Genomic DNA, 72089 nt, shown 5'->3' on the forward strand with positions numbered 1-72089 from the left:
AGAGCTCCCGATCTGCATGCCCATGTTCTCTTCATGAGAGATTTTGGCCCTTGTTCTTCATATCTGTGTATTCGAGGGTTTGTGCAGTTGTTTTTTTCCATTTCTGGGGGTAGCTGGTTTTTTGGTACATTTTGGTGCCAAAAGGATCTCACGGTTGGCTGTTTCCATGAATTTGATATAAAATTCGATATATTTTGGTGTCAGTTATTTGGGAGGCAAAAAAACCCAAGTTGTACGACCTTGAGTACGCAGATCAAGGCAAATTTTTTAATGGCCGTTGTTCATTCTTTTAAAAATAAAAAATAAAATTGCTTTTTGATTTATTTTTTTTAAATTGAAAAACGCAGTAGTTTTTTTTTTTTTTAAATGAGCAAATTTTTGGGTACCCGCAGGGTACAACCCTGCGGGCCCCCTGTCCCCTTTCGTGCTATCAACTGCTTGCTCCTTTGCACTCTCTGTGGACCCCTGCAGGGCCCGTGGTCCTCTCCTCGTCAGCTGTCGTTGCCTGGAAACCCCGCTAGGCTCCCGCCACTGCCGGCTGTTGAGCCCCGCTGCTCCCAGGCTCCCACCACTATCGGCTGCCGAGCCTCGCCGCCTAGAAACCCCGCCAGCCGCCTGTCGATCGTCGCCCCTGCTCCACTCTCGTGATGCTGGCCCGTTTCCGACCCCTCCTTTGTTTTTTGGCGATCGAGATTTTTTGTCGAGCACTAGATTTTTTTTCCGGCAAGTTTTTCCAAACAGATTGTTTTCTTGGTGGTGACGACCATACAACTGTCAAATTTATGCTTGCAAACCGATGATGTCAGCATTGTGTATGTAGCCTTCAGGCCTCTTCTGGGCCCATCCGGAGCACCTTCAGTCTTTTGGCCATATCTTGGGCATACAGAGACGTTTTTCGACAAATCTTATATCATCAGAAAGATCTTTCCGAGATCTATCTAGATCCGGAGGTTTGAATTTTTTATTTTTCTTTTTTGATGGTGTTTTTTGCTATCAAAGTTAGAGGTTCATTTTTGCACTCCGGGAGACATAACTTGAGCATCTGAACTCCATTTTTTGAAAACTTTATATCGTTGGAAAGCTTGTTCTGTGTTCTTTCCATTCATATGAGTTTTCTTTCCAGATTTTGCTTCAGGTATATTTTATTCAGTTTTTTGCTTTTCAACACTATTGAGTAGGATGTCTCGTCTTTGGTTGTTCTTTCTATTTCTCGTCTTCTGTCTTTTCTGATCATTGAAGCATTTTATTTATACAAATGCACTAAAATAAAGTGCCATCATGCATTGTATACTTGAGATCTTGCACATCTTGTGCCTTATTGTACATGCACTACTTATAAAGTGTCATGGGGGGTTGATGTTTGCCTTTTGTTTGCCATCTACCTTTGTCAAGTGAGTGTTCCTTTTACGACATTAGCCTCATGATGTGTGTCAAGTGAGTGTTCCTTCCACGACACTATGTACTTTCTTTGCACCTTCGATGTTCCTTGTTCTTCGTCCTGCAGTTCTTGTTGGCCGTTCTTTTTCGTGTACCTGTCCCTCTCCCTTTTCAGAATTATGGGAAGGTTTGTCATGTTGGTTCTAATGCTTCCTTGGTTCGATTGATCAGCTCTTCAGGCTCTGGTGTTTCATGCCATCTGTATCTTAAAGTTTAGTTGTTTGCCTTTGTTTGCCATCTGATTCGACTAGTGTCATTTGAGGGCACTCATGCAGATTACAGTCTTCTCTACCTGGTCATGTTTTATTTCAGTGGAGGTTCTTCAGATCAGCAATTACTCTTTGACAGTGTTTGCAGCTATTTCATGCTTTAGTAGTGTTCTTCATGCTCTTTTTTTTGTTCCTATCTTTTGGAACACTCTTGTTTGTAGGCTTCTTAGTCCTTCACTTGAACTTTCATCTCTTCTTGGAGAGGAGTTTTGTTCCCACAGGGTTTTCTCTTTTTTCTCCACTTTACAAAGATTTTATTGCTCATCAGGCCTAGTTGTCAAGACCCATTGTTGCTTTCCTGCATTTTTTACATGCTTTTTTAGTCCTTAGTTGTTTTTTAGCTACTCCCTAAGTTCATCTTAAAGGGGGGTGTTAGAGTTATCTTTTATTAGCTAATAATTATTTATTTAATTATTAGTCTATTATACTCTATGCTTAAGCTAAACTTAGGAATCTTATAATTCTTTAGGGTTTCAAGTATCCTTTTATAAGGATTCTCTCTTTGTATTTTCATAACAACTGTAATTATTGAATTGCATTCTTGTTGCACAATCAATATGACGCCTCTGTTCTGGATCTTTGAATTCTGGCCTCCATAGCTTTTTTGCTTCTCTCCTTCTGTGACAGGTTTGCATGCAGGTGATCTTTGGGAGCTGTAGAATTGATTTTTCCTCAACTCCAATAATGTTTTTTGCCTCCAACCAACTCCATGGTGAAGTATCCATGACAAACCAAACATTATCAAATTGTAGGATCTTCTTGTTAGGCAATCTCTTAGCCTCTATAATCAGCTCTCTAAGACAATATGCCTCATATGATCTTAACAAGTATTCCTCCAATGTAATCATGTGTACAAAACAAGGAATATCAAACTTACTAAGGGTTGTCATACCTTGCAAGTAGCTTACATCTACGAGCTCCTACTTAAGCACACCATTGTTGATTGATCCAAAAGTTGTAGCACTTATCTCATGACCGAAATTTGCATCTTCATGTGAAAGTTGCCCCATAGGTGTGGCTGCCTTAGAGAATTGTTTTTCTGATTTGCATTCAAAGTCATGCCTCTCAAAATCAGCTACCTCCTTGACCTCTTCCTTACAAAATTCCTCTTTTGAAGCATTATGTCCCACCCAAGAGTCATGATGGTGTGATGTCAAAACATAGGTCGATTCCTTAAGTTCTTCGTGATGGGTTAAGCCTTTCCAATCTGAGATAATGTTCTTTTCCACACACTCTTCCACATATTCTTCCTCAATCATAGATTGATCATTCAAATCATGTTGTGCTAGAAGTCTTTGATCCACAAAACCTTCATATGTATGAACAATGTCTCTTTCAACATTGCTTAAATTTGAATTTGTACCCATGGCTACTATTTTGTCATTCTTCTTAGTCACAACATCCATATTTGTAGATGCATCCTCAAGTAACGGTTCATGCAAAATTAATGTACCGTTGTTATTAAGCATAACCAAATCAAAATTAACTTCCTCCCTTTCAACAACATTACCATAGATGCCACAAGTCTCAAGTGCCTCTTCTTCAAGTGAATTCTCAACATTGGAATGATCTATATGCTCATCTTTAGTGACTTCAATGAGTTCATTATTATTATGTCTCTTATCCATCTTCTTAGCTTCTTCCTCCAAAAGCAATTTCTCTAACAATAATAACATATCCGATTGATATTTTTGAAATGCTTGAAAGAAGTCATTCATAACATTCATAAGCTCGTCCATATGTCGATCATTTCTTTGTGGATTTATAATATCCCTTCTATCCTTCCTTGATGAACTTGTGCCACCTTTATCCATTGTTGTAACCTTTTTTACACTTGTTGTATGTGACGCTGATTTTGGAAGGAAAGTAGGTGGCAATCTTCCATCTATAATTCTACCCATTGCTTTGACCTTTTATAAACTTGTTGTATGTAGCTGAAACAACTAATTTCAAACTGAATTTGTACCCAAAAGCTGACAAGATACGTGTAACAAAACCCACAAACATGCAACACTTAGAATCAACATGCAACTATCTGGGTAGTCACTAAACAAACATGCAAAATCTGGGTAGTCGCCTTAACTGATCATGCAAGTTCACCAAACTGACATGCAAGATCTGGGTAGTTTCCAAATTAAACTAACATGCAACTGATTAGAAGCAACATGCAACCATAAATTCTGAAATGCAACTGATTAGAAGCAACATGCAATCATAAATTCTGGCATGCAACCCAAATCCACTAACCAAGACTCTTTGAAAATAACATGCAATGGTAAACCTTTTCATAAACTGCTCCTAAACTGACATGCAATCATTTGGGTACTCACCAAATTGCCATGCAATAACATCTGACACACCCTTAATTCTGCCCTAATTCTCTGCATTTTGGTTTCTTGCTCCAAACCATAGAATTTTGATTTATATTTCTAGTTACAACGAATGTGGACAACAAACACATATGCCAATTGATCCCTTATGACAATATCTTCAATCAAGAACTCTTCCAACCATACATGATATAAAAAATGCAAACATATATATGGAACGAATCTGATTTCAAGATTATTCAGTTTGTTGCTACAAATCATAAATCCTGAACATGCAATTACATCTAAGTACATAGGCCAAACATGCCCAAATACAACTCAAAACACTGCCATTACACATCAGACCTATCAATAGGTTTGTACATACCAGAATGACATAGAATGATGCTCAAAACCCTTCCAGTAATATTTCAACCTGTAAAGATATAACTCTGAAACTCCACAAATCTCTCCAAATTGAATAATGAAGCACAACTGTGAATTCTGAGATGAATTCACCGAGTGGGCTGATTTGGGTTTTTGTCCAAATAGCCAAATCCTCTAGGGTTTTCATCCTAGGGTTTATTAAACTTGCAAGCTAAAGCTCTCAAGCTCCCGTTTCTTTGAAAATAACAACTCAAGAATGAATCATCATTACACTTTTTCCCCTTTTATAATAGTTTTCCTTTTCAAAAGTAATACTTCTATTTATTTCTCTTTTAATTTACTTTTCTCCTCAAAAGTATTTACTTTATAATATGTCAATGACATTATTATAAAGTCACTTTATAAAATAAAGTATGTCCATGTGCTAATTAATTAAATTCAAATAATCCCATAGGACTTAGTACTATTTAACATTTAATTAATTAATTATCATTCGAAGAAAAGGGGACATTACACATACAATCAACACATGATGACTCAATTTGAAACTCTGGCTTTAAATTATCATGTTGATAACTTTGTCCAGAGCTATGTCTTCCTCAGGTGGGTTGAGGAAAAAATAAGGCTATTGCTAATGTAAATACAATCCCTCGAGCAATTGATAAGAGCATGTAGGAGCTTCAACATAATTGGGTGTTCAACAAACTATTCCAATCTCATCTGAGTGTGCTGCAAAAATTGTTAAAAGATAACCTTGTGACCCTTCTTGAGATAAGACCTCTCCCAAACAACAAACCATACCCTCATTGGTATGACGGTTCTAAATTCTATCAATATAATTATGTGCCTGGGCATGATACTAAGTGTTGCATGCATCTAAGCCACATTGTCCAAGACCATATAGACAATAGTACCATCTAGGTTAGGTTTAATAAATAGAAACCAAACAAGTTTGTTGATAAAAACAAATAGTGACTTACAGATCTACATTGATCCTTTCCCTCCACATTCCACTATTTTTATTTCTGCATCATCTTCTCCTCCACTGATTGTCCTTGTGTGAACAAAGTCCCCATCACTCCAATTTCTCTCCGGAGTCAAAAGGGTAACAGTATTAATATATCATTCACACCTCTTGACTCAACATATTATGGAGAGCCTACTCCTCTTTACATCCCTGCCACGATTAATGGTAACACTATCACAAGTTTTACGATTGCTTCTTCATGCAAAGTCAATGTGATCACAAAAGAGGCCCTCTTCATCATCAAACAACATAGAGAGAAATATTACGAGTTTAAGGCCACCATTTGTACACATGATGGTCTTTCTATCCCTCCTATGGGATGTACTACCTTGACAGTCCTTGTGGGACCCAATGCAGCTTCTAGCACATTTGTTGTCATTCCTAAGTCTAACTTATTTTGGGTGAAGCTAGGTATTTTGTAGCTAGTTTATATGGATGCAATCCCCTTAGTAGTGCACAAGTGTTTAAACATGCATACCATCTAGGATACTGGATATAAGCCACTAGCATCGCATGGGTGCTTTTCTCTTGATCATTTCTGGCCTGCTTCGATTGAACTTGTGCTTCCCCATGAAAATATGTCGTATAAAACGTATTATAAGTATAAGACTGAGGAGTTAGCACCTAAGTCAATCCAACCTAATGTTTCTTTGGGTCCTCCTACATCTGCCTCTTCATCTCTAACAAGACAAGAAAGTAAAAAGATCATGGAGGAACCCACCATATGAGTGGAAGGTAAGAATTTTTATTTAAAATATATATTATTGACTTATGAAATGGAAGACCGACCAACACAATGAAATCGAACAAACATTAATTATTGAAAGCACAACAAAAAAAAATGTCTTTGTTTAAAAAACGACCATCAATCTTCAAAAGTTTGAGTTAGATAAAACTGATTTTTATAAAATTAAGAAGACTATTGGTAAAATCCAATTTCTTGAGCCACTAGAATAGTGATATTAATGCAAGTCTCTCAAAAACATCTAGATTAGGAGAAGATAGGTCCCTTGGCCATTCCTATAATAAAGGTGACAATAATGGTACAAATTTATTGCTTTATGCTATACAACATTTTTGTCATCATGGAAAGCACTCTAAAAATAATTAAAAGGGTGAAGGGTATAACTTGCAATAAAGGGCACATAGATTCTTTTGCTCAAATTCAAATTTGTTTATGTATAATGGTATGGGATCCAAGTAACACATTGAGACAAATGAAGGGTAAAGTTTTCAATAACTTCGATATTATTATTGCTGATAATTCATCATTCTCTAGATAAGAAGAAAACCCAATTTAACCATGAATGAACATTAGGTATATGTTGGAATACTAACAAGGTTATGAAAGTTCAATATCTGCAGTTCAAGGGTCAATCCTTAGAGCTGAAAGTTGCACTTAAAGGGAAAATTATGACGCTTGAAATAATCTATGGTTTAATGGAGGTAGCCACCATTGAGAGACCCTCTCATGAGGAGCAAGTTACCAAGACAAGAAGATGCTTGAAGTTGGGAAGCATCCATACCCTCTCATTTTATGATGGTACCGAAGTTGATAAATGATTGCCATTAATTCTTTAGTGTAAATTCTTTGCTGTAACCATTCTTTGCAAGCAAAATACTAGCTCTTGTATTTATCCAGAAGCCTTACTATAATACATAAACAAAGAGAATACATTATTTTAATGAAAAGGATGATTGCAGCTATTTTTTATCCAGAGTACAACTGCTTGCTTCCTTGCCCTTGACCAAATGAATCACCAAGGATAGAACCCCTTGTGGTGGAGGAATCAAGAAATGTTGTTGATTGTATCTGTGAAGTACTTTATCATCCTCCTATGTTGCAGATCTCATACATTTTGGAGCTGTTCACTGTGTCTTAGTGTGCCCAAAGCCACCTTCAAAGTGCTGAGCAACTTCAGTTGTTTAAACAAGAAACTGCACCCAACTGTAATGAAGAAGAGACTCTCTCAAAGGAAAAACAGTTCGAGAAGCACAAAATTAATTCAGAATAATCAGTCCTAATCAATACAAAGAATCTGGGTCATCTTTACGTGTTCATGTGCATCCAAAGAACTTTCCAACATGCTATGAGGTTGACTGGGCTTCAGGTGTTATTGCAGAAGAGTCTGAATCATAGATTGTTCTAGACAAACGTATTGGCATTAAAATTGGAGGAACAAAAATGAATATTGAAGTGTGTTGTGCAATGTTCACAACTCTGGATATGGAGCTTAGTTCACCTCTAAGGTTTACCCATCAACTTGACAATTGTACAGAAGGCTGTGTTTTACTTTCTAAAACTGTGGAGTTCTGTGCTGAGATTAAAACAAAGCTTCAGAAGAAACAAGTCAAGAAGTTATACCTTGCTGCTGCACCTGTTTGACCTGGTAAAATTTCCCCATTATATGCACCCAGATGATTTGGCTCGTCGAATTCTTTCTAGAGAACATTTTCAAGGATAGCAATTGTATCAACTTGAGGTGGTGGAATGCAAAGTATCCTGGCTGGACACTGCTCTTGAAGCTATCTATGTATGGCATTCGAGACTGTCGATGGTCCCCAAAAGATATTGCATATGAAGGCAATATATAGCTATTGAGAGATTTTGCTGATAAAAATACCAATTTGGTGGCAGAGAATGGGTACAGAAAAGCAGAAAATTATAAATGTCCGTGTTCTGAAACAGCAACCAGAGCAGAAGAAATTCTATGAAGGTTCTGGCAGGAATAAAGGGAAGCATAATACAATGGATAGTTCCCGAGTTGACTTAATTTCAATACAGAAAAGAGTGTGAAGCTCATAGACAAAGGAAGAAACAGTGCACAAAAATATGAGGAACTCTATCAACATTTATCAAGAAGATCTGAGTATCTTAAAATCAGGCAAACTTATATTAGCAAGGAACAAATTAGAAGACACGATTCCATTGTAAAGGACACATCTGCCAAGACAACGTTGTTACAGCTTAGTTCTAGAATAGTTTTGTAGTTGGCAATAGATATTTCATGTGTACAGTCCACAAGGCTTCTACAAAACAGAATGGATGGTCCATGCCAAATCTCTTCAGAATTGCATACAGATCAATGCTTACAACTTACAAGGTAGTGAGCCCGAATTTCTGAAAGAATAGCAGCCTCAGTATTTGAGTTCCAGCCAGCAACGTCTGCCAATCACTTCAATAGTATTTAGGGAACATAGTCAACAATCAACAGAGTTTTCAAGCTTCATTAATAATTTGCATTCAATCCATGTGTCCTACAATGCAATTACATGAACATATCAGAGACACAAAACCAGTGACATCATCATCTATATCATACTTAAGGTGTCTGTCAGGTAGCCATACCTATCACACCATCAGAGCTAATTCAGATTATTGTAATGGAAGTAGGATCAACTATTACAGTCACAACTAAACCTTCTACAACAAGTTTAACATCAAGTATTTCACCCTCTGCTCCATTTCATTATCATTCTATGCAGATTGGGACATCAATATCCTCAAGGTTACTACAACCAAACTTCAGCAATTCTCTTTTACATGAGATGCTCAGGCTGAAGAAAGAAAATGAAGGTATTAAATAGCTGTGTGAGGAAGAGACGGCACAGATCAAAGCCCAGTTTCAGCAGGAGTTAGAAGATCTCAAAAACAAGTATGACACGTTACTTTTGAAATAGCAGTTTTCATTTGAGCAAAAGAAAAACAACTTTAAAGAAATAGTTGTGAAAGTTAGCTTGAATCTCCATGGTGTGAAGATCTGCAACTCAGCATCGGCAATCTCATCAGCATGCAACACATGATTCTGGTGAAAGAATATCTCTACTGTCTAACCCAACTATTCACACAGATGTGTCTGCAAAGGCCTCAGATTCTTCAGTTCATAGTAATAGTAGAGTGATGCAGTGAAACCATAGTGATGAGCTTATATTTCGCATAAGGAAACCACTGGGTAGGCTTGAAATTGCAGAAACAAAGCAAACAACTGAATTAACACAGATCTAAGGGGTTTGCAAGAGATTGTTGATCAACAAGAAAAGCAACTAGATGATGTTGTATCACAAAGTAGGATGAAGACATCCCACAGTCAAATAAATTAGGCAGATGGATATACAAAATCTGAAGGATGATTTGGGATCCTGGCTTAATATTCAAGAGAAGTCAAGGCTAGTGGATTTGCATTGCTTGAGGACAAACAATTTTGGGAAGGGCAACTGCGATGTCCTCTTTTCTAAATAATTTAATTTTAATAATAATATGTTAAGTTGTCCAAGTAACTATATTTTGATTTTATAAAATTTTAAAAAGGATGGCTTATTTATTATTATTTTAAGTTAGCCTGATGTAAGGTTATATTAAAAAGCGTTTCTAGACATTTCTAGAGGGAAATTAGGTAGGAAAAATAATTTCAAATCATAGAAACGGGACTCAGACTTGGCTTGGACTCGGCAAGGCCGAGTCGACTCGGGACTCGGACTCGGACTCGGCAAAAAAAACTTGACTCAGACTCGGCAAAGTGAAAAGCTTGAGAAATTTAGAGATTTTTAAAGATTTAAAACTTGTTTCATGCACCTTTTATTAAATACACCTTAAAGACACAATAACATCATCAAATAGAAGCTAATTTGATTACATACACATGCATACATCAATCACATTATAGCATAAACGCAAATTGTAGCTGAAGGAAATAACAAACATAGATATATAAATATTGTCAAATGTATACAATATTACAAAACTCATGGAATAAAAAATCCATGTCATCATATGATCAAATGAGATGCAAACTCTTGATGCACCAAAATGACAGTATATGTTGTTATATGGAGCCTAATCGGACTCTGAGGTTAAAATAAATTAGGTAGATGGATATACAAAATCTGAAGGATGATTTGGGATCCTGGCTTAATATTCAAGAGAAGTCAAGGCTAGTGGATTTGCATTGCTGGAGGACAAACAATTTTGGGAAGGGCAGACTGCGATGCCCTCTTTTCTAAATAATTTAATTTTAATAATAATATGTTAAGTTGTCCAAGTAACTATATTTTGATTTTATATTTTTTTTAGAAGGATGGCTTATTTATTATTATTTTAAGTTAGCCTGATGTAAGGTTATATTAAAAAGCGTTTCTAGACATTTCTAGAGGGAAATTAGGTAGGAAAAATAATTTCAAATCATAAAAACGGGACTCAGACTTGGCTTGGACTCGGCGAGGCCGACTCAACTCGGGGCTCGGACTCAGCAAAAAAAACTTGACTCAGACTTGGCAAAGTGAAAACCTTGAGAAATTTAGAGATTTTTAAAGATTTAAAACTTGTTTCATGCACCTTTTATTAAATACACCTTAAAGACACAATAACATCATCAAATAGAAGCTAATTTGATTACATTCACAAGCATACATCAATCACATTATAGCATAAACGCAAATTGTAGCTGAAGGAAATAACAAACATAGATATATAAATATTGTCAAATGTATACAATATTACAAAACTCATGGAATAAAAAATCCATGTCATCATATGATCAAATGAGATGCAAACTCTTTCTTTCCAACTCTTGATGCACCAAATGAGAGTATATGTTGTTATATGGAGCCTAATCGGACTCGGAGGTTAAAATAAATTAGGCAGATGTATATACAAAATCTGAAGGATGATTTGGGATCCTGGCTTAATATTCAAGATAAGTCAAGGCTAGTGGATTTGCATTGCTTGAGGACAAACAATTTTGGGAAGGGCAGACTGCGATGTCCTCTTTTCTAAATAATTTAATTTTAATAATGATATGTTAACTTGTCCAAGTAACTATATTTTGATTTTATAAAATTTTAAAAAGGATGGCTTATTTATTATTATTTTAAGTTAGCCTGATGTAAGGTTAAATTAAAAAGCGTTTCTAGACATTTCTAGAGGGAAATTAGGAGGAATAATAATTTCAAATCATAGAAACGGGACTCGGACTTGGCTTGGACTTGACAAGGCCGACTCAACTCGAGACTCAGACTCGGCAAAAAAAAATTGACTCAAACTCGGCAAAGTGAAAAACTTGAGAAATTTAGAGATTTTAAAAGATTTAAAACTTGTTTCATGCACCTTTTATTAAATACACCTTAAAGACACAATAACATCATCAAATAGAAGCTAATTTGATTACATACACAAGCATACATCAATCACATAAGCATAAACGCAAATTGTAGCTGAAGGAAATAACAAACATAGATATATAAATATTGTCAAATGTATACAATATTACACAACTCATGGAATAAAAAATCCATGTCATCATATGATCAAATGAGATGCAAACTCTTTCTTTCCAACTCTTGATGCACCAAATGACAGTATATGTTGTTATATGGAGCCTAATCGGACTCGGAGGTTAAAATAAATTAGGCAGATGTATATACAAAATCTGAAGGATGATTTGGGATCCTGGCTTAATATTCAAGATAAGTCAAGGCTAGTGGATTTGCATTGCTTGAGGACAAACAATTTTGGGAAGGGCAGACTGCGATGTCCTCTTTTCTAAATAATTTAATTTTAATAATGATATGTTAACTTGTCCAAGTAACTATATTTTGATTTTATAAAATTTTAAAAAGGATGGCTTATTTATTATTATTTTAAGTTAGCCTGATGTAAGGTTAAATTAAAAAGCGTTTCTAGACATTTCTAGAGGGAAATTAGGAGGAATAATAATTTCAAATCATAGAAACGGGACTCGGACTTGGCTTGGACTTGACAAGGCCGACTCAACTCGAGACTCAGACTCGGCAAAAAAAAATTGACTCAAACTCGGCAAAGTGAAAAACTTGAGAAATTTAGAGATTTTAAAAGATTTAAAACTTGTTTCATGCACCTTTTATTAAATACACCTTAAAGACACAATAACATCATCAAATAGAAGCTAATTTGATTACATACACAAGCATACATCAATCACATAAGCATAAACGCAAATTGTAGCTGAAGGAAATAACAAACATAGATATATAAATATTGTCAAATGTATACAATATTACACAACTCATGGAATAAAAAATCCATGTCATCATATGATCAAATGAGATGCAAACTCTTTCTTTCCAACTCTTGATGCACCAAATGACAGTATATGTTGTTATATGGAGCCTAATCAGACTCGGAGGTTAAAATTTCCCTACTTTTATTAGCGCAGTTTCCCCCCCAATTTTACAAAGGGGTTTGGGAGCAGCACCCCTTGCGGGTCGAGGGGCAGTGCCCCGCGAGGCCAAAAGACTTTTATTATTTTATAAATGCGTCGGATGTTATTTAACTATTGTTTCTCCTCACAACTCAACTTTCTCCTCCTATTTTGCCAAATGAATGAAATGAAGTTCACTTTTAGGCTCAAAGCGAAATATAAACCAAAAAAAATCAATTTGAAACATATTAGAAGTGTTTTTTTTTAACTTAAGTTACATGCCGCTGGCCGTGTTTGGGAGCCGGAACTTGCCAAACTCAGCTAAAATTGCCGAGTCCGAGTTCGAGCCCCCTGGACTCGCCCAGCTTGACTTGACTCGAAAATCACCCAAACTCGGCGATTTCTGGTGATTCTCGTTTCTCTGTTACAAATTAATTGGTGATTATAAAAGGAGGGCTACACAAAAGAAGCCTTCATTGTTATTGTACCAAACCCTATTTTAGAGCTTGTGCAATTTGTTCATCTCCACACCCTTTGGTGCAGAAATCTGGAATACGAAAACCCTCTTGGTTTCTAGTTGAGGTGATTGCATTCAAGATTCACATTTGTGCCAAAAGATTGCAGTTTTTTTTTTTTGTGTGCCAAAAGATTGCAGCTTTTCCATTCAAATTGATCAAATATTTCAATGAGTGAAAAAAAATCCATTTTTGATATCAGTTTGATGTGCTTTTAGAATATCATTATTTATCGGTGCTCAAAGGTAAATTATTTATTAGCATTAAATTGTCTGTAACCTTGTTCACCATACTATTTCATTTTCGCAGCTATATTATTATTGGCACCAGTTATACCTTATTTGCTAATTATATGCTGGAGCTGCTATATATATGGCAGGAATAAACACTGGGAAAAAGGTGTAGACGCCACACAGATAAAAAGCAAAAAATTCTCCACCATATATTAAAATGAACCAGAAATGTAATGCAATGTTTTAACTTGATATTAGCTCCATTAAACCACTGAAAGACAACCAAGCAAATGCCTCTACAACCCTGTTAGATGTGCATTGTATACTTTACATATTTTAAACCCCTTATAGTGTAAACTTATCCACAATTTGTGGGGCCCTTTTTCAAAGATGGTTTTTCAGCTCGTGTTAAATCTCAATTGTTATCACCGTTTGATATGAGGGATCTTGGTGCTGCAAAATTTATTTTGGGCATGGAAATTAAAAGGGACTGTTTAAACAAGAGCTCTGGTTGAAACCGAAGGCATATGTTGAGACTATATTGAAAAGGTTTATAATGGAGGAATGCAGACTTATTAATGGCCCCATTCCTATTTGTTCAAACTTACCTTTAGAAAAAGGTCCTAAGACACAAGAAGATATTGAGGGGACATGTGTAATGTTCCTTTTGCAAGCATTGTGGGAGTCTAATGTATGCCATATTATGTACAAAACCACACGCTACCCAAGTTTTAAGCAGATATATGTCAAACCTGAGAAAGGAACATTAGACTACAGTAAAGAGAGTCTTTAAATATCTGTGTTGCACTTCAAATTATGCAATTTACTAACATGGAAGAACTTAGATGATAAAATTATTGGATGTACATGGTTTTGTTGACGTTGATTGGAGAGGCAATATTAATTGCCAAAGATCTACAAGCGATTGTGTGTTTACTTAGTTTGGTGGAGCAGTCAGTTGGATGAACAAGAGGCAGGCCAAGTTTACTTTGTTTGATTGTCAACAGTAGCAGCCACTCATGCGTGTAAGGAAGTTGTATGATTACAGAAGTCGTGTTCAGATGTTGGTATTTTATAGAAAGTTGTAAATATACCTATCACAATCAGAGTGCAAGCTGTTTGGCAAATTACCTCTGTTATCATGCTTGAATGAAGCATATTAATGTATAAAATCAATTTGTTAGAGACATGATTGAAGACAAAAGAGGCATTGTTGGACAATGTTATTCATTCATTAACAAAGTATGTTAGTACTAACAGTCTAAAAAGTTTCCTTGGTGCAGGAAATCGATGAGTATAGCTGCCCTTAGCAATTGATTTGTGCATTTACACAATTTGCTACCATGTTAGAACTTGGATGGACAAATTGGACGTACATAGTTTTGTTGATGTTGATTGGGGCAGAGATATTGATTGCCAAAGATCTACAAGTAGTTATGTGTTTCCTTTCTTTGGTGGATTAGACAATTGGATGAAAAAGAGGCAGGCTGAGTTTACTACGTTCGATTGTCAGCAATAGTACATAGTTTTGTTAATGTTGATTGGGCCGGAGATATTGATTGCCAAAGATCTACAAGTAGTTATGTGTTTACTTTGTTTGGTGGATTAGACAATTGGATGAACAAGAGGCAGGTCGAGTTTACTACGTTCAATTGTCAGCAATAGAAGCAAAGTGCACAGCAGCTACTCATGCACGTAAGGAAGTTGTATGGTTACAAAGGTTGTGTTCAGATATTTTTTTATAGAAAATTGTAAAGATATCTATGATGATCAAAGTGCAAGCTGCTTGGCAAAATACCTCAGTTATCATGCTTGTATATGAAGCATTTTAATATGTAAAATCATTTTTTTAGAGACATGATTGGAGACAAAAAAAGGCATTCTTGGATGATGTTATTCACTCATTAACAAAGTATGTTAGCACTAAAAAAATAATCCTTGGTGCAGGAAATCAGTGGGTATAGCAGCCCTTAGCAAGTGATTTGTGTATTTATGCAATTCGTTACCATAAAAGAACTTAGATGAACAAATGATTGGATGTACATAGTTTTGTTAATGTTGATTGAGATGAAGCTATTGATTGCCAAAGATCTACAGATAGTTGTGTTTAATTTGTTTGGTGGACCAGACAATTGGATGAAAAAGAGGCAAGCTAAGTTTACTTCATTTGGTTGTCAACTATAGAGGCTAAGCACACAACAACTACTCATGCATGTAAGGAAGTTGTATGGTTACAAAGGCTGTGTTCAAATGTTGGTTTTTTATAGAAAGTTGTAGAGATATCTATGACTATCAAAGCGAAAGCTACTCGGCCAAAAACCCTAGTTATCATGCCTGTACAAAGCATACTAATGCGTAAAATTATTTTGTTAGAGACATGATTTAAGAAAAAAGGAATTGTTGGAGAATGTTATTCACTCATTACAAAGCATGTTAATACTATTTAGTTTCCTTGGTGCAAGATATCAATGTGTATAGCCATAGTTTGAGGACTTGGACTCAGCGGCAACCCGACAACCCACAATAGTACTTGGAGTCAAGACTCCACACAGACTCGACAAAAATATCAGCTAGGACTCAGCAAAAACCATTGTAGTTTTACAAAAACAAAAAGAAACTAATACAATTAAAGAACATAAAAGCCTAATTTGACTATCAATTTGTCATAATTCAAACATTACACATGTAATATGATCTTTAAACACTTATATTTGAAATTTCATAATTCATACTCAATAACTAGTGGGGGTTTGGGAGTTGAGACACTAATGGGTTTGGGGGACAGCAATGATAAGCTGCACAAGGTGTTAGATATGAGAAAAACCCATCGATGATGATTGAAAATGGACAAGTTTGAGCCAAAATATGAAGAAATAGATGTGTTTAAGTTGTAGCAGACCTGTTTGGACAAGAAAGTGCAAAAGAAGCTATAAAAAAATTAAAAACCACAATTTTTAAAGCTGTTAAAAGTCCCACATAAGGACTCGTGCAAGTCTCATACCAGGACTCGGCTTGCAAGTTTGTGGTGAGTCAACTCAGTAAGCCTTAGGACTCGCAAGTCCCACGAGTTCTCGCTAGGACTCGCTGAGTCCTCAAACTATGGGTATAGCAACTCTTAGTAATTGATTTGTGTATGATTGGCCCCCTATGTATCATTATTTGAACATCATGTGTAATGTCCCCTACTATGCTTAGACATAATCAATCTATTTCAATATACTTATGACTCAATCAAAATATATTAGGAAACATTTCCACCTTAACCGGAATTCAGTCGGTGATACTCCATTGCCCAACCAATTAACTATTATAAATAATTTGTTCATCTATCCTACATTCATAATTCTTAATGCAAGTGTCAGCCCAATTATGATGTCCCAACATGAAAACATTTCCTTTGATAGTAGTAACAAGGATTATACATATAAACATATACTCCTTATCGTCTTTTATCTTATGGACTCTTTCTGATTTACAATCTAATAACATACACACACACATATATATATATATCAAACATTATTGTTATTTCATCATTTACTACATATATATTACTTATTCTGATTTGAGTATATACACATAAATTAATTAAATAAATAATATAACCAATTACTGATATCTTTTCTAATTATTTTTTTATAAATCATTAATATTACTGCTTTCAAACCTAATTTATTAATATAGTAAGTAGCTGCTAAAGGCAGACAGATCTGACAGTGTCAGATCTGGTCTGCCACTGTTATGAATATTGCAGTTTAGTATTACTGTTAAATTTTGCATAAAACATTATCAGTTTTATATATTAAGCATTCGTATTATATACATTCCTATGTATACCACACAGGACAAGGATGTTACTGCGTGTAATTAATAACGGTACTGATCTCCTCTCCCCGTAATCTTCCCCTAAATAGTTAATCCCGTCCCCCATTCCACACCCCCTGCTGTGGACGATTTCAGTGACTTCTTATATCATGCCAGAGAAAAGGTTGCATCGTTCCAAACAGATCGCATCTCCCTATAATATAAACAAATCGCATCCTCTACAAAATGATTTGGGGTTAATGATACAGTTTTTCTTTCCTTTGGGGAGTCTTATTAGGATCACAATATATACGTGATGCTTAAATAGGCTTCTTATTAGTCATTGTCTATTCTATTGTATTTTAATAGTATTGTTATTATTTATTATTGATTGTGTAAATTATATGTGTATTATTTTAAATAAATAAATGGTGTTTACACTTAAGAATATGTAAATTATGTTTATGATTTATAATATATAAATATGTTTATAATATAATATTAATTTATTTTATTTGAATATTTCAAGATTTAATTACTAATAAATATTAATTAAATAATAATATTTAATATATAAATAAATCTCAAATAGTCATTCTTTGGTAATTATTATATTAATTAATAATAATTGTTTTATTTAGGATATATATATATCAAGGAGGGGACATGACAACATGATTGAAGAAAAAAGGTGGTGTTTGTCATGTTCCCTTTCTTTGAATTAAGATAGTTAATAATATTATTATAATTAAAATAATTTTTTTTAAATATTTAAAATAAAATAAAAAATTTAGAAGTTATTTAAATAATTGGAGAGAAATTGAGGACCTGTTGACGTGTATTTTGTACACCATCATACACAGAATAAAATACCTAAAGGCATCTTATCCTCTCTTGAATAAAGTCTCTAACTGCTGAAGATTCGCATGAAGGATCAGTTAGGATGACTCCAATGTTCTGGTTAGTAGGGTCTCTACGTGTGGATAAGCACCAGCGGTATGATGTGATTTGCTGTGTCCTCAAGGGGCCTTGGTTGTTATTTCCTTGATAGTTATTTCTGAACCCTTGATTGTTGTTTCCTTGGAAATTTTGGTTGTTTGTATGTTGACCATGGTTGATCCTTTGCATGCTTTGGAGCTGATTATTCTGGTTCCTCAGGTGGGTCACCTCGGTTGATAGTTTCCTGACTTGTTCAATCAACTCTTTCATTTCGTCCTTTTCTTCTCGTGTCCTTGACGAACTGGTAGCATTTTGCAGGTACACAGGTTGTGCGGGTGGAGCTTGAGAAATTGGAGCCCCCGGGTGAAGGACCAACTGATTTGCCGGCTGTACGCTCGGATATGTTGCTTGCGGAATTGGATTCATGACTGGGGTTTGGTTGGCCAATGCCATACCAACTGCCTGCATCTGGTTCGGTGCTGCGACAGGTCCCATGTGTAGTAGTGGCCCAGTGATATTCTGTCCCATGTGCTTACTAACTTCAATGGCCTTCGCATATGCTGCGTTTAGATCATTCAGGGTTGGATGCGTCCTTACAAACATAGCAGTGAGATGATCTAAAGCTCCATAGTAAATTTCTCTTGGATCTGCAATGAGATAAGGAGGACGTAGCATTGTGTATGCGCGGTGAAACCTGTTGTTGAAAGAAGTAATGGGTTCATGTTCTCTCCTTCGGACCTCAACAAATTGTCTATACAACTCAGCTGGTGTAGTTGGGATACCAAATTTGGCAATGAATGCATCTTTCATCGCGTCCCAAGTCCTGATGGACCCTGTAGGCAAGTGAATAAACCAAAAGTATGCCTCTTCTCCCAATGAGTAGGGAAAAAGCCTGCATGCCACATCTCCATATTCAATTTGTCTGTTACGAAGAAGATCTTCGAACATCTTGATATGATCTTCTGCTGTGCGATGGAAATCACTGACATTAAACTTGGAACAAAAATGCTCTGGATTCTTCGGCATATCATGATAAACTGCAAATTCCAAGGGTGATGGATTGTTGATTAGCCAAGTTGCTCCATTAAGTACATGAGGAGGAGGAGGAGGAGGCGGAGCACGTTGAGCCATCGTACTCTTTGAAGCTTGAGAGTTTGAAACTGAACTTGATGAACTAGCTTGGCCCTTTGTTTGAGAAATTGCTTGGATACTGGATTGGATCGCTGCTTGTACTTGTTCTTGAAGAACTTGTGATGACTCAGGAGATTCTTCCAATCTTAGTTCAAATTCTTTGGGAGTGTCCTCTCTTTTGACTCGCTTCGCCTTTGAAGTGAACTGAAGTTCGCCTAGATTCTTGATGCCTGGTGTCGACCTCAATAACCTTTGATGTTTCTCGGGCGAGAAAGAACCAATGCGATCCAGCGTGAAGTCTTGCGAAGATTTATTGTGGATTCCTTTGATTGCGAAGTTCTCTAGCTATGACCCTTTGATGTTCTTCGGCTCTATCTTCTTCTTGTTCCAAGATGATTCTTACTCTGTTATACTCAACTTGACTTCTCCTTGCGTTCCACGCTACTTGATTCAATCCTGAAACGATATCTTCTTGAGTATTGCCTATCTGCAAATTTGGTTGCACTACTTGATTCAATCCTTCATGTGGCAACACCATCGTACTTCATGATCATGTTTGCAATGTATTCCTCTTCAAAATTTTAGGATTTTCGGAAACTCAGGGCCCTCCCTCTAGCGCCAATTCTGTTGACGTGTATTTTGTACACCATCATACACAGAATAAAATACCTAAAGGCATCTTATCCTCTCTTGAATAAAGTCTCTAACTGCTGAAGATTCGCATGAAGGATCAGTTAGGATGACTCCAATGTTCTGGTTAGTAGGGTCTCTACGTGTGGATAAGCACCAGCGGTATGATGTGATTTGCTGTGTGCTCAAGGGGCCTTACACTCCGAAAGTCTTACTAAACTAAAGAAGGTTTCAAAGAATAACAAAAGGATAGGGTTTGCAAGAGGTCTAATCTAATCTAACCCGAAGAATGACTTCATGTGGACAGGACTTGGCAAGATTCTACCAACTTCAATTTCGCCATAAAATAACAACTCAGTTGAAATTGGTGCGATCTTCTAAGGTAACGAAATGATTTTCAATGCATCAAAGATCAAAGACACTACCACGAAGGTACATATCCAAGATACAATAATGATTGAAGGTTAAGTGATTCAAATATCTCCAGTTGACCACGCAAGGCGTTCCTACAATCAGCAAGAAGCTAGTGGTATGGAAAGCGAATCCTACCAAAGATCAAGTCTCACACTATGTCCTTCAAATTAACACACTACTTTGATTGAGCATGATTCAAGTAAATTGAACAACCATGAAGATGACCAAGAAAGTTGCAACAAAACACCATAACTTCAATATTTCATTGATTTCAAAGTCATCATGTACAACAATTGTTTGAATTCCTTTCCTCAAACTCAATCTTGCTACAAAAGTAAAATTGCTTCTAACTCTAATCTCTCTAATACATCAAACTTTCTCTCTAATCTCTTCACTATCTCTATTCTATTACAAATGAAATGAAAATGAGGGTATAAATAGCATCCTCAATTACAATGAATGGTCCAGATTGAAAGCAGATCAACGGTCAAGATCATGACACCTAAACCCTAATTAGGGTTTGTTACAAATAGCCTCCTTTTATTGCACAACATTAAATGCATAGCCAATTATAAATTTGGCACGAAAATCTAGGAGACATAGACCAATGACAATTAAGGTGCCATGTCATCTATAACAACCTCTCATCTAGAATCTTATTCCCTTTCCAATGCTCCTTTTTAGCATATGCAATGAATCTTGACACGATTCCCTCGATCTCAGCAATTGGAATCTCGGGAAGATTCTTCATTCTTTCTTCCAAGTGGATGACCTGATCAAAAGCATCTAGAAGAGCTGCGTCCCATGTAAGTTCAAGTTCTTTAGTCTTTTCAATCAGGAGCATGGTAGCAAACATCTGGTCCTGTTGCTCATCTGTGATATTGACGTCCTTGCAAAAGATGACCTTGATCCTATCCTCCAATTCTTGCAAATCCACATCTGTCTCAACTTCAATCCTCCTGCCAAGAATGGTACATAGTACCTCAAATACTCTGTCCTGGATTGGGTTGATCACCTCCTCAACATGACTGCACCTAGTACTGATGTCCTCAAAGAGAACTTCCTTCATCTGGAATAAGGTTGACCACTGAAGTAAACTGTGAGGTCCTCCATCCATAATCTTTTCCTGCGCTAGGACCTTCCTCGATGTTTGTCTAATTACCTTCAAGACAGGAATGATAACGGTCTTGGTATGAGCAAAAGTGGCCACTGTTATCATCAAATTGTGGATAATCTCAAGAACCTGAATAGCCCTATGAATAGTCTTCATCATCCTTGTTGCAAATTCTAAGGCAACTGTATGAGATTTATCCATCCAAGTACTCATATGCTGGACCATACTCCTGAATCTCTCTGCCTCACCAATTGATTGAAGGGGAAGTGCCTGTATAGGTGATCTTGCTGGATCCTGACGTCCCAAAGGCTGATTGAGATGGCTGAAATATGTTCTCCATGCACCTCTCTCTCTCTCGAGCTTTCTACTCTTCTCCATTTCTTCTCTAAGCTTGTCCTTCAATGCCTCAAAGGAATCGGTGGCATCATCTAGTGTCTGCTCGGCTGTGGATGGACCTAGCTCAAATGTCTCTATATCATATTCCTCTGCTAGGATCTCACCTTCATACTTGTCTACTGCCGGTGTAGCTATCTGCAATTTTCTGGATCCAGTCTCATCTCTAATTATCTTGGACATCTTGGTAGCCTTTCTCTTCTCTGTCACTTCCTGAGAATGTCCAACAAGGCTCTCTAAATCAATCACATTGTCTTCGTCCTCGATCACAATCACCTTTGTTAATCTTTCCTTCAACCAATCTGGAATGGCTGATCTTGTCTCTCTAACCTGAATCTCCTTATGCAATATTTCTTCTTCTCTGTGAGGAGATGTTACCTCGTCATTGTTCTTGTCTTCATGTAGCTCATAATCTTGGAGAGATCCACTTGGCGACCCTTGAGGTACCTATCCTTCTTTATCATTCTGAACCATCGATTCCATAGACTCTTCTACTTCAAGTGTCCTTTTCTCTTGTCGAGAAGATGTACCGGATGAACGATCTCGGCTGGCCTCTTGTTTCTTCTTGAAAGATTCTCTCTTTCCAGGTCTCTCTTTCCTCTTCGAGCCTCTTGGATGGAGATCGCCTTCACTTGCACTTCGAAAGTTGCCTTCATTTGCATTTTTGGGATTAGGATTACCTTCGCTCACACTAGCTCCACCTTCGGCTGGCTTCTCTTCCAAAGTGAAAGTCATAGCTATGCCTTGCTCTCTCAACTTCTGATGCTGCACATCAACCCATCTGCGAGTACAAGACAAGATTGGAGCCATCAAAGCATCTAAATCCACGACCTCGGGCTCATTCCAATCTAACCTTACTGATTTGCTTTCTCAATCATAGGATGACTGGAGATGCCTGCCACTGTCCTGAGCTTGGTCGGCCACTCTGTAAATCTTGCATTTCCTGATGAAATCCAAAGGCAATCTAGAATGCATCTTTCTTTTCACTTCAAGATCGTCTAAGAGATTCATCATAAAATCTTCAATTTGGTACTCATGCTTAAACTTCCTACTGACTGTCTCCTCTATATATCCATGTGGATCAAAGCTTTCCCTCAAAGCAAAGGATGAAAAAGAATACAAAGCTAACTCCTTCTCTGCGTCATCCATGGCTAAAGCATTAGGACATACCTCAACTGAATTGCCCAATATGATAGGTACCGAAACTCCATTTCCATGTCTGTGTCTGAATGCCTTCGCATAAGCTGCCAACTGTCTTGTTACCTCAAGTAACACAATTCTGTCTGTCGGATATCTTGGCTACATGTATGGAGGTGAAGGACATCCATGAACTCTGATATAAGTAAACTTCGGAAATTGGATAAACCAAGCACCGTACCTCTTTACTAGTTCCTGTGCATCCTGAGATAATCTGTTGTGAATCCCGCCTTGCAACGTCCTTGTGATGTTCATCGTGAAGGTATCATTAACTAACTTGTAGTTGCTTCCTGGCGGATGATGCAAGTGGACATAGGAATCACAAACTCTGACCTGGCCGGGTCCTCTTCCAATCACTCCTCTGTGAGGTAGTCCTGCGTACTCGAAACTCCTGATCAAGGCATAGATGACGTATGAACTCATGTGGAAGGACTTGGTAGCTTTGAGTCTCCTCAACTGTACGTCCAAGCAATGGCTAATCATTCTAGCCCAATGAATTGTTCCTTTACCCTGAACTATCACCTGAATGAAGTAGAACATCCACTTTTCAAAGTAAAAAGCTTGAGGTGCACCTGTGACTCGGTTGAGCATTGTAATCAAATCTCTGTACTCCTCCTGGAAATCAATCCTGTGTGGTGTGTTCGGTACCTTACTCAGGCGAGGACGACTCTTGAGTAACCAGTTCTTGTTAATGATGCTTAGGCAAGCATCTGGATCATCTTCATACATTGACCTGGCTCCTTCTATGCTCTTGTAAATCATATCTCTGTGCTCTGGAAGATGGAAAGCCTCACTTATAGCTTCCTCTGAAAGATACGCCAAAGTGTTTCCTTCCTTGGACACGATCGTTCTGGATTGAGGATCATAATGACGAGCACACTCGATCATCAACTCATGACACTGTACTGCTGGAGGGAAGCCGGCCGCCTTAATGATGCCACTTTCAATTATCCTCCAGGCGACAGGTGATGGCTTGCCAATGTAAGGGACATCTCGAAACTTCTTCGTGCTGAAGTTGCCCAAGTTAGTATCTCCAATGTTGCTCCACTTCGACACGATCTTGGTCTCCACTTCTTCGGTCTTCTGATCTTCTTTCATGAGAGCTGGACGACTGGTGGATGCTCCCGCCTTCGGGGTTGCCATACCTACACAACATTTCACAATAAGTAACTGGATATTGCAATGCATAACATAGATTAGATTAATTTTAGGAAACTTCATGATAAGTCCCTGAGTTATCATTTCCTAAAAAACGATTGAGCAACTGGAATTCAAAATTTCAAAATTCAAAATGTGAAGCTATGACGATCAACAATTCAAAATTAAAACAATAAAACCATATCGCCATACCTCCCTTGAGAGCTAACTCTAGAATGCAAAACAAATGGATAAAATCGCCTAGGTAAAAGATCGAAATTAGATGGCCTCAACGTTATTTCTTCTTCAAGTTAGCAACTTCGCCACCTTTCGAGTCTTTGACGTGATCTTCCAATATCCTTGGCAAGTTCGCACAATATGAAACTTTAGATTCGCACCTCCTTTGATGATACTTCACATCACCTTGCTTGAAATGAAATTCGCTCTCTCTAAACACAATTCGCACCTTCCTTTGTCTTCCTTAAATCGCACTTGAGTGTGGATGATAAAATGATAATGTGAAAATAAAAAATCTTCACCAACCTTTATAAGCGCTCACACCTCAATTACCACTAGGCCGACTTGGTAATTAAAAACAAATTTTAAATAAAATATAAAGGCCAACCTCCATAAACCAAGCGCTCTATTTGATTTTAAATTAATAATTAATAATTAATTATTAAATGCCTTTATTAATTAATAAATTCGATTTTCTTTTACAAGGCAATAATTAATTAATGATATCAAGCGCAAATTTTAAATGCTTTCAATTAAATATCGATTTTCCTAGCATTTAAATAAATTCAAAATGTGTTTGAGCGCCAAAATTTAAAGATGAAAAATGCAAACCTTATCGCCCTGGTCCCTGACTGAGGGACAGAAGCGATCCATCAACTTGGTCTTGATCCTTACACTTTTGATATTCAACATCTCCCTTCTTACGTGGAAGTTGGCATTTTTGCTAGGATTTTCAAACTTGAGTGACTTGCTTGTGCGAAGGAGTGCCTCTAGATGTGATATCGCTCTGGTCCCTTGAAGAGGGACAGGAGCGATCTAGATGTTTTTTCCTTGATCTTGCTTGTTCGATCTCCAATCTCCATCATATAGCAAGTAATAACATTGTTTCTTTACTCCATGCTTGTTTTACTTGGCTTCTACAAGGCATATTCGATGTTTGGGGGATTATCGCCCTGGTTCCTTGGAGAAGGACAGGAGCGATCCTTGTGTTTTAGCCAACATTCTTCGTACTTAACCTTTAACTTCTCGTTCATTGCCTTCCAAACGACGTTTTAAACCCTTTGCAACTTTGTTTTGACATGATCTTCGAAGGATAACAAGTGTTTTAGCAAATATCGCCCTGGTCCCTTGGTGAGGGACAGGAGCGATCCTGGTGTTTCTCTCCTTGATCTCACTTCCTTAATCACCAATCCTCTTTATAAGGCAAAAAAATAACATCACTTCTTCATTCTACGCTTGTTTCACTTGACTTCTACAAGGAATATAGATGTTTGGAAAATTATCGCCCTGGTCCCTTGGTGAGGGACAGGAGCGATCTCCATGTTCTTGTTTAAAACTCGCCATCTTTCAACCTTTGTTCTTTGTTCATTGCTTCCAAACGACGATCTTGATCTTGTGCGCCCTTGCTTCGACATGCTTTTGAAGGAAAATGAAGGATTTAATGAAAATCGCTCTGGTCCTTGCCTGAGGGACAGGAGCGATATAGCTTCCTTGTTCAAATTGGTATTCATTTGACGTTTAAAACCTTTGTATATCATCTTCAAAAGACACCTTGGACCTTTTATCATCTCGCATAACCTTGACTTAACGTGATTTTTGAGAGATTTGGCCAATATAGTCAATATCGCTCTGGTCCCTGCCTGAGGGACAGGAGCGAACTTCAAGGTTTTGAGCTTGTCTTTGCTTCTATTGATTTGTAATTACTTTCATAATGTAAGATGAAGTCCCTTGATCCTTCCTAATCACTTAATACTTGATAAACTTTCGAAATCTAGGCCTTCATGAGGATTTCGCTCTGGTCCCTTCCTGAGGGACAGGAGCGAACTTGAACACTTGATGCAAATCTTTCAATACTGGCGACCTTTGATGCTTTGTTCTTCATTGAGATGCCTTAAAACGTCCTTACCATCCTTTACATTGACTTGGAGAGGTTTGAACTTGGAGGAAAGGCAATATAACCATCATATCGCCCTGGTCCCTGGCTGAGGGACAGGAGCGATCTTGCTCTTGTAGGCTCCATCTCACTTTGCTAACTTCAAAAATTATCTTCAATGGTCTTGTAATGCTCCGTTTTATTCACCTTTGGCTTGGAATTCGTTGTTACTTGGCAAGAAATTTGTCTAAGGTAAAAATCGCTCTGGTCCCTGACTGAGGGACAGGAGCGAACTTGGGCATTTGGGTCCGTTGTAGATGTTTGGTAATCTTCAATTTGTCTCCAACGAGTTCAATTTACCTCCTTTCTTGCCTTCAAACATAAAACTTGCTTGATCTTTGCCTGAGACATGCCTTATGAAGAATTTCGCTCTGGTCCCTGGGAGAGGGACGGGAGCTACAATGGATTTCGCCCTAGTCCCTGACTGAGGGACAGGAGCGATCTTGGCATTCTAGTCCACTTTTCTTCGTGTTTGGCCTTCAAATTATATTCATCTGGTAAAATGCACTCCCTTGGATCTCTCCAAATCGTCAAGTTGTTAAAATCCTGCAAGGACGAGGTGATGTTTGATTTTAAGCTCCGGTCCTTCACTGAGGGACAGGAGCGATTTTGCTTCCTGAGGCATTTCTGTGTTCGTGAAATTCTTCAATTTATATTCAACGGAAAGATCACGCCTTTCTTTACCATTTCCATCCAAAAAATCATCTTGACCCTGCAGGGACAGTAAGATTTTTGAAAACGAGCTCCGGTCCTTCACTGAGGGACAAGAGCGATTTTGCTCCTACAGGCCAAAATATCACGATTTCACAAGTTTAATCACTTCACAAGGCAAAAACAAATCATTCCCAATGCCCGGGATCAAATATCAAAAAACTCAAAATTTAGGTCAAAATTACTCAATTGGACAAAATTCACAATTTCATCATCAACACTTAGACAAATTAAGACTCTGCACCCAAAATTCCAATTGAAAATAGACCATTCTGGCGAATTCATTCCATTCAAAATTGCATCCTACAAAAGGAAGCTTAAAAAACTCTCAAGACTGACTGGATTCTGGCCTGAAAAGACAGTAACGGAAACCCTAAGGCTTGACCCTAATCCAGACAACTGACAAACTACCAAAACCCTAAAAAGCAAAGCGAAAGGCGAGCAAAAACGAGCAAAAAGAGGGGGTCCCCATTTTAAATAGGGCGATGTGTGAAATGGTCACAACAGGACCCAAGGGCCCTATTTGAAAACGTTTATCAAGAAGGTGGCTATCTTCATTTGGCACTCGTCCAAGTTATCCTCTTTGTGTCCAATTTTCAGATTTGAGTAGTTTGTTCAATCTAGGGCATCCACAAACGAATGCCCTTGGTTTGTTTAGTGTTTGAGAGGATGAAAACCCTCTTTGATTCCACACTTCAGATTAGAGACAAAAACTCTTGTTTTCCATTTTAGATGATTCCAATCGGGAATCACAAATGTGTTGATTCATTGAGGATTTGAAGACATTTTTTTACTTTGCATGTTGCTGCTACAGTGATTTGTTGAAAAATTCATCCTTTGGAGAGTTATAGATTGTTGCTACAATATCACTACAGTGTTGCCCATCATATTTGAGGGTTTCTACATTGGTTTTCAAGACATTGGAGACTTATTGTGCATAGAATAGTGTTGGAATCCCAACCCTAAGATCAGTTATACAGTTGCTAGTTTACATCACTCCCAGCCAACAACAATCATCCTTATGTAAGATGATGTTGTAATCATCAGAAGATTATTTCAGTCATATAACATGTTGTTCCAATAATTTGGAAGGTTACATCAAATCATATAAAAAGTTGTACCAGTCATTAAAAGGTTATACCAGTCATATAAAGTGTTGCTCCAACATTCTAGGAGGTTTCATTAGTCATATAAGGTGCTATGCCAGTCATATCCAGTATTTTGGAAAGTTACATATTTAAATGGGAGAGTTTTGGTCTGTTTTGAAGTGGGGTTGAGCCATGGAGCTAGAACACATTGCCATTGTAATATCTATGACAACAAGTTCAATAAACAAAACACATTTGAAAAATTGAAACAAATAAAAACAAAAAAAACATATATACAACTAACTCATTTTTAAAAATTAAGGGTGTTATAGATTCATAGAAGAACGAAAACAAAACAAGGGACTTCATCTGTAAACAAAAAAAAAGTAGAAAATAAAGACCCAAAAACTTAAAAATACCTACCTCTTTTGTAGGAATCTTCCTCTACAATATCCTTGGCAACAAATAAGTTCTTGCAAATTTATACAACTAACAAACCACCCACTTTGGAATGTTCACTGATCAGTCTTCAACTCTATTCGTGCAATGGCAAGCAAGAATGAAATCTTCAACAAGGATGAATCATAATTTTTTTATTTGCATTCACAATATGAGAAAGACTGTTTTTGTCCTCAACATGTATTGGAATCCTCGTTTTTGGGCTTGGGGGGGGCTTTTGGGTTTGTAATCAAAGTTAAAAGTCAAATAAGATCAATGTTGTTGCTGCTGTCACATTGATTTCTAATCAGATTTGAGTGTGATTTAAAGTTATTTAAGGGTTTTTTTTTGTTTACAACTTGGTAGTTGTAATCAGCATTTGTATTACAAGTTTTTAATTGCCGTTCCAATGGATTGCTATTCCAATGATGTGTTCTAGAAAATTTATAAAATAACAAAAATTATTTAAAGCAACTACATTTTTGGAGAAAGTTTATACTTGAAGAAATGTTATTGACTCATTGACGAAGTTTGTTAGTGCTAGAAAATTTTCTTTGCATGGGAAATCAATGGGCATAGTTGCCCTTAGCAGTTGATTTATGGTAGTTGTAATCATCATTTGTATTACAAGTTTTTAGTTGCTGTTCCAGTAGCGTTAGTTCTAGAAAATTTTAAAAATAACAAAAAATTTTAAAATTATAAAAAGCAACTACATTGTTGGAGAAAGCTTATACAATGCTATTGAGTCATTAAAAGTTTGTTACTGCTAGGAAATTTTCTTTCCATAGGAAATCAATGGGCATAGCTGCCCTTAGCACTTGATTTATGTATGCTTGTCCCTCTATGCAAAAGCAAAGTTATTAGATCTGGCTAGATCCTGGTTTTTGGGATTGGGTGGATTTGTCTGACTCAGATCTGATTTTTTTATTCTAATAGAAACTTGACCCATTTTTTGAAAATTCTGGATTTCCAAGTTGTTTTGGCCATTGAAATGAATCAAAAAATTTAAACCTAACAACTATGATACAAAGTATTCCACAAGAGGGAGATTAATCGGATATATCATATATGTTGTATGCTTGACACATTTTATACCCCTCACTTATTGTATTGCGAATGGTTGAATTTATGTAATAAGTGAGCCTCGTTTTTGCTAGATTTTTTCAGAAAGGATTTCCCAAGGTAAATACTAAATAATCATGCTATATTGTGCAAATGCCATTATTTTCTTTTTACTACATTAAGATTCTTATAGCATTGTTTCTCCTGCATTAGAATATCAGCGTTAGTGATCCATATGAATTTAGCACGTTAATCTTCATACTTGCCATGAATCTAGCATTTTTTGTGACAAAAACACAGGTACTAATAACATGAATCCAAGCATCAAACAAGTCTTGTAATTTCAAATACTTTTCAGTTTTCTAAGCCAATATGACAATTGAAGACACATTTTGCCTGTTAATGATGTGTTATAGAGTAACTGCAATTGGCCTCTAATAGAATTATGCACCTACAGTAGTTCTCAGAGGACAGATGTTTCATTACCCAAATCCCTAGCAGCTTAACTAAATATTTAACATCAAAAAATTCAATAATGCACTCAATTAAACATGTTACACTTGCATCAATTTTAGCAGAACATTGAGTAGCTAATATGGTCATTAATAATGCACCTAGTGAGATCATATACTCCATAAAGCACTTCCAGAGCTAAACAAAGCATGTCCATTTACAAGAATTTGATCGGATATCTTAGCACCAAACAAGACATGCTTAGGAAGTCAAATGTGTAATGAAGAAAGATGCAAATTTTTGTTCTATGTTATATGGAGTATATCAGTATTGTCTACAGTAAAAAGTACGGCTACCTTTTGAGGTTGGTGCTCAAGTAGTGAGGGAATGGTGCCATTTCATGTCCTTGGTGATTCTTCAAGGTTATTTCACTTGCTCTTGAGTTTTAAGGTCCCTTATCTTCTTGAGAGCGTGTTATTATTGTTAAATTTTAAGCAATCAAATTATAACAGACTGTAACCATGTTAATTTTAAGCAATCAGATTATAACAGACTGTAAATAAACAACGAAAACACAAGACAAGGACACACCAATACCCTGGGAAAACCTCCCTTTTGGAGGTGAAAAACCCAGCCTCAAAATTCAATATGTATTATCTCAAATGTAGGCAATTACAAGGCAATGAACTTATCTCAAATTGCTGTCCAATCAGCGAGTTAGCAGATCACAATCTTTCTTTACACAACAATGAAGATTGCAGCCCTTATTAACAGCAGATGGCTAAAGAAGACTTGATCAGATTCGCAAAAGAAGAGTCTTCATCAAATTCGCATGATGATCTTGACAACTTCGCCACACAACCAGCCTTAATAACTTCGCACAATAGACTTGGACAAGTTCGCATAGGTGAAGGATAGATCGCTGTTTGGAGAGCAGATTACATTCACATAAGATGATGAATAATGACTTCATTTGATGTTTGTTTTATATCCATCCTTTGGCACCAATCACCCAAGTCGGCTTGCATATTAGTTTATTTATTTACATTGTCATTTAAGTTACATCATTTGCCTTCACGTTACATGTGTTTGGGCCCAGCCCAAAGTTACATCATTTGCCTTCACGTTACATGTGTTTGGGTCCAGCCCTAAATGGTTCAGATTGCATGAGAGATAATACATAGGAATTTTAATTGTCATTGACAACATTAAAATTCAATAGTCAGGTATCCGAGCTAGCTACAATTTTCAACACTCCCTCTTAGTTAGGGAGGATAGCTGCCACTTGTCATGATCCATTCATGACCTTCATCTTGCATTGCCCGCAAGGATGAATGTATAAGCTCCATAGAGTATACCTGCAATACAATAAACATCATGAACTCATTTCATGATGTCCTTCTTGCATTGCCCGCAGAGGATGGATCCACCTTGCATTGCCCGCAGAGGGTGGTAGAGGTCTTACACCTCAGCCTTCTCCCAGAGAAGGATACAATGTCACCTTGCATTGCCCGCAGAGGGTGGAAGATGCAAACTAAATTGCATCACTAAGATTGAGACTCCCTCTCAATCAATGTTGTGTTCTCACAATTCCAAGCTTCTCTCTGAAGTACTCAAACTTCACTCGAGCTAGAGGCTTGGTGAGAACATCTGAAACTTGTTCATCAATGCTGATATATTTCAACTGGATGGCACCTCTTTGTGCCATATCACGAACATAGTGATAATGAGTTTCCACGTGTTTTGACCTGTTATGAAACATGGAATTATTAGACATTTTAATACAACTCTGATTATCACAATAAATAATAGTGGATTCCCAAGGTTGTCGAAACAACCCAGCAAGAAGTTTGTGAAGCCAAACTGCTTCTGTAGTTGCCACACTTGAAGCAATGTATTTAACTTCTGCAGTACTCAATGCAACTGAGGACTGTTTCCTACTCACCCAAGAGATCATAACGGAACCCAAGCTGAAACAAATTCCTGAAGTGTTTTTCTTGTCAATAACACTTCCAGCCCAATCAGAATCAGAGTAGCCTTCCAAATTGATCACTATGTTGATTGGATACTTCAGCCCAAAGCCAACTGTTCCACGCAAGTATCTCAGGATGTGCTCGGCTGCCACTAAGTGAACATGCTTTGGTTGGTTCATGAATTGGTTAAGTGCTCTCACTGCATAACAAATATTTGGTCTAGTGTTGATTAGATACATCAAGGATCCAATCAACTGCCTGTACTCTGAAGGATCTGCAAAATCAGAATTAGCTGCAGAAACACTCAACTTCTTCAAGTTAGTTTCCATAGGAGTAGACATAGGTTTACAATCCATCATACCAAATCTTTTCAATATATCAATAGTATATTTTCCTTGACTTAGAATAATTTCATTAGGTCCTTGCCACACTTCTAACCCTAGAAAGTAATGCATTAGACCTAGATCCTTCATTTCAAATTCAGTAGCTAATTCTTTCTTACACCTAATGATGAGACTATCTTCACCAGTTAAGAATAAATCATCCACATATAAAATCAAAATTAGCATTTCACTATTAAATACTTTAAAGTAAATGTTAGGATCAGCATCATTCTTACAAAACCCTAAACTAACCAAGTACTTATCAATTCTTTCATACCAAATTCGAGGAGCTTGCTAGAGGCCATAGAGAGCTTTCTTCAGTCTGCACACATGAGTTTCTCTACTATGAATCTCATAACCTTCAGGTTATTCAATATAGACTTCTTCCTCAATAACACCATTAAGGAAAGCAGTCTTTACATCCATCTGATGTAACTTCCAACCTTTGGCTGCAGCAATAGCTATAATAGTTCTAATGGAAGTATATCTAGCAACAAGAGCAAATGTTTCTTTATAATCTATGCCTTCCTTTTGAGAAAAACTACGAGCTACAAATCTAGCTTTATATTTCTCTATACTACCATCAACAACATGTTTAATTTTAAACAACCATTTGGAAGAAACAACAGACTTACCTTTAGGTCTAGGCACAATGTCCCAGACATCATTCTTGATGATGGATTGATACTCTTCGTCCATAGTTAATTTCCATGCTTGTTGGTTCATAATTTCTTCTATGCTGGACGGTTCAGTCTCAATGATATTGCAAATCATTGCAACATAGTTGGAGAACTTCTGAGGTCTCTTACTTTCTCTGAAAGTGCCACTAGGAGCTGCAAACTTTTCTGCATCTTGAATTGTGCTCCTAACCCAAAGATGCCTTTTCTTGCTAACTGCAATATCTCTAGGTCCATCAGTTGGATCCAGAGGCTCAAGAGAATCATCCTACTCAATAGGCTCGGGAGGCTCAATAGACTCCCTCTGAATCATAGGGTTAGTATCAATATCCATATTTTGATTATCATTAGGTTCTTTATCATTATCAATAAAAGAACCTTTAGATTTCTTAAAAGCAATATTTTCTTCAAAGGTGACATCCCTACTTACCTTAATATACCTTTGACTAGGAATGTAGATGCAAAATGCCTTGGAAGATTCACTATATCCAACAAAGATACCCTTCTTCTCGGAAGGCTCTAACTTAGTCCTCTTTTCCTTTGGCACATGAACATAGACAGGACTTCCAAAGATCCTTAGGTGGCTAATATCTGGTTTGGCTCTAGTGAAAGCTTCCTCGGGAGTTATGTTCTTTAGGACACGGTGAGGGCATCTATTTTGAATGTATACTGCAGTCTTGGATGCTTTAGCCCATAAACAGCTCTGCAGGTCCTGATCGTGAATCATAGCTTTGGTTGCTTCAACAATGGCTCTATTATTTCGTTCAGCTACACCATTTTGCTGAGGATTGTAGGGGACGCAGAACTCCCTCTTAATTCCTGTCTCTACACAAAAGTCATTGAAGCCATTTGAGGTGTATTCACCTCCATTGTCAGATCTTAACACTTTAATCCATTTACCAGACATATTTTCAACTAGGGCTTTAAATTCTTTAAACCTACTTAACACTTCATCAGATTCTTTAGATTTTAGAAAGTAAATCCAAGTCTTTCTAGAAAAATCATCTATAAATGTAACATAGTATAAAAAACCGCTAGGTGGTGAAGGAACAGACATGGGTCCACATAGATCAGAATGAACAAGTGCTAATTTTTCCTTAGCTCTACTTTCACTTTTATGAAATGGACTTTTAGCGTTCTTACCTAATGCACAACCTTTGCAAGTATCATCATGAAATTGACTAAGTTTAGGCATACCTTTAACCATCTTTTCAAGTGAGGGAAGTGCCTAATAGTGAAGATGGCCGAGCCTTTTATGCCATAACTCGCTAGGTTCAGAAGCTTCATGAATGAGTGCTCGAATGGGGTTAGCTGAAAGCTTATACAAACTATCATATCTATTTCCAATAACACGAGCAGATTTAATACTAGATTTCTTAGGCCATGCAAGTACTTTACCTTCAGAAAATGCTATTTGATAACCTTTATCTTCTAGGGCAGAAATAGAAATTAAATTCCTCCTAATTCCAAGAACAAATAAAATATCACTAAGATGCAAGGACATGCCAAATTCCAAATTTAAAGAAATGTTACCAAAACCTCTTACCGAATACTGGGCATCATCACCAATTACCACATAAAGGTTGGACTCTTTCTCTATCAAGTCTGAGAGACGCTCTCGATATCCCGTGATGTGTCTAGATGCAACACTATCTATCAACCAAGTGTTGCTATCGATTGACACATTGCTAGACAAGGCAGAAATGAAGAGATAGCCTTCATTCTCCTCTAAATTTGCAACTTCATTCAGGTTGGCCTCTCCTTGCATGTGCGGATTCTGACATTCTTTAGCATAGTGTCCAAACTTGTCGCATTTGAAGCAACGGACACGTGAAAGATCCCTTGGCTTCTTCCTTGAATCGTAAGCAAGATGTATGAAGCCTCTATCTCTTTTGAAGCTATTCTTCTTCCAATGGCCTCCCTTTATTTTGACATGTTGAGATGCAAGCACATGTTGATCTCCTCCATGAGAGTATTTATGCATTCCTCTAGCAGCAAGGCGTGACTCCTGTTGAATGCAATCTGACTGGAGGCGATCGAAGGAAGGAAATTCAGCTCTTCCACTTATGCTTTGAATGAATGGATCCCAAGAGTCAAGAAGACCATTCAAAGCAATCATGACAATATCTTTGTCCACAACTTCACTTCCAATGGTGCTGAGTTGGTCCTTCATTTCTGAAATCTTCATGAAGAAGGACGTGACTGAATCTCCTTTGCTCATTTTGACTTGAAGGAGTTTCTGCCTCAATGTAAGTGCCCGACTGATGTTGTTGATCTCATACATCCCTTCTAGATGTTTAAACATCTCTCGGGCTGTCTTCAATTTGGCGATAACTGGAACAAGATGATCCTTTACGGAATCAATAAGGAACTTCTTTGTCTTGAGAGCATTCTTCTTGAATTGCTTTAGCTCATCCAGATCCGAAGGTTCAGTTAGATCCTTGTCTTCCACAAACTGTAACAGCTCTAATTCTTCAAGAGCAAGGAGGACACGAACCTTCCATTATGTCAAATTGAGGGCACCTTCAAGTCTATCCTCTACTTTCAGACATGTAACCATCTTGCAAAACTAAAACAACAAACTGAAAGTGAAGAACAACTAATAATCTGATTATTTAGAATGAACCTAAAGCTCTGATACCATGTTAAATTTTAAGCAATCAGATTATAACAGACTGTAAATAAACAATGAAAACACAAGACAAGGACACACCAATACCCTGGGAAAACCTCCCTTTTGGAGGTGAAAAACCCAGCCTCAAAATTCAATATGTATTATCTCAAATGTAGGCAATTACAAGGCAATAAACATATCTCAAATTGCTGTCCAATCAGCGAGTTAGCAGATCACAATCTTTCTTTACACAACAATGAAGATTGCAGCCCTTATTAACAGCAGATGGCTAGGGAAGACTTGATCAGATTCGCACAAGAAGAGTCTTCATCAAATTCGCATGATGATCTTGACAACTTCGCCACACAATCAACCTTAATAACTTTGCACAATAGACTTGGACAAGTTCGCATAGGTGAAGGACAGATCGCTGTTTGGAGAGCAGATTACATTCGCATAAGATGATGAATAATGACTTCATTTGATGTTTGTTTTATATCCATCCTTTGGCGCCAATCACCCAAGTTGGCTTGCATATTAGTTTATGTACATTGTCATTTAAGTTACATCATTTTCCTTCACGTTACATGTGTTTGGGCCCAGCCCTAAGTTACATCATTTGCCTTCACATAACATGTGTTTGGGTCCAGCCCTAAATGGTTCGGATTGCATGAGAGATAATACATAGGAATTTTAATTGTCATTGACAACATTAAAATTCAATAGTCAGGTATCCGCGCTAGCTACAATTTTCAACAATTATCTTGTCCGCCATATGCATTCAATATAGCATATTAACTTATGTTCTCCGCTTTTATTTACTCTCTTCCTCTACTTGTGTTTACCTGTTTCATTTCTCAACTTCATAAACTTGATGAATTCTTACTCAATTTCATATATTAAATTCTTCCCAGTGTTTTTGGCTTCTATTTCAATAAATAATTACATATAAACTTTTGCCCAATGTTTTTGTGCTTCCATTTAACATGCTTTGTAACTCTTTAATAAGCTTAAATATTGATTTTTTTATTTCCTTAACTTCAAGCATATGATACAATGGTAATCAAATTTATATAGAACTTTTTACTCGTACTCACATAAATGACCATAAATTTGGCACTCAATTTCATATATAAGTTTTTGGCATTCACTTAATCGTATCATATTTTCTGAGGTATTTTACATTAGTTCAATTGTGGGATCTCTTGACTACTTTGTTGCCTTTTTCTCATTTAATCTTTTGTCAGACATGTTAAAAAGTGACATATTTTTTATAAGTAAAGGTGAAGAAATGCATATTTTCTTCACATTCTTTATCTGCCAATGAAAACACCCTTCAACTTTGATCGATGCTTCCTAGTCCAAACACGATAAGTTATTTGCCTTTCATTGCCAATCTTTGTTAATAACTTTTAAAAGGAATGATAATTGAAGCTAACCTAAAAGTTTCATATATTTGAGAATCCTATAAGCAACAAATTCAACAAATTTAAACATTAAGCTCCAATCACTAAGAATGGCCCTAAAGTTGTAAGGTAGAATATTTTGATTAGGCTCTATAAAAAGGATGGTAATTTTGTAAAACAACACACTGGACGGTGTAGAAAAGCATTAATTCAAAGTATTTCAAGAAGAGAAAAACTCACAAATGCTGTATTGTATGGAATCACAAAAAACATTACGCATTGGACTTAATTACCAACATCACCAATTTATACAGAACGTTAAGTACAAAGAGATCCACCCAATCAGATACTAGGAGGTCATGTGGCTTTAGTTTGACAGGCAAATTCCAGCATTAACAATAATAAAGTGAGCTAATATTATCATAAATTATTAAACGTACAATCAAATATGGCAATGGCCTTTACGTACACTTAACACACTCAAATCTAAATGCCTGTAGATTCAAATTATAGAGTTTCATGTCTCTAGTGGACAGGCACCTTATTGTACAACAACTATGTGTTTAAATATATAAGCATATGCCATGCAATATTTTCAAAAGTACTGAACTTAGTACCTGCTTTATTGATTTAAATTCTGAAATTTGTACTGTATACATTCACTAGGCGTCCAACACAAAGAAAGATCTGATTGTGGGACTGCCTCCTACCTAGCTTAAGCCTAGGCCTGAGTTCTCCCTTCAAGAGTCTTTTCGTATTCCTCAATGGATTTGAAAAGTTCAGAGAAGTTGCCTTTGCCAAATCCTCCACATCCACCCTTTTGATAGGCCTTCCCATGTTCATCAGTTATCATGCAGCCTAAGCGTTGGATTATCTCAATGAATATGGTAGGCCTACACACACACAATGATAATTCAAAGGTTAATACAACTGCAAATCCTAGACTTTATAAATAAGGAAATCAAGCTAATACATTCAAATCAAATCTCAAGGTTTGATGAAGAATGAAAAACAGGGAATTTTCAGATAGAAACCCCCCTCAATGTTACACAGAACCGAGGGAGGATGAGATTACAAATTTTTTACAATTTCTTTTTATTAAGCATCCACAGTAAAATAATGCACAATGAAATAAAATTCACCTTGACAAAACCTTTTAAGAGACGCTTTTTTCCAATAAATTATTATTAATTTAATACTCAACTGTGCTACTTCTCTCCCTGTTGCAATTGCATCTCATCTTATTTTAAGATGAACTTACTGTTGGAAGAACAATCCAAACTCCATAGAGCATTCAAATGAGAGGTACTAGGCACATGTCCTAGCCGATAACACTTCAACTTAAGTGATCTAAAAATCAGTTCTATAAAATAGTACATAATTTTATTTATGACAAAATATGAGTACATCCTGTTCGCCTGGATGAAACTAACTGGTCCCAACAGGGACATACCCACCCACTGGAGATACACATCAGGTTTTAACCAGGCTATTGTGGTAGAAAAGGCCATTACATACCACTCCACCTGGACCCCATGGCCAGGAAGATAAATTTTACAAAAGTTAATGGGTTAACAGATGTATACAGTTTGTTGTTTTCAACAGCAAAAAAATCTAAGGCTTGTGAAAATGAGCTTTTTCTTCCATTATTAGACTTTAGTTCCTAACTGAAAGGTGAAATGTTGTCAATTCAAAACTGATGCGTCATAATTTTGTATTTATCCGAAAGAAAAAGGAAAGAGAGAGTTGTAAAAGTGAGCTTTATTTGTTTGAAAATTATTCTGGACCCTATATTCTCTCTAGACAGAAATTTTCCACACAATTTTTCAAACCTGGTAGTCTACCGGGTTCGCTGAGGACGGTGGCAACAAGTACCCTCACTTCCCGCTCCACCCAGAGCAGATGGGCAGAGAAATGAGGGAGAAATGTATCTACCAATAGTAGCACAGTTTTGTAATTGCAGAATTCATTCAAAGATTTGTGAAAGTGAACTCTATTTGACTCAAGCAACCGTTGCTTTAATGTTGAAATTACTTCGATTGCAAAGAGCCAACAAGATATCAACACTTGCAGAAAACATACAGGCCAAACACCATAAAAGATGAGGCGGGGCTTGAGCCCTGCATCGATTCAGCGGTGTGGATATCCTTCAATAGTGGCCCTGATCTGTAGAATATTGTTTATTTATGCACCCGATGTCAAAGGTACATGATAACAGTCTTAAAATCAGTCAAAAGAAAAACGAGTTCCAATTATTAGGAAAGGGCATTAAAAAAATTCATTATTGTTCCAGCAAGACGTTATCCACATAGTTGTTTACAGAAATTTCCCAAAATATAATCGAGAATTATAAAATTTCAACAGTAATACAACATAAAGTGAATGATAAAATAAATTTAAAAAGGAAAAAACAGATTACATACCTATCCCCAAGGGGTTTTGTGAAAATCTGCAGAAGCACACCTTGATCGTCCCTATCAACCAAAATCCCCAATTCCTCGCACTCCTCCATCTGTTTCTCGGTCAGCACATCGGGAACCCTGTTCCGCAAGTTCTTATAATAAGTAGGCGGAGGCTTGGGCATAAATTCAAACCCTCCAATCTCACTCCTAAGGCGCATCTCCTTGAGAGTGGCGAATATATCGAAGCATAAAATAGCAAGATGCTGAAGCCCGGGGCCCTCATTATGCTCCAAATAAGTCTGAATCTGAGACTTCCTCTTCGTCCCATACACAGGCTCGTTCATCGGCAGCAACACCATCTCATTATTGTTTGCCAACACCATGGAATTGAGCCCGCTATCGGTAGTCCCAACGTCCTCGGCTGTAAATTCCGCAAAGCGATGAAACCCCGTAAATTTTGCAACATGAGCGATAGCGTCCTCCAGCACCTCAACATTGCCCACAGCATGGTCCAGTCTCACGAGTCCGTAGGACAGGGGCACAGACTGCACAGCTTCATAATTGGGCAAAAAGGGGCCCTCATAGCCAATTTTACTCACATAGCGCAGCACTACATCTCCGTAAAGCTTAACCTCAGATATGCACACCTTTCCCCCGCTGCTCTCATCGACCAAAACGCTGGGCTCCAGCACTGCAATCGCGCCTCCTTCCACGCTTCTGTCGAAGGCCTGTGCAGCGTCATCAACGAGGATTCCCACGGCTCGGACAGCCAGGCCGTGCTTGGCGAAGAATCGCCGGGAATCCTCCGCATCGAAGGCCGGGTGAGGCGGCTTCGAATTGCTCTGGTCGATGTTTGAAGAGTAGGGTGCCGTGAACACGAATTGCAGGTCATTGGACTTAATGGCGAAGCTGCAGTAGGTCTGGTTGCCCGTGGTCTGGTCGGACTTTGCGACCAATTGCATGCCGAGACCCCATGAGAAGCGCCTGTAAGTGTTGGTGGCATCGCCGCACCAGAACTCGATGTGGTGGAATTTCTTCACTGCGAAGCGGTCGCTCATGGGATTCTGGCGGACGAAATTCTTGAAGCCCACCAGCTTGAAGCTCCCTTCATCCTTTCCCATGGCCGCTGATCAATTTCTCTTCCCTCTGGAATCAAAGATCAAATCTTTACAGAATTGGGTAAGTTTGCCGAGGCTCGGATTTGTATCGAACAGGGGAATTAGATTGGTTTTTATAGGAGTGATTCCAACGATGCGTGAACGAGCTGGCGACCGTTGTTCGTGTTTAAGTTGGATTGACTAACTCCTCTGCCATGAGAGGGATTTGGTTATTATCTCATCTGAAGTGGGAGAAGTTTTGTTCTAATCCACGTAGACGGATCCTATCCATAAGCAAAACGAAATGAAAGTACAGTGCCCCTATTGTTTTTTCTGTTTGAGAAAAAATTGTGTAAAAGATGGTCGAGATATTTATTTTGAAGACATTTATTTCAGTATTTTTTTCTAAATATAAAGAGTTTCATGTAGTGGTAGTATAAAGTATTTGTGGAATATCAAATTATGAGTAGATAATAAATAATAATTTCTAAGTATAAAGAGTGTCATGTAGTGGTAGTATAATTATTTGTGGAATATCAAATTATGAGTAGATAATAATTTCTAAGTATAAAGAGTGTCATGTAGTGGTAGTATAATTATTTGTGGAATATCAATTTATAAATAAAGGAGATGATAATTTGAGATGATAGATTTTTTCTTATATGTATTTTGTAATATTATAAAAGTCTTTGTTGTGTAGTAACATTGTAAGAAAAGTCTTTGTTGTGTAGCTGATAGATGGGTCATGACAAGAATCTAAAAGTAGGCTAGATAGTTCTAGATCAACAAATTGTTTCAAGTTGAAGTATCATATTTTGCCACTGTTATACATAATTGAAGTTAAGTTTGTTTATGAGAATAAAAATTTGTTAAATCTTGATGAGCAAATAATTTGTTTGTAAATGACTAGATGCTATTTTGAATGGTGGGGCGCAAAATTGAAAGATTAACATATTCATCAAATTGTTCAATCAAAGTTTGAATTCATTTCAAAATGTCAAGATATCCCATATTCGAAGAGATGGTAATCGAGAGGCAGATTTACTCTTAAATTTGGAGTGCACCTTGAATGAAAATCAAGAGGAGGATTGGTTGTTGGATCTTTGTAGTTTGCAAGTGGCAATTTGGACAGTGATGGGTGGCTGAGATGGATGTCTGAGTGAGCCTGTGTGGCACCCAGTATATGTTGCCATTAATGCGGGTTGGTACGGATAAGGCCTTTCTAAATTGTTTGTGATGGCCTCGACGTTGGGGCCATCGTATTTATTGCTCTTGGCTTCCCTTTCCATTGAAAGTACACTGCCACTAAGCTAGGTAAGATCGAGAAGAGGATTTCCCCACTTTTTGAAGTAGTTTCTGATGATATGATGAATCAATAAGGATCCGGTCAACTACTGAGAGCGGGGGGGGTGAATCAATAGATAGAAAACAAACTAAAACCCAACTCATAAATCAATCACTGAACTAACTGGTTTAGATATCGTACCAAAACTGATACTGCACTGTCAAGTTTACTGGCTGACTAGAATACCAATATAACAGTGTAACAGATCTGAAACTCACATACCATTTAACCAAAACATCAAACCACTTTACTAACATCAGTAATAGCACATTTCAGATCACTTACGGTCATCTAAACATATCTCAGTGGCTTTACCAGTTAAATATATCAACCATATCAAAACATATAACCACAAAATCATTCACCACTTGACACAATGATTTTTGACGTGGAAACCAAAATGGGAAAAACCACGGTGGGGATGAATACCCACAAGTATTTTGAACTCTTCTGAAGTTTGCCCTGTTAAGAGCCAAGCCTTGTTAGAAGCTTTACAAAAATGTCCTATTAGGAACAGATCCGATTAAGGACCACCCTGTTAAGGGATTGACTACAATACCCTGTTAGGAGTCTTCAAATCCAAGCTAATGGATCACCTGGTTAGAGGATTTAGAAAGCACCAAGCTTGTTAAAGCTTACTCGGTTAAGGGATTTAACTGTTGTAATTGTTAGAGAACAACAAGGTCTTGTTGATCTGGTAATAGCACTACTCTTATTGATTAGATGCATTTATGCTCCTATCTGCCTTCAAAACATTCTGCAGATACTCCTTTTGGTTCGACAATCAATCACACTACCACACTTAACCAACTTGCCAACACTTCTACAAAACAACTCATCGACCTTAAAAAGAAATACAATAGGTCAGTAACACATCACAAAACCTAAGATCTCATAGAGATTACAAACAAATCGGTTCAAACATGACCATTGGATTACATAGCAATCAACTGCATATTGTTCAAGACAACTTCGATCGCTCCTGGATCACTGCACATTGGATCATGTAACTCATCACGCGTTATTCACTTCATGCTATGTATTTTCTCATTCCCAAGATAAAATAGTTATCTCTACGCGCCAAAACCACTTTGAAATTCATCACGTGCATCATGCATACGTGGCATAATCATCTCCGATCACCATTCAATCATAGGTCAACACAACTGATTCACCAAGCTCCATCAGTTAGGGTTCGACATATCAAAAGGTTAGGGTTATCGGTTGATCACTCTGCTTAAAATACTAATACCGGTTTCCATCACTGCTCTACTACCGGTTGCATTACTACATCACTACCGGTTGCAATACAAATCCATTACCGGTTGCTATTGACATCAATGACAACACTATACTTCATTAATGCAATCTTCATGCAATGCCAATAGTTTCCCTGCATGCGAATGTTTGTGTAGTGATAGGTGATAGGACGTGGGGAGAGAGAGGGTCACTTATAACTTCTTTCACACCTTTTGTCTTGTGTTTCCTTTTCTCTAGAATTGCAGGTGAAGGTTTTGAACATCTTCAATAGAGCCAAACTTATCCTTGGTGGCATCCAAACAACAAATAGCTTTCATGGGTGTCATTTCTAAGGAACGCATTGGCAACGTCTTCAAGATGGAGGAGTTGTGTTTCCTCCAAATGGTGGATTTATTCCTAGGAAAGGAGTACATGGATTCAGAGTTTAGGTATTAAACCAATATAGACTTGGTAGCAATGGTTTTTGCTTGGGCTTTGGAGCTAGGCATGAAGGAAGGTGTCAAGTGGGTCATGAGGGAGTGTGTGAAAGAAGAACAAAAGAACAAGATGGATGTCTTGATGGTCCTTGCCCGACTTGGGGAAGGCTTCGTGACAAAGAGTGGTGTGTGGATGCATTTTGCTAATTTTATTCCACCCCTTCATATGTTTCTTCTATTGGGTGCTGATATGGACATGGAAGTAAGGAGAGTTAAGGCACAAAGAGGTTGTGAGCATATTAAGGACTATCTGACAAGTCGAGAGTAGAAGCCTCAAGCGATTGTTCCAAAGGACACCAAGAAAGTTAGGAAGCAGATCGTTTTCAAGAATAAGGACCATTGGTTCACTTGTGGGAAGGCAAAAGAACAAGATCTTAATTAGTAACTCCTCTATTTTGTGTTAGAATTTCAGCAAGCTAGGCATTTTTGTTTGGGTATTTTTGTTATTAGTGTTATTATGTATGTTTTGGTCAAATATCTTATGGAATAGTGGTCGAGTAATAAGTATAGCTTGGTTAGCAATAATATTTGGTGCTAAAATCCTAGATGTTCTTAAAGTTAGTCTGATTGAGAGACTCTTTCTATGGAGTTTGTATGTAGTTTTGTGTGTTGAACCACTATTGGGAAGCTTTTTCATACTATTCTTTATAATTACTAATATAAATATGTAAATATTTACCGATAAAAAAATGATTTGTTTGTAAAGAACCTTTCTAATTTGATTGGTTGGCTTTGAGTGCCATATTATTTGATTGTGAAATTAAAATTAAAAATATTGAATTATTAAACTGCAGATTTTTAAAATAATAATTTAATATTTATAATGTCATTTTTTAAAAATAACAATTTACTATGTATAATATCAAGTAAACAAATTCTAATATTAAAAAAATATTAGCGTTTGTAAAGACATATTCTAATATTATTAAGAATAGAGTTTAATAAATAAGAGTTAAATTATATTTCTATTGAATTAGTATATTATGTTAATAATTTTAAAATATTATCAAATATTGAGGCCTATGCATTTTATTCCACTCTTTTGGTTGAGAGGGTGTCATTATAACTATTTTTGGTTTATTAGTACTGGTCGTTAAGATAGACATTTTATTATTATTTTAGGTCGTGTAAATTTTGTAATACTAATAATGTTAATAATTTATATTTTATACTTTAATTAATATATATTTAAATTTAAAATATATTTTATTCAATTTTTTTACACTTAAAGTTAAAATTATGCTAGAGTACAAATTATACCAAGTTAGAATTAGAACTAGAATTGTATAGATTATGTTAATTTTATAATTATGACACGATCCTAACCTCATTCGTTATGATGTTGGAGTCTTTGCACTCAGCAAGACTTGATTCCTCTTGGGCTCATTTGGAGCCATTCAACTTCACTAGTAGACCAAGTGCCCATGGGCATATTAATTATTATTTTAAAAGATAAAATAATTATAAAACAACTAAAGTATTTGGGATAGAATTAGGGTTAGAGTGGAAGTTAGTGTTAGGGTTAATCAATTATATTATAACTCTATTCTTAATTGATATTATTTTCTAATTTATAATAATTTTAAATTTGAAGTAAATAATTATTATGTAAGGATATTGCGATCAAAATAATTAATTTTAATCCTAATTTCTTTTTTGATCGGTAATAGGCCAAGGCCGAAAAATTTATTAATTTTGAAATAGTTTACAATCCTGGTTCAATGTGGGCATCGGTAGGAAACATCCAGGAAAAGAAAACCTTTGGTCTTGCCCAAGGAATATACATTCCTAGAAATAGAATGAACAAGCTTCCCGAAATACAACTACATTTGATGGATTTCTGCCATTTAATTAAAGTACAACCTACAACAAAGATCGTTATTCAGCCTAACTAAAATCTACCCTTATTGCAAAGGTTGATAGTATACATTCTTCCAGGAAGCTCGTCTAATTGGCATTAAAATGCCAGTTAGTACCATAGATGATCATGATGGAATATCAAAATACATATAAGCAACTGAGCATATGTTGCTTAATGTCCCAACATTATATTACAGAGAGCCTTTTGATATTTTGGATCCCTATCATTATACTCTTCTCATTTCTAATTATGCAAAAACAGAGGCACATATCCACAATTCATAAGGTTAGAAAATCTTTCTGAAATTTTAATTAAACCTGAAGATACCTACAATGCTCGATTCGTCTAGGATAAATGAAAATTTTGTATCATGAAGTTAACCATCTAGAAGCATATCATATAATCAACCAGCAACTGTCCAATTCAAATAAAGATTATCATACAAGCTAGGAACAAAAAATAAAGCCCATAACATTAAAAGAAAGCAAGAGAAAATTACCAGACTGAATGGCAAAGAGTGCTCTCATGCAATTTAACTTCAATAGCCAAAATATCTTATGACTCTCTCTCTCTCTCTCTCTCTCTCTCTCTCTCTCTCTCTCTCTCTCTCTCTCTCTCTCTCTCTCTCTCTCTCTCTCTCTCCTTACATATATACATGCATACATAGATATATATGTACATATGTATACGTATGTGTATACATATATGTATATATGTGTGTGTATATATATATATATACATATACGTATATATGTGTGTATACATATACGTATATATGTGTATACATATATGTATATATGTGTGTGTGTGTATATATATATATATCTGTGTGTGTGTGTGTGTGTGTATTTATACATATATATTTATCATACATACATGTGTGTGTGTGTGTGTGTGTGTGTGTGTGTGTGTGTTAGAGTTATCTTTTATTAGCTAATAATTATTTATTTAATTATTAGTCTATTATACTCTGTGCTTAAGCTAAACTTAGGAATCTTATAATTCTTTAGGGTTTTCACCTTTAGGGTTTCGAGTATCCTTTTATAAGGATTATCTCTTTGTATTTTCATAACAACTGTAATTATTGAATTGCATTCTTGTTGCACAATCAATATGACTCCTCTTTTTTGGATCTCTGAATTCTGGCCTCCCTATTTTGCTTTTCTCTTTTTGTGAAAGGTTTGCATGCAGATAATTTTTGGGAGCTGTAGAGTTGATTTTTCCTCAACTCCAATATGGTATCAGAGCTCCAGATTTGCATGCCCATGTTCTCTTCATGAGATATTTTGGGCCTTGTTCTTTAGATCTATGTATTCGAGGGTTTATGTAGTTTTTTATTTTGTTTTTTTTTTAATATTTCTGGGGGTAGTTGATTTTTGGGTACATTTTGGTGCCAAAAGACCTCACAATTGGATTCAGAAGGCTGATTCCATGAATTTTGATATATAATTTGCCTATTTTCGGTGATAGGGCATCTGGGACATGATTTTTTATTGGCACTTTTTTTGAGGCACGAAATCCGTATGGTTGTACCTGCAAATGCGTCAGAAAATTTTTGTCAAAAAACAAAAGAAAAAAGAAAAAAAAAATCTTTTTTTAACCCTTTTTATGCCCTAAAAGAGGGTTTTTTTTTTCTTTTGGTCGTAACTTGGTCATACGGAGGCATTTTTCGACAAATCTTATATCGTCGAAAAGCTCTTTCCGAGCTCTATCCAGATCTAGAGGTTTGAAATTTTGATTTTGCTTTTTTGATGATTTTTTTTGTTGTAAAAGCCAGAGGTTCATTTTTGCACTCCGAGAGATGTAACTTGAGCATCCAAACTTAGTTTTTTGAAAACTTTATATCGTTGGAAAGCTTGTTCTGTGTTCTTTCCATTCATGTGAGTTTTCTTTCTAGATTCTGCTTCAGATATATTTTATTCAGTTTTTTGCTTTCAGCACTCTGGTGAATATCTTGGATGTTTCAGGTCCTGAGATCTCTTTCTTTGAGTAGGGTATCTCATCTTTGGTTGTTCTTTCTATACTTCCAGTATTTTGTCTCTTCTGATTATTGTAGCATTTTATTTATGTAAACACATTGAGGTAAAGTGCCACCATGCATTATATACTTGGGATCTTGCACATCTTGTGCCTTATTGTACATGCACTACATATAAAGTGTCATGGGGGGTTGATGTTTGCCTTTGTTTTCCATCTACCTTTGTCACGTGAGTGTTCCTTCCACAACATTAGCCTCATGATGTGTGTCAAGTGAGTGTTCCTTCCACGACACTATGTACTTTCTTTGCACCTTCAATGTTCCTGGTTTTTCGTCATGCAGTTCTTGTTGGTCATTATTTTCAGTGTACCTATCCCTCTCCCTTTTCAACATTATGGTGAGGTTTGTCCTGTTGTTCTAATGCTTCCTTGGTTTGATTGATCAGCTTTTCAGGCTTTGGTGTTTCATACCATCTGTATCTTCGAGTTCAGTTGTTTGCCTTTATTTGCCATCTGATTCGAGTAGTGTTATTTGAGGGCACTCCTGCAGATTACAATCTTTTCTACCTGGTCATGTTCTATTTCAATGGAGGTTCTTTAGATCAACAGTTACTCTTCGATAGTGTTTGCAGCTATTTCATGCTTCAGTGGTGTTCTTCATTCTCTTCTTTTTGTTCCTATCTTCTGGAACACTCTTGTTTGGAGGCTTCTTAGTCCTTCACTTGAGCTTTCATCTCTTCTTGAAGAGGAGTTTTGTTTTCACATGGTTTTCTCTTTTTTCTCCATTTTACAGAGATTTTATTGTACCTCATCAGGCTTAGTTGTCGGGACCCATTGTTGCTTTCCTGCATTTTTTACATGTTTTTTTAGTCCTTAGTTATTTTTTAGCTACTCCCTAAGTTCATCTTAAGGGGGGGTGTTAGAGTTATCTTTTATTAGCTAATAATTATTTATTTAATTATTAGTCTATTATACTCTATGCTTAAGCTAAACTTAGGAATCTTATAATTCTTTAGGGTTTTCACTTTTAGGGTTTCAAGTATCTTTTTATAAGGATTCTCTCTTTGTATTTTCATAACAACTGTAATTATTGAATTGCATTCTTGTTGCACAATCAATATGACTCCTCTTTTCTCGATCTTTGAATTCTGGCCTCCATAGCTATTTTGCTTCTCTCTTTCTGTGACAGGTTTGCATGCAGGTGATCTTTGAGAGTTGTAGAGTTGATTTTTCCTCAACTCCAATAATATGTGTGTGTGTGTGTGTGTGTGTGTGTGTGTGTGTGTGTGTGTGTGTGATTATATATATAAGAGTATGTATATGCAGATATCTCCAACCAATTTATTCAAAATTATGCATAATATTTTGAGTTAACCAGGAGTAGAAAGATGTTGAATGGGTGTACTAAACTAAACACAGATGTCTCATAACTACAACAATCTATAGTAATTTTATCCATAACTACTATTCCATGTCCAGTTACCATATTAACAATCAATCCAAAATAGAGTCTACGAAATAATCCCTTACAGTCTGCTATGTAGCCATCCTAACTACATACCATCCAAATTGTCCATTTTAAAACCACAAAAACTATTCGAGTCTATAAATAAGGTAGGTCTTGAGCACAACTAGTTAATTCTAAAAACCCAAAACTGGCATAATGTCAAAATATTCATAAGTCCTAAAAGTAGCATACTATAATTCTTATGTCACTTAATTCAGAGAAGGGCTTCCCCTCCTTTCAGAGGTAGATTCTTCTACCAAAGCTAAAGCATTCACTATTTCCAACCCATCTTCTTCGTATTCCACTTCATCCTCCCATAGGTACAGAGCAAACCAGTTCCTGCAAATAGGCCTTTTCACATATAGAAGCCATGGCAGGAAATTCAGATTGCGGGCAATGATGGGGTGTCGCATCTCAAAGCTATCCCCATCTTCAATTACCAAAATTGGGAACCTTGCGTAGGCATATGTTGTCATTGATTTCAACCGATATGGAATGGTCACCGATGAGTAGGTAGTGGTGACCGATATGGGTGTAGTAAGTAATGATGTCAGCTGGTATGAAGGGTGAAGTGTGTAAGTAGACAAAAAATGTATGTTACCGGTACACATGAAGTACAACATCTACCGGTAAAGTAGGACCACCGGCAAGCAAACAAAGAAGAAAAGAAGAACAGAGGGATGTGACCACCGGCAGACAAAGAGAACAATAATGCAATTGGTAAATGGACTTTGTGGATGGACCAACATGTTTGATGGAAGGCCAAGTTGATCCATTGGCAAAGAAGGATCAGCTAGTGTGAAGGTCCACTGATGAGGATAGGTTATATCGGTAAGGTGAATTTGAACCAGTAGTATGTCTTGGTTGGTGAAGGATGTCAAACCAACTATGCAGTTTGAGCATAGGTGGATGTCGACAAGTATGACAGGTGGAAACCAGGTGGCAAGCGCACATAAGTCGGTGAAGTGCTCATCAACGTAAAAGTTAAAAAGCAAGTCGATATTAATGAAGAACCCGCATATCATGGGACGATGACAGAATATTGCAGCTCAAGGGAGACAAGGTGGCAAGGTGATTGAACTGACCTTGTAGGATGATCTATTCCTTGTACTCATTGGCTGAAGGAAACAACTGAGCCATTAAAGGCGATTGACAGAGCAACGCCAAAAAGCATGTTGCAGAAATCCAAAAACAGAAAACGTACATTGAAAGGCGAAGAGATGGCAGTGTTGTTTGATGTGATGCAGATCACCATTCTAGAAAAGTAGATTAGATCATATCCGATACAGATTGAGTTGGTGAAGGAAAACCCTAACACGCCACCGTTGGAATGTTGCTTTTGACGGGAACCCTCATGCATAAATATGTGAACTTGAGACTAAGATGGATTGATGTTGGATGCGAGTTGTGAGAGAAAAGAGAGCTTGAGCAAGAAGAGAGACTATTTGCCTAAGAGTTATTTCACATAGAGTTAGAGTGTGTGTTAGCAGGCTGAATCGGTGAAAGGTTCTAACTGGTAGAGACATAGTAACTGGTGAACTGTTATAGTCTTAACAGTCAAGCATACTAGTAGGTATTGAAAGGTTAGGAAGGCATCCAAGTGTGATACTATGCAGGGTGAGAATCAGAGAAAGAGAAGAAAGGCAAAGAGTAATCGGTAAGTGATCAGAGAGCAATCTGATAACCGGCAGTGGGAGATCCAGTGAAGAAGAGGAAGTTGATAACCAGCAGACATCAGTTGATTAGGTGTTGCATAACTCATTTGCAACTAGGTGCTATCATTGCATTAAAATTGTATTTCATTATAATACACCGAGTTGGTGCTTGGTGCAGGCGTTGGTGCTCCTTGGGTTGGTGCCCTAAATCATTGTAACCTGTTGTTTCTTTGTGAGGCTAGATTGGAGCAGCAGACTTAAGCAACATTTCTCACCGAGGTTTATCCCATATTGGGTTTTTCTCGTACATCTGGTGTTGTGGGTTATGCATTTTTGTGTTTGCCTCTTTTGATATTCACTCTTATCTTACCGGTTTGATTGTTTAGTGTTTAGTGTTTAGGTTGTTAACCGGTACTCCAAGTTTGGTTTAAAAAGAAAAGTTTTTTAGGAACCACTGATTCACCCCCCTCTCAGTGGTACATTGTCTTCAACAATTGGTATCAGAGCCTAGGTTCCCAATTGATCAAAGCTTTCTCTAGCTTGATTAGATTTTGGTCAAAGAACACAATGGCAAGAAATGAGTTTGCCTCCTCAAAAGCCCCCATGTTTGATGGATCTAACTATGCCTTCTGGAGTAGAAGAATAGAGACCTATATTTCCTCTCTTGGTTTTGATGTGTGGATGTCTGTCAAGAATAGGTATACTATCCCTAGTGTTCTTCCTACTGGTCTGGATGCTAAGAAGGAGTGTGATAATAATGCAAAGGCTAAAAAGGCTATTCTAAGCAGGTTGCTAGATAATGAGTTTGTTAAGGTCATGCACTATGCATTCACCAAGGAGATGGGATTAATTGCAGAGATTATTTTAAGGAGATGCCAAAGTCAAAGAGGCCAAGTTGCAATCACTAAGAGGTCAGCTTGAAGGTATCAAGATGAAAGATGAAGAAAAGATTGTAGACTACCTTCACAGAGTAGATGAAACTGTGAATACCATCAGAGGACTTGGAGAGGAAATTGTTGATGAGATTATTGTCAAAAAGGTACTTGGATCTCTCACATCTAAGTATGATATTAAGGTTTCTGCCATAGGGGAAGCCAAGGGTTTGAAGACCTTCACAATGGATAAGTTATTTGGCTCCTTGACTTCCTATGAAATGAGGACAACCGATGAAGCATCTTCAAGGAAAGAGGCAGCCTTCAACTCCATCAAAAAGGGCAAGGAAGAGGCTACTCATAAAGGATCCAGTGAAGACTCGGAAGTAGAGGTAGAAAACTTTGTCAGAAAGCTCAAGAGAGGATTGGGCAAGTATAAAGGAAAGTTACCACTCAAATGCTTCAACTGTGGTAAAGTTGGACACTTTGCCGCAAAATGTCCCTATAATTAAACTAGTCGAGAGGATCAAAGAAGTTATGGCAGATCTTTTGATAAAAACAAAGAAAAGAAAGTTTATCGGCAAGAAAGAAGAAGCTACCAGAAGCAAAATAGTCTATATACCATTGAGGATGATGCAACAGATGAAGAGAGTGCATTAGAAGATGACTGCCATGAAGATGAAAGAGAAGTTAATTTATGGCACTAGATGAACCAGTTGTGGAAGATGAGGAAGATGAAGACATTGAAGATGAAGTGGATCTAGAAGGTGAGCTTATAAGTGCTCTTGAGGAGTTAAGTAAAACAAGAAGAGAACTCAAGAAAGTCAAGCTTGTTGCAACAGAAGAACAAGATCACTTGAAGCAATCCCTGAATGAGTCCAATCAAGTTATCTTTGACTTAAAACTCCATTAAGAAGATTCCAAGAGGATATGTGAAGTTACATCCTCCGATTTGATGCAGAAGGAAAGGGAGCATCAAGATCTGGAAGCAAAAATAGTGAAGATCAGAAAGGAGCTTGAAAAGAGTAAGGATGAACTGAAAGTGAGAAGCAAATATGAGGGTAGCACAAAAGCCTTGGCCAAGATGTTGAGCAAATAGAAGCAATCTAAAGATACCAGTGGCTTAGGATCTGAAGAAGGACAAAGTTAAAACAACAAAGATACATCCGGTATGGAGATACAGTTCACTTATTCAAGTGAAGGTGAGGAGAAGAAAACATTCACAGTAAGCAAGGATATCGATAAGAAGACTTATGCAGAAGTTGTTAGGAACCACCACACAAACTGGTATACATAATCAATGAATTAGAGACCACACTCAATGTACTAGAATGCAGATCTTAGGAGAAATGCAAGGGTTGATCATGAAGGATTCACTAGAGTTAGCAGCATGAAAGGAAGACCCCTGGTGAGATAGATGTTTGTAGGACCAAGGCAACCTAACCAGTATGTTCCAAACTTTCATGGTTATTGTTACCGATGTAACAAATTTGGACATAGGTTAGCTGACTGTAGATTAACAAATAAGCTCACTGTGAGTTATGAAAGTAGAAATCCATTTAATGCACTCTGGGATATGAATATTGTTTGTTATCAGTGCAATGGATTTGGTCATAGGAGTTTTGAATGTAGGAAGAGTAAACCGGTATCCTACAATAGTTTTAAAGATTCATCTTTCAATGTAAATGTGAAATGCTATAACTATCAAGAGTTTGGACATATTGCAAAGCTTTGTAAGAACAAGAAAATCAAGCAGAAGAGGACAACTCTTGATTAGGAACCGGTATCCAAACCGGAGCACAAAATTGCAGTTGACAAGAAGAAGGAAACTCGACTGGTTTGGGTTGAGAAAGAATATGACAAAGTAGAATCAAGTCTGATAGTGCAGACTGCGCTACATGCAGAAAGAAGAAACGTGTGGGTTGTAGACAGTGGGTGTTCCAACCACATGACCGGTGATAAAAAGAAATTTATCAAGCTTAAAGATTGGAATGGTGGCTTAGTAAGGTTTGGAGACAACTCATCTATCAAGATAAAGGGAAAACACACTCTTAATATTGATGGAAAACTGAAAGCACATGATGTATATTATGTGGAAGGCCTGAAGCACAATTTATTGAGTGTGAGTCAGATGTGTGACAAAGTTTATAAATTCACCTTTGACTCTACTGGTGGCCAGATAAAGAAGGAGAGTATCGGTCAAGTTGTAGCTGAAGGTAAGAGGACAGATGGAAATGTATATAATCTGAAAGAATGTTTTGAATCCCAATGCATGTTGGGACAAGTGCATGAAAGTTGGTTGTGGCATAGAAGATTAGGCCATATAAATTTTGATAATCTAGTTGCAGTAAGCAAAAAGGGTTGTGTGAGAAATATTCCACCCATTATCAAACCGGTAAGCAAATTTTGTGATGAATGTGTGAAAGGAAAATAGACTAAAGTGAGCTTCAAGACAAAAGAACACAACACCTCAAGACCACTTGAACTTGTGCATACAGATCTATGTGATCCGACTAGGACAAGAGCTCTTGCCGGTGAGAGATATTTTATGCTCTTCATTGATGACTATTCAAGAATGACATGGGTCACTTTCCTACAAGATAAATCACAAGCATTTGACAGATTCAGGATCTTCTGGAAGATGGTAGAGAAGAAAAGTGGATGCAAGCTAAAATACCTGAGATCTGACCGAGGTGGAGAGTTCACATCAAATAAGTTTGAAGACTACTATGAAAGACATGGAATCGGGAGATAATACTTAGCCCCCTGAATACCACAACAAAATGGTGTGGTAGAAAGTAAAAATAGGACAGTCAAGGAAATGGCCAGAACCATGTTGAATGAGGCAAGTTTGTTGGATATGTATTGGAAGGAAGCAATTCATACTACAACATATACTCTGAACTGGGTTTAGTTAAGAACAAACAACAGAATGACACCCTATGAGTTGTGGTATGACCAAAAACCGTCAGTCAAATACTTCAAGGTGTTTGGAAGCAAATGTTTTATCAAGAGAGACATGGATGGTTTAGGTAGATTGACTTTAGGAGTGATGAAGGGATCTTCCTTGGTTACTAAACTCACAATAGAGCCTACAAATGCTACAACAAAAGACTAAGAAGAGTCATTGATAGTGTGCATGTAAGAGTTAATGAGGATATTCATAAAGGAAGACAAGCACAACTGAATCGATATGATGATTCTAGTGATGAAGGTGAAGAAGCTCAGTTAGACAATGAACCGAAAGAAGCATCCAATAAGGTCCCTAACCGATATGTGCAGAAAAACCACCTGGAAGAGCAGATTTTAGGTAATAAGAGTGATGGCGTGCAAACTAGAAGAAGACTTGCCCGAAATGATGAACAAGTCAATTTCTGCACCATGGTTGAAATGGAACCTAATACATTCAATGAGGCCAACAAAAGTCAGAAATGGATGGATGCCATGAAAGAAGAGTTGCAGCAAATTGAGAAGAACAAGACTTGGGAATTAGTCCCTAGACCAAAAGACAAGAACATTATTGGCACCAAATGGGTCTACTGGAACAAGATGAATGAAGAAGGTAAAATTGTTAGGCATAAAGCTAGACTCGTGTGTAAGCGTTACTCTCAAGTAGAGGGCATTGATTTTGAAGAAACATTTGCACCGGTAGCTAGACTAGAAGCAATTAGGATGTTTCTAGATTTTTTAGCCTACAAGGGTTTTAAGGTATATCAAATGGATGTAAAATATGCCTTTCTCAATGGAAATTTGGAAGAAGAAGTGTACATGGAGCAACCAGAAGGGTTTCTATTACATGATGATGAAACCTTTGTGTTCTGGTTGAAGAAAGCCCCGTATGGTTTAAAGTAGGCTCCTAGAGCATGGTATTCAAGGCTAGATAAGTACCTAAAGGAGAAAGGATTCAAAAAGGGGATTGCTGACAACAATCTATACATCAAGGCATATGGAAACCACATGATCATTGTGGTTGTGTATGTAGATGACATCATTTTTGGAGGCAATAAGGAAACTCTTTGCAAACATTTTTCTGATCTGATGTAGTCAGAATTTGAGATGTCAATGCTTGGAGAGTTGACATACTTTCTTGGTTTGCAGATATCATTGCTAGATAAGGGAATCTTCATCTCACAAACCAAGTATGCAAAGGATATGCTAAAGAAGTTTCAAATGGAGGATTGCAAACCAGTGAGTACCCCCATGGTGATCGGAAGCAAACTGAGAAAGAATGATGAGTCACCAGTAGTGGATCAAACCTTGTATAGATCCATGATAGGCAGTTTATTGTATCTTACTGCTTCTAGACCAGATATAGTACACACAGTGTGTATGGTGGTTAGATTTCAAGCAACACTTGAGCAGTCACATATGAATGCAGACATAAAAAAAATTAGGTACTTGCAAGGGACACTCAATTATGGATTATGGTACCCTAGACAATGGGAATTCATCTTGGAAGCATATACTGATGTTGATTGGGAAGGCTGCATTGATGACCAGAAGAGCACAAGTGGTGGTGCATTCTTCCTAGGTGACTGGTTGGTTTCATGGCATAGCAAGAAGCAGGATTTAGTCTCCCTATTCACTGTTGAAGTAGAATACATTGTTACTACCACATGTTTCTCTCAGGTGCTTTGGATGAAGTAGACCCTCAAAGACATACAGGTGGATATCTCTGATCCTATTTCCATCAGGTGTGACAATTCAGGTGCCATCAACATATCAAAGAACTCGGTGATGCATTCAAGGACAAAGCATATAGCCATCAAGTATCATTTTCTCAGACATAAGGTTGAAGGAAAATAAGTCATGATGGAATATGTCCCTACAAGAGAACAAGTGGCATACATCTTCGCCAAACCATTACCGGTAAGCACTTTTGAGTACTTAAGACACAAGTTGGGAGTTGTGTCACCTGCCTCATGCACTTAAGTTTGAAAGGAGATCTATGGTTAAGGGGGAGTTCATTGTAAAATCCCTTATCTCTTGGACCATATGTTGGACACAGAGGGAGATCAAGTGTTTATGATGCAGAACTGGCATGCTTGAACTTATGGGTGTACTGAAAGCATCAACTACAGAAGAAGGAAATTGTTGTAGGAATACCCAAGAGAATTTCATGATTATAGGTATCTACTTTCCCACTTGGCAACACTGATAGTACAATCACACTTGATTCTTATATGCAGATGTTTCAGCAGATTGTGGCCAAAGGGGGAGAATACAATGTATAACCAGTGGAGAATGAATTCGATGGAATGATGCCCCAACCCTTTGTCATTGTTTTCAAAGGGGGAGAATGGTCGAATGGCCAAATGGGTTGGATGAAGGAATAGAGTGTGTTGAAATCAATGCCAAAGGGGGAGATTATTGGCATTATGTTTTCATTGATGTCAACTGGTATGGAATGGTCACCAGTGAGTAAGTAGTGGTGACCAATATGGGTGTAGTAAGTAATGATGTCAATCGATATGAAGGGTGAAGTGTGTAAGTAGACATAAAAGGTATGTTACCGGTACACATGAAGTACAAAATCTACCGGTAAAGCAGGACCATCGGCAAGCAAGCAAAGAAGCAAAGAAGAACAGAGGGATGTGACCACCGACAGAAAAAGGAAGAATACTGCAATCGGTAAATTGACTTCATGGATGGACCAACATGTTTGATGGAAGACCAAGTTGATCCACCGACAAAGAAGGATCAGCTGGTGTGAAGGTCCACCAATGAGGATAGGTTATATCGATAAGGTGAAGTTGAACCAGTAGTATGTCTTGGTCAGTGAAGGATGTCAAACTGACTATGTAGTTTGAGCATAGGTGGATGTCGATAAAGATGACAAGTGGAAACCAAGTGGCAAGAATGTAGAGGTTAGTGAAGTGCTTATCGATGTAAAAGTTAACAAGCAAGTCGACATTAATGAAGAACCCACATATCATGGGATGATGATAGAATGTTGCGGCTTGAGGGAGACAAGGTGGCAAGGTGATTGAATTGACCTTGCAGGATGATCTGATCCTTGTACTCATTGGCTGAAGGAAACAATCGAGCCATTAAAGGCGATTGACAGAGAAATGCCAAAAAACATGTTGCAGACATCCAAAAATAGAAAAAGCACATGGAAAGGTAGAGAGATGGCGATGTTGTTTGGTGTGATGCAAATCACCATTCCAGAAAAGCAGACCAGATCAAATCTGATACAGATTGAGTTGGTGAAGGAAAACCCTAACACGCCACTGTTTGAATGATGCTTTTGGCAGGAACCCTCATACATAAATATGTGAACTCGAGACTGAGATGGATTGATGTTGGATGCGAGTTGTGAGAGAAAAGAGATCCTGAGCAAGAAGAGAGACTATTTGCCTAAGAGTTCTTTCACAGAAAGTTAGAGTGTGTGTTAGTAGGCTGAACCGATGAAAGGTTCTAACCGGTAGAGGTAGAGTAACCAGTGAACTGTTATAGTCTTAACTGTCGAGCATACCGGTAGGTATTGAAAGGTTAGGAAGGCATCCAAGTGTGGTACTGTGCGGGGTGAGGATCAAAGAAAGAGAAGAAAGGCAAAGAGTAACCAGTAAGTGATCGGAGAGCAATCTGATAACCGACAGTGGGAGATCCAGTGAAGAAGAGGAAGCTGATAACCAACAGACATCAGTTGATCAGGTGTTGCAGAACCCATTTGCAACTAGGTGATATCATTGCATTAAAATTGTATTTCATTATAATACATCGAGTTGGTGCTTGGTGCAGGGGTTGGTGCTCCTTGGGTTGGTGCCCTAAATCATTGTAACCTATTGTTTCTTTGTGAGGCTGGATTGGAGCAGTAGACTCCAATAACATTTCTCACCGAGGTTTTTCCCATATTGGGTTTTCCTCGTACATTTGGAGTTGTGGGTTATGCATTTGTGTGTTTGCCTCGTTTGATATTCACTCTTATCTTACCAGTTTGATTTTTTAGTGTTTAGGTTGTTAACTGGTACTCCAAGCTTGGTTTAAAAAGAAAAGTTTTTAGGAACCACTGATTCACCCTTCTCTCAGTGGTACAATGTGTTCAACACCTTGGCACTAGGTTATTTTTTCACACAAGATAATCATAATGCCTTGGTTCTAGAATGGTTAGCTCCTTAGAGGTGTTTACCATGACCGAATCAAGTTCCCCCAAAAGATCCTTAATAAAAACACTATGACATAATTTCTTCACCACCTCTCTATCTGGCTCAAAATGCATGGCAATTGCTAGAAACATTGATGCTATATCTGATTTTTCCCTAGTCTTATCCTCATTATGGATATAATCCTCCCCTAGAACATGCATAACTTCCCTAATGACTAATTTATGGGGAGATACGATTATACCTTGTAGCCTATCGGTTTTCATTTCTCCTAAGAAAGCCATCTGCCTCTTCAATCCTTTCAGCCTTATCAGAGTGTCCATGATACCTGGAATTCTTCTATCTAGCAATAATCATCCAGTCGGCCTTCCTTAGGTTTAAAAAGCCACAATTCATCTATAACTTTCGGGAAGTAGCCACCCATTCTTCACACACACTGGGATAGACGCAATATTCATCCATATGCCTTACTTAACTTCGAATGAATATCACACGAGTGATAGGCTACTACTTGAGGCTACTGGTCTTGGGATATGATAGCTTGGCCTAATCGAGGTACTAGAGACATTAGTGATCCAAAACAACTTGCAAATGTCATCGAGAAAATCCAAACTCCGTAAGGCTATATGGACATATATAATAATTGGTGTTTATATATATATATACACATACTTATATATGTATATATTTATATACATCTCGATACTAAAAATAGATTGGAGAAGGGAATATTATAAATAATGTGTATATATATGTGAATAATGTATACATACATATATATACATACATGTATATATATATATATATGTATGTACATATATACATATACATATACATATACATATACATATACATATATACATATATACATATGTATATGTATATATATATGTGTGTGTGTATATATGTATGTGTATATATATGTATATATATATGTGTGTACACACACACACATAAAAATATAAACATGTATAAATACATACATACATACATACATACACACACACACACACACACATATGTGTGTGTGTGTGTGTGTATTGAAAGGTGTGTGCCCTTGGTCTCCTTGTGTTGTGCAGCGCAACACTTAGATTTGTGACATGGCTTAACCGCCTCCTGTGGATTCTATAAGTCTAGTGGTTGTATCGTGCATTAGCAGGTCGATATTTTGGTGCAACGACAACCACACTTGTAACAAGTGGTATCAAAGTTTGGTCACAGGTTCAAACCCCTCGCTTGCGCTTGGGGTGGGGACTGTTGCAAGGTGTGTGACCTTGGTCTCCTTGTGTTGTGTAGCATAGCGCTCGGGTTTGTGACATGGCTTAACCACCTCTTGTGGATTCTATAAGTCTAGTGGTTGTATCGGGCATTAACAGGTCGATAGCAAAATTCATGCTCAACTACATTATATGTAGATACGAGATTCCACTGTGCTTCGTGACAGATAATAGACGTCCATTTAAAAACCAGGAAGTGAAAGAGTTGTGTGACAAATTTCACATACAACAAAGATTTTCCACGCCATATTATCCACAAAGCAATAGACAAGCAGAGGCAACAAATAAAACAATATTGAAAATTGTTAAGAAAGTTGTCACTGACACAGGACGAGACTGGTATCTCCAGATAAATCCTGCTCTTTGGGCTTAGAGAACGGGAGTACACACACCTACAAGAGCAACACCATATTCCTTGGTCTATGGTACAGAAGCAATACTCCCCATTGAAATAGAAATACTGTCTCTAAGAGTCTCCTTATAGAACATCATATCAGAGGAAGACTACCGGGTAGCAAGGTTACAAGAACTAGAAACACTTGATGAAAAAAGACAAACATCATTCAATCATCTACAAGGTTATCAAAACAAACTGAGATAGAGTTATAATAAATGAGTCCACCCACGAACTTTTGAAGTGGGAGATCTAGTTCTTAAAGAGAATCAAAGGAACCTAGCGGAATGAGAAAAGCCAAGGAAATTCGAACCTAACTGGCTAGGTCCTTTCATCATAACTAGGGTTATAGGCAATGGAGCATATAATTTGGCTACCATGGAGGGAGATCCACTCTCCGACCTTATGAACAACATGCACCTTAAATGATATTATACCTAAGGGTTGGGTTAGTATAGGTTTTACTTTTCGCATTGCATATCATATTATTCAAAGCATAGCATTACATATAGTTTCTTGTTTAAATGCATCACATTCTCAAAGTTTCTGCATTTTCATATAGCAGCACCAATAAAACAAGGCAATTTTTCAAGTTTATCATTCATTTGCATTCAAGAGAAGCAAGGGTCATCTCCTTTCTTAGATATTCAGACATGAAGTCTTTGGTGTTCTAAGGTCATTCATTTTCAACATTACCCTGTGACGATGCTTTACTTATGGCTGGGTAGTGATTTCACTATTTGAGACTTGTTAACCCAAAATCTATCAATTGCTATATCTCAAGCATATTAAGAAAATATCTAATTCATTCTAGACACCTAGTTGATCATATGACTAGTGAAAAATCTAAAATTCTACTTCAGTGCCGTTGTAATCATCACACCCAAGAAGGTTTCATTACTTACAAGTCAAGGCAAGAAAATAAAAGAAAAAGAGCTATGCCAAATATCCCTCTCAAGGCAAAAGAGCCACGATATATAACTGAAATATCACGCATACAAAGTGCGACAAAAAGCTTGACTATGGGAACATGCAAGTAACTCCATCAGGGCTATGGATGCCTACTGGCAATGAAGCAATATTTGAGAAATTACAGTCTATAACCTCATCGGAGCTCTCAAGGCTTGCTGGCAATGAGGCTCTATTCGGGATGCTTTTGAAGTTAGGATAATCCATGTAGCTAGTCATATAGGATGCTAAGGATCTTTAGTGAACACAAGAGCAGGAATTAACTCATCTGCACACACATGGGCAAAAGAAGATCAAAGTTTCAAGAACCAATGGAGAAGTTTTCCACGACTCCATTTGTAAATCCTAGTCACTAAGTGTGTTGAGTTGAATGTTCCAAAGGACCTTAGGGATCGATTGACCACTTATCTATGAAATGTTTTGCACCTCCATTTCAATTGGTGTATTACAAATGATACAATAAACATAATCAACCTTGTTCGAATAGGAAATGCATCTTCATCATGCATATTGCATTAACATAGGTCATGTCAAAAATTCATTGTCTCCACATGCATTCTACAGATCATCATCTCATACAGGTCTGCACACTGAGGGCATAACTGAAAAAATCCAAAAAATCATATAAAGTCCTAAAAAAATCCAAAAAATTGTATAAAGTCCTGAAAAAATCCAAAAAATCGTATAATGTCCTTCGAAAACATCCTAAAAAAAAAATCAAATATGATCCTGAAAAAATCCAAAAACATTGAAAACCATAAAATCCAAAAACATTGAAAAACTTAAAATCCAAAAACAGTGAAAACCATAAAATCCAAAAACATGCATATAATGTCTTGAAAAAATCAACCAAAAACATTTGCAAAATGTCCTAAAAAAATCAATCAAAAACATTCAAATATCGATCTACATAATCCAAAAACATCAAAAAAGCTCTAGGAAAAGAACTAAAAATTGAAAATCAATCAATCAGAGAAACTTGCAATAAAATGTCTCGCAAGAAACAAATACCCTAGCAGATATCTAGCAAACGCTTCGCACGAGGTCAACAAAGGATACAACTATCCAATCAAATATCTGCAATCAACTGATCAACCTGTCTTATCAATCATATCATATCCATATCAAAGTGATCATTATCTTGTCTTAAACAAAAGAGGATACACTCGAAATCAGACAGGTCAGTCTTAAACGGGGTCCGCAACTTTTTGAGATCAGACATTATCAACCATCACATCAAGCAATTGAGAACGAAGGCACAAGGTCAGTATAGCTGCTGAATTTTGTCCGAGTCAGTCTTTATTTTTTTATCATTTGGCGACAGATTATGTTCCTATGCTACTCAGGGATGTCCACAAGTGACTAGAGGAGCTATGATGGGCATTATTTTTTTTCTTTGTTTGTTGTTTGTGGTGCAAACCGATGAAATTCTAGGGAAATTTCTCTAGTGGGTGTTTGTGATAGGAGCATTCAGCTATTGGATGCCACACATACCTCAGCCCCTAGTGTATTTCCCAGAATGGAGGGTTCACTCCTTGTTTGCTACGTGTTTGTTTCTACAATGAGATATCTTGCATCTTGGTTTCTTATACCCTGATGTGCTAAGCTTCATTGTTCAATAATAAGGCTCAGTGATGAATATACATTGCACAGATAAAATATGTGACACAAGTTCATGATTCTTTCAATTTCATTCTCATCTCATGTGTTTTTGGACAATTTGTTGATTTCTCATTTTCTCTCTAAATCGCATTCTTTCTAACATTCTTTCTATCATCAATCTCTTCTATCTATTATCTTACTAACATTCTTCACGGTGCATCAGAGTTAAAAAATTTGTTCTGGCATTATCATATAAAAACAAAAAAAAATTCCATTGCATTCAAATAGATTCCATTGCATTCATATAAATACCATTGCATTCATAAACATTCATTGATACATTCAAATAGATTCCATTGCATTCATTAGCATCATTGATACATACATATAAAAACCACTACATTCATGAATCATATAGACTCAAATAGACATACATCATATAACTCATAACATCATATAAACATACATATAAAGCAAAACATGAATAGATCACTGCCAAAAACTGCATATCATATATATATAACTCAAAAATGATAATGTGTACAAATACAATAAACAAGCCCGAAGGCTCAGATAACATGATAAAAAATGTTTCAACCAACACTGCCTCTGTCAGTAGGTGGATCTTGTCCACTAGGTCCTGTCCCAAGATGCCGAGGTGGTCCCATAACACCACCACTGCTAGTCCATCGAGAAGTAGATCACCTCGATCTCCTCCCCATGAAGGCACTATAACTAGGCTCTCTCTGACCCTCATGGATAGATCTCTCATAAGCCTGACGATAATGAATAGCCTCCTATGCAACAACAAAATATCTATCTACTTGGTCACATGCCTCTATCGCTGGTCCGAATAGCTGATCATATGCATCCATGGTGATCTGGGCTCTCCTAACTACATCATCTCTCTCCCTCTGTAGACGATCCGTCTCAGCCTCTAAAGCATCGTACTCTGCATGGTAGGCCTCTCGCTCGACATCTCATCTAGAGACCTCCTTCTTCAAGCTCTGAATCCATGCTCTAAGAATCTGCAGATTGTCCTCATCGCCCACCTGTCCTCTCCCACCCTCTGTAGCATGCACATCCTCTAGCTCTGGCATATCATCATCATCATCTCCATCTTTGCTGCTCGATGACTCTGAAGAATCATCTCTATCCCCACTACTAATAGACTTAGTGTCCCCACCAATGTCTACATCCTCGTCTCCACCTCCCTCATCTCCTATCTCATCCTCTCCCTCCTCATCTCCACCCTCCGCTGCACCTTTCGCTCCTCCCTTGTCTCCACCTTCCTCTCCTCCTCTGGCTCTCTCCCCCAACTCTAGCCTCAATCTCGACCTAGAATGGCGAATATGTTGTGCTATAATCGGAACAACAAGATCAGTAAGTGGAATCGATCTATGTCTGACAAACCATGCATCATACTCCGACATCTTCCCTAGATATGCTGCACCTCTACCCCAACCCAGAGTAATGGCTGAAGAGCATCAAACTCAACAGAAGCAACATGCGGTTGTATGCACACCCCCAATCAGATACCTCTCGTGATACACAAGCAAAGTAAGCAGTAACAACTGGTGTCACCTGTACCTCTCCAAACTGTCTCAATACTTGACCTAGGAGATACATCTCTATAATTCATTGCATCTCAAAAGTCCTATCGATCAGATACTTCTGTTGTTGACAGAAAGGTAAGTCTACTACATCATTCGCCCAACTGGGGCAATCTAAGTATGGTCTCCAAATAAAATGTTGTAGTATGTCAAACTGATGTCTCCAATACAAGGTGTTACCTGAACCCCTGTGTCTGATACCTGCTGTGTACCTAAAAGCATAAGGCTCACCAGGTTGCAAATCAACATGAATGACAGGTATCGAAATAGAAATATGCTCCCATGCCCAAGTCTGGAGCAGTGTCACACCACAACTGATAGACTGATATCCAAGATATACAATCCCATGCATCTGATAATATAACATGGCTAGTAGACATGGACCCCACGCATATACTCGTCGATGAAAAATCATATCATGGAGCACTTTGCCCCATCCCACTGGAAATTCGTGACCTCGTCTGTCAGGTATCAATAAATCGCCAACAACACCGCATAGTACAATAGTCATGTCATCATAATCTAACCAGGCCCAAGGGATGTCATATCGGCCACTGATCTGCAAATCATGTATCTCACACTCGAATAGTGCACACAATCGAGCAATGCCATCGGCATGGTCGTACACAACTCTCTCACCATGAATCAGAATACACAGTATACGCCATACATCCTCTAAGGTAATGGATGCCTCCCCAGTCAGAAGATGGAATGAACAAGTCTTAGAATGCCACCACTCTATCAAAGTTGTAATCATGGCCCTATTGGCCATAACCTCTGGTAAGTGTAATACATGATATAAACCGAGCTGTCAAATATGCTCAATCTCCTCATCAAGTAAGTCAACACGAAGATCAAGTCCATTGGGTCTGCTCTGTCGGTAGTATAGCACTCCAATGTTCTCCCACAACGAGAAAATGTTGAAAGTATCAGATATCAAATCACTAAAAAATTATAAAAAATTCAGACGTATGACAAAATTTACACATACAATGAATGCGTGATAGTTACTACTAATGCGGTACACTTATAGCTTTTGCGTGTCGTTTAGAGCTAATGCGTAATGATATAAGTGCATGCGTAACATTAAACACTTATGTGTGATGATATGAACGAATGTGGTACATTCTACACTAATGCATAATGCTATGAGTGATTGGGTACAGTTAAGGCGTTTGTGGTATAGTTAAGGCAAATGTGTGAAAATTGATATGCTAATGCGTGATGCAAAGGAAAAATTGATCACTGATTTTTTTTTGGAAAATAGCAAAAAACAGGCAAAAAATCAAGAAAAATTTGGAAAAATACCATGTCGCCAGTCCCAGGAGGTCTCTGATATGAACGTACTCAGTCAGACAGGTGCAATCAAGCTCTATAACTTGCCATGATGATCAAATACTCGAAAGAAATCGCAAGATTCACAGAGAAAACAAAGAACTTACCAACTACCAAATGAGCAAATGAAAACCTAAAATCTCTATTTATAGCTCAAAATTAGGGTTTTTTGACACCTCGACGCCCATGGTCCTCGCCAGCTTCAAACAACTTGTAGCCTACTCAAACGATCTTGAAATCGCACGAAACTTCACACAATGGCTTATTACACTGATATCGAAAACATGGTTTCAATTTTTGAATTTTTCGACCATCTTTTCCGAGGGGGCATATTTACACTATATAGTGGTACCGGGGCATACTTGGGCAAAATTTTTCATTTTCTTTGAAACAATATCATTTCGACATTGTCTCAAAGAGGGGCAAATGTAGACACCTAAAAATGTCTCATTGATCATGTACTAATTATTCCTCTAATTGATTAAATAACTCTTTAATTATTTAATTAAGTTAATTAATCTTATTCTTCTAATTTCATATTTCCTCATCATCTTACTAATTATTTTATTTCCTATTCTATTGTTATTTAATCATTTAATCATTTTCTAAATATTAATTAAATATTTATTATTTAATTAATTATGATTTTAATTCCTCTAATTAAATAATCTTTATTATTTAATTAAAATTCAATTTCTAAATAATTAAATAGTTTCTTTAAATTATTTAATTAACTAATTATTTCTTTTAATTTCATTTATTCTTCCATTTCTAAATAATTTAATAGTTTCTTTAAATTATTTAATTAACTAATTAATTCTTCAATTCCAAATCCCCAAATTCTAATTCCATTTAATTTAATATTCTTCAAATTTCTTCCAAATTCAAATACATGTGCATGATTTCAAAAATCAAATTGAAAATCAAAGTCAAGTTCTAAATATATTCAAATACTAAATTGAATTTAAATAAATTCAATTATTTGAATAAATATCATGCGAAGATTAAAATTGAAAATCTAAGTCAAAGTGCAAGCACATGCTAAATTAATTGATTTAATCAATTAATTAATTAAATCATTTATCTCTCCAATCTCTATTTCCATCTTCTAGTTCTCTTTGTCATCTTCTTTATTTCCTCCAATCATTCTTTTTCTTCTTTCAGTTAGCTTTTTCTCAATCAATTGACTCCTTTAATCTATTCAATCTATTCTGTTTCATCTCCAAGTCAGCAGTTCAACTATCAATCAGCATGTGAGCTCACTTGAGTTCCACCTCTTGATCATTTTGTTCCACCTTTCAATCGATCTTCTCCAAAAATCTATAAATTGAGCATTCAATCCTCACAATTCCTCTAGATCACAAATTTCGAATCTTTGTGTCAATTGCAGGTTGCTAGTGCAATATTTGAGAGCCATCATACCACAGAGAGAAGAAGGATAATGGAAGCCACAATGCATAAAAGGGAGTTTCATATTGCTTAGTTTAATTCCATTTTGCATTTATTCCATTGGTTTTATGTTTGAATTGATTAGATAGTTAAGGATTCACGATCGTCCTTATTTCCTATTTTAGCAATGGTGTATTTGAGCATGCTACAATACACACACACACACACACACACACACACACACAGACAGACAGATAGATAGATAGATAGATAGATAGATATATCTATCTATCTATCTATCTATCTATCTGTGTGTGTGTGTGTGTGTGTGTGTGTGTGTGTGTGTGTGTGTATACATATACACACATATGTATATATATGTATATATACACATATGTGTATATACATATGTGTACATAAATATACATATATGTGTATCATATATACACATATGTATATGTATATTTATATACATATATATATATATATATATATATCTACATATATATCTACATATATATATATATATATATATATATATATATGTAGATATATATGTAGATATATATATATATATATATATATATATATATATATATGTAGATATATCTACATATATATCTACATATATATCTACATATCTATATCTACATATCTATATCTATATATATATATATATATATATATATATATATATATATATATATATATATATATATATATATATATATATATATATATATATATATATATATATATATATATAACAACAATGAGAAAAGAGAGGTCAGTGGGCTTATATAAATAAAGAGACACATATACTAGCTTGAGTAAATTGAGAGTATCTTATTCCTAAGATAGAGTAGTCTATCTATATATCCACTTAGCAAGCCCAAATTTGGGTAGGTTAAAGCTTCCATATACATAAACTAGAGAGACAACACACTGCCTCCAAATCGTCCAAAAAACATCCTTAACCTACTCCTACTCCTACTCGTTCCACCCAAGACCCATCCACACCTAAATTAGCAAGAGTGTCCGCTTTAACAATGCCTTCTCTATAGATGTGATTAGCAGTAGTGGATTTAAAATATTTTAATAGCTCTAAAGCTCTGTTCACCAGATTGTTGAGCTTCCACTTTTGCATCTTTCCCATTCTTAAAGTGTTGATAACTAGAGTTGAGTCTCCTTCAATTGCCAATCTCTTAATGCCTAAGTCTTTGCTGAGTAGGAGACCCTCAATTAATTCATGGAGTTCTACCTCATTGTTTGCTGTTGTCCCAATCAGCCTAGCCAATCTAGCCACCACTGCCCCATCCCAAAAACGAATCACGCAACCTATCCTAGCCAATGCTGGATTGCCTCTAGATGCACCATCTAAGTTAAGTTTGCACCAACCATTCATTGGAGGGGTCCATTTACATTCCCTCCTTTTGTCTATTGTAGATTGGCCTCCTTTGCCACAAAAAGGAGGAATAATGAGTCCATCCCAATTCCTTCTAAGGGCCTCATCCCTATAGGTGAAAGAAGCATCCGAGTAATGTTTGATTCTCAACCTATTGTTGGCCACCTCAATGATTGAAGCTTCTATCTTATTAAGTAGTTGATCCAAGGATATATGTTTTTCCTTAAAGATCCTTCGATTTCTTTCTTTCCTAATTTCCCACAAGAGGATTAAGGGTGAGATGATCCATAGCAACCTGTACATACTATGCTTTAGGTGAATGGGCCAACCTAGAAGTAGGCTTGGCAGATCCTTAAGCAAGGTTCTGCTCCAATTCATTCTATTTATCAACCAAGTTGAGCACTAGCCAAAGAAAACACAATTTAATAGCAGGTGATCCATGGATTCTTTCTCCCTTTCACAAAGAGGACAATGACTAGGGCCTTGATACCCAAACTTCCTAAACCATTTCATTGTAAGGATTCTCCCTTTCACAACTGCCCATAAAAATAGCCCTACCTTCAGGAGGAACATTCTATCCCAACATAGGGTGAGAGGCAGGAAAAATTTAGATAGATTTTGTTTGCTATAAATATACTTGTAACCATCCTTCACCTCATAGTCACCAGACTCAGTCTTATTCCTGTTGACCTCAATAGCTAAATTTGATAAAATTAAGTTTTTTGAGCTTCCTACAAAGAAATTTGTCCAATTGTCATCCAATATTAAATTGTTCGCCCCATGAGTTCGACAATTGGAATTTTTTTTAGTCTTTGCGAGGTTATAAATCTTACATAAATGTCTATCTCAAATCTTGTTTGATGTAAGGAAAATAGTCAGGATGTTTAGTTCAAATATTCAAGTTGATCAATTCTTCACAATGCTTGACACTAGTTTTGAATAAGATTTGTAAAGGTCAATGAACCAGAGATAGGCTCTTTCTGGGTACATTCAAAGATTTCAAGTGTTCATCAATTTCAAAGTTGACAAGTTCTGAAATGGATAAAGGGGGGCCGGTATGAAGTTGCAAGAAAGTGATGATATATCTCTTTGATCACTTAGTGTCTTATCAAATTCACAAAATGTTGAACATTGGCCAATATGTATAGTTAGTATCGAATTTGCATTCAACTCAAAGTTCTCTCCACTCAAACCAGTAGTTGCAACAAACTTACCAATGCCTGAGATGATATCGGTGAAGTTGGCCAAAAAGATAAATAGGCCAAATACAAATATAAGCAATCAACTTTAAAACTTGAGTCGACTAACAAGCAACGTGTTTGAAGAAAAGTTTGAAATGGTAGTTATCAACAACTTGTGCCTTTTCCTTAAGTCACTGATGAAGTTAAGATTAGTTTCAAACACTCGAGTCATCCCATTATCCACTTTAACCGATAGCTTTCTTGGTGGATCAATATGAGAAGTGCTAGTTGGCGAATATACTCAATCTCATCGGATAATGGCAAAATTACCAAGTCATCAGCCAGTTCACCAAAGTAATAAAGTGACCGATACACTTGAAGTTTTATTCTCATTGGCAACATAGGAGAGTTTTGAAAGATGACATCTCCTCCATTGGTTTTGTTTTAACCTCCATCTGGCATAACACCGCAACACGTGGACCATGATAGAAGAATAATGAATAGACAATTAACTTTATAACTAACTTCTGATTCAAAACTTTAGAAAAGTCGATTGTTCAAGCTACAGATGTATCATATCAGCATGGACACGATCTAAGAAAATCGATGGTCAAATCTTTATGCAGGTGTTTCGAATCTTTTTCCACAATGCATGCAAGGGAGAAGAAAGGTTGGTTTAGAAGTTGATTTGAATATCATGTGCAGATGAAGTTGCAGTATATGATTCCTTGAATCGTTGTTGTGCATGCAAAAGGAGCTTAAGGCCCTTGTCAACCCTCTCCTCCGTGAACATGGAGAAATGTAAGTCCTGCACATGAGACATGCATGCATAATGCGGACTTAGTCAGATGTATTTGATTTCTCTCAGGGAAAACATTGTCTTATAGAAAGCCGTGAATCACCAGATGCTGGAAGTCGATGTGTCGACATGATTATTCATGCTTAAAGTCGATTCATAGGTCAGTCTTCAATAAAAAAACATCTCATCGTATATTTGATGTGCAAAATGGATTTGTTGAAGATGCTATAGAAACTTTGAAGCAAATGCAATTAGCAGGTGTTCAACCGTATTTTGCAACCACATCGATATCTCCCTTGCCCACGAGTTTGGAATATAACTCAAAGAAATATGGTCTAATGACAAGCAAATATATTTATTTGAATGTCTCAAAGAGACATCATCTCAAAGAAGTAGCAATAGTAATCACAACAATACATACACAACCTTTGCTTGAAAGAGGTTTTTGAAACTTGAAGTAGATACAAATGACAAGTGTAAAGCCAAGACCCACAACCATTACTCACATTCTCTTTGCCTGTGAATGTAGGGAAGCTTATGAACAAGTTTTAGACATTTATTGAAACATAATAATGGGAGATTCAGTCAGATATTATAGTTGGTATGTCACGACAGATATACATGCAAGGAAAAATAAAATATGGAATCACCAACAGTGCACTTGAGTTATATGATCAAATGCTCCAAGAAGATATTATTTCCAGGAAGGTAGTAAAATGAATGTAGACTGTGAACAAAATGGATTTATCGAAAAGGTTTTAGAAACTTTCCAGTAAATAACCTTCGGCCTGTGGAAGTATGTGACGACTTGCTCACTTGGTGCATGCAGATGAATTGACAGTAAACCTTAAAGGAAAACACAATTGTTAGAATTTTTAAGGTGATTGCCATGCCTCTATAAGTCGTGGAGAATTATTTTCTGAAACATCTCAAAGTCAAAGTTCCAGCTACATCAGTGTAAGAATTTGCAGAAATATCGTCATGAAGTATAAAGCTTAGGACTATGATTATGCTCCTATGATTGACACTATGCTTCCCAAGGTTCTTGATACTAAAATAGGACATATCAATCTATAGGACATTCAAAAATCACTAACAGAAGGAGATAGATCGAAATTGTTCCGCAAGATAGCTGACAGCAGGTTGGTGGATGCGGCTTGTTTTCCCATAGGAGTGCAATGTTCACAACTGGTGGTAGAATGTGCAAGAGGATATAACCCTGATGCCAGAGAAATAAGGATTTTTGATGGACATCTAATGGCTAAGCTAGATGGAATTTCCATTGTCATTGTTCTCCAATTGCCATACAAGGAGAAGTTCACTTGCATCGATAAGCATAAGGCTTACAAGTATTTTAGTGACAACATAAGCAAATGTTTGAATAACTTAGCCAAAGAATGGTTGGTGACATCATGAGGAGGACAATCTCAACCTCCTAAGACACATAACTGCTCTCTTTTTATTAAAGAGATCTTTCATTT

The 72089-nt window shown here is 36.9% G+C and overlaps 1 protein-coding gene across 6 annotated transcripts; it reads right to left on the reverse strand.

The window, feature by feature from the left end:
• Nucleotides 1-8300: 8300 nt before the first annotated feature.
• On the reverse strand, nt 8301-40862 carry LOC131041902 (4-hydroxyphenylpyruvate dioxygenase). 6 transcript variants are annotated; one of them, XR_009105088.2, is made up of 3 exons: nt 39510-40861; nt 37704-37979; nt 8301-8605 (listed from the first exon to the last, which is right to left on the reverse strand). XR_009105088.2 is itself a non-coding variant. In XM_057975133.2 (3 exons), the coding sequence occupies exons 1-2, from the start codon at nt 40607-40609 to the stop codon at nt 37808-37810; spliced, it is 1272 nt and encodes a 423-aa protein (XP_057831116.1). In that variant the 5' UTR covers nt 40610-40862; the 3' UTR covers nt 8301-8605; nt 37797-37807. The 6 variants fall into 6 exon arrangements, 3 of the variants coding, with proteins under 3 accessions (XP_057831116.1, XP_057831117.1, XP_057831115.1); XR_009105090.2 differs by having other exon boundaries at nt 8301-8687; XR_009105089.2 differs by having other exon boundaries at nt 8301-8595; nt 39510-40860.
• Between the last annotated feature and the right edge of the window lie 31227 nt (nt 40863-72089).

Source organism: Cryptomeria japonica, chromosome 1 (assembly GCF_030272615.1).
Source record: "Cryptomeria japonica chromosome 1, Sugi_1.0, whole genome shotgun sequence".
Lineage (NCBI taxonomy): Eukaryota > Viridiplantae > Streptophyta > Pinopsida > Cupressales > Cupressaceae > Cryptomeria > Cryptomeria japonica.

What these genes read in the sequence shown, in the direction of transcription:
- LOC131041902 (XM_057975133.2), bottom strand. Translation starts at nt 40,609, where the DNA reads ATGGGAAAGGATGAAGGGAGCTTCAAGCTGGTGGGCTTCAAGAATTTC. An exon ending in ACAAAACCCCTTGGGGATAG is followed by an intron (nt 37,980 to 39,509) that starts GTATGTAATCTG and finishes GTGTGTGTGTAG; the next exon opens with GCCTACCATATTCATTGAGA.